This window comes from Procambarus clarkii, chromosome 35 (assembly GCF_040958095.1).
Source record: "Procambarus clarkii isolate CNS0578487 chromosome 35, FALCON_Pclarkii_2.0, whole genome shotgun sequence".
Classification (NCBI taxonomy): domain Eukaryota; kingdom Metazoa; phylum Arthropoda; class Malacostraca; order Decapoda; family Cambaridae; genus Procambarus; species Procambarus clarkii.
The window spans coordinates 9,758,193-9,822,563 of NC_091184.1; the positions used below are offsets into that span (position 1 = coordinate 9,758,193).

Here is a 64,371-nt window from a genome sequence, read left to right on the forward strand (position 1 = left end):
TCCACAAATGGTCAGAAGACTGACAAATGCTTTTTAATATATAAAAATGCAAGACTTTGCATGTGGGGCATAACAACCCACTTCACATCTACCAAATTAATAACATTACCCTGCAACAGATTGATGAAGAAAAGGACATTGGAGTCAAAATCCACCATTCACTGAAAGTTGTAAAACAGGTTGGAACATTAGAAAAAAAGGAATAATTAAGCATACTTTTAACTTTAAGGGAAAAAAAGGTAGTGATTCAAATATGTTTTCTGGTGTGCCCCTACTTTGATTATTGTATCCAAGCATGGAGACCTCATCTTCAGAAGGACATAGCTGCTGTAGAGGAACTACAACACCAGGTGACAAGGGTTAGAATACTGGGCAACAGCATCAACTACATGATTCACTGTCCACTGCAGGGTATCCAGTGATAACTGGAGACCTGTGATAGAATCCTGGGCAGAGTTGGTTGACTAGATATGATCTCTTCACTGTTCACTCCAGTGTGAATTGGCAGCTCATGTTCTGTAAAAACCTGTAGGGTTAGGTTTTAAAATGAGCTTAGTGAGCTTAATCTGAGCTTATTCTGCAGGGAATAGTCAGAGGACTTCTGTTCATGTACTCTCATGTTAAAAAACAAGTAGAGTATTTAGTGTAGTGTAAGCATTACTTCCTCTGCCAGTTTCTTGGATGTTCCCTTGAACTAAGAGACAGTACTGCTTGGCTTGGTTCTCAGAACCTTTAACTCAAGCCTGATATGAACTTAGGATATAGTCTTATCAGGACTATAAAGAAAAGGTTAAGGAATACTAGAAAGTCTTCCTCAAGTCATCATTCATATTTCCTTTCCTCAGGTGGATCGCTTCGAGAACTTGGTGAACCAGCTGGGACTCGCGGGTCAGGTGATCGACTACGTGAAGCTGGACGTGGAGCTGTCGGAGGTGGACTTCCTGCAGGATATGCTCCTTAACTCTCCACACGTCCTCAGGAACATCAAGCAGATCGCTATGGAAGTTCATGATGACTATTTCAAAGGTTACATTTCTTGATTTTACACAAGCATTCGAAGTATTCTAATTTATAATAATTCATATTTCATGATGGCTGATTTTGTTTAAATCTAACTTTAGGAAAGCTGTTTATTCTTCTTATTTATTGATTTACATGACGGCCACTAACTCTAGTGATCTTGACAAGAACAGGAAGCTTGCGGCTTGTCAAAGGAACCCCCCATTGGCCTCCCCCCCTATCCCCTCATTTGCTTGCCATGATCACTGACTGGGCATACAGGCATGAGCTCAAACTAGTGAAGACTGTCTTATAAATAGGCATTCACACTTGGACTCTTTCTATATTCACTAACTGCAAACAACTAATGGGAATCAAAGAGTTACTAAATATTCATGATATACTGTAGCATATGAATTTACCCGAGGGCTCGTGGCTTGTTAAAGGTCCCCGCCATTTGTCTTGATGATTTTATCCAGCTGGGTTTTGAAATGCAGCATAGTTCTAGCATTTGTGGCTTTGGCATGTAGGTGTTTCTGTGGGTTTATAACCCTATGGGTGAAAAAGCTTTTCCTGTTTTCTATCCTACATTGTGGCTTGTTGAGCTTTAAATTGTTGCTCCTTGTTTGTGTTACATCTGGCCTTTTTAAGTGGTCTGATCAATATCCTCCAAATTTTTCAATATTTTAAAAGTTTATGAGATCATTGCTGTCTTGTCTGATTTGCAGTGTTGTTAGCCCTGTGGCCCTCAACCATTCCTGGTATGAGTTGACTTATTTTGGGGTTGAACTTTTTGCCAAAGGTGATATGTGTCCCTGAAGATTAGGTCTCCATGCTTGGGCACAATAGTCCAAGTAGGGGTTCACCAGAGATTTGTTCAGTTGAATAATGAACTTCTTTTCCTTGAGGTCAAAGATTCACTTAACTATTTCTAGGATTTGGTTGGCATTTTTTTTAGCTGTAGCTCCCATTTGTTGTGCAACTTTCAGTGATTGGTGGATTCTGACTCCAGGGTTTTTATCATCAGTCTACTGGAAGGTGATTTTTGTGATTTGGTAGTTGTGATTTTCATCGTTAGCTTCACATACAAGGTCTTGTATTTTTTTATTCCTGTATTAAAAAACATTTGCAAGTCTTCTGGCTATTTGTGGAGTTCATGTAGATCTCCTTGTAAGGACATAATATCATTTTCATGACCTGCTATAACATAATCTTAGTGTCATCTACAAAATTGATGATGTTGTTTGTAATATTCTCATCAAATAGTAATTTATAATAGTTACAATTTATTTAAGCAAAAGTACATACATAGAATACATAAACAGTGGAGGATTCATTGGTAAGACGAGTACAATACCAAAAACCCCAAATATGAAAAATAAAGGGTTGGCCCCAAAAGGGAACCTTGCAGTACCCCACTACACATTTCTCGAGTCAGATTCATTTTCATTTGGGACAACTCTTTGCTTTCTTTGTTTTAACCATTGTTTAATCCATTCTAGTATTCTACTCTTTTTTTAATAGCATTTTTGCTTTCCTTAAGTTGCACTCTTGGGATATCAGAAAGATACTTGTTTCTTGTGTGATGCCAATGGGTTCTGCTACAGCCTTGAAGGAAGTGCTTAAGGTCAGGATTAGCATTGCAGTGCATAGTTTTGTACATGTAAAGCACACTTGCGAAGATGTGCATTGACTTGATACTTAACATATTTAAGGATTTCAGTAAGGGAGCTGAATGCTGTCAGGGCCTGGCTTTTATTGCTAATTTATGCTGAGTAATTAGTGGTTGAGGGTAATTTTGGGTTGTAGATCCCCAGGCACAGATACCATAAGTGAGATATGGATAGATGAGAGAATAGTGTTACCACGGCAGAATGTGGCATGTAGTATTTGGTCTTGGAGAGAATGTCTACAATTTGAGATAACGTATTTTACATTTTGTATATGGCAGTGGAAGTTCAGCTTAAGTAACGAGATTGATGGTAAAGTACGGTAGACTCTGAGAAAAACAAATGCTATAATTTTGTTTCTAGGGGACCTGAGTCAGACAAGCAGACAACAAGTATTCTGGCCTTACTTCATGCTGCTCAGGTGTCAGGACTTCCGACTGATCCAGTCCCGTAACGCAGGACGGTGGCGAGAGGTGGTTTGGGCCCGGGAGGTCAAGTGGTAGCCCCGTCATTCAGTGGGATGTGGTTTAGGCCTGGAAGGTCAACTCGTAACCCCTGCTCTTCTGCCCACATCGCCACTGTGCTATCACATTCACTTTTTAGTGTTTAAATTGCTATAGTGCCTTAGAGAGAAGTATCAATGACAAGATATTAATGCATCCCATTATATATTGACATGGAGTAATGAAATAGGATCATCTAGATTATATAAATAAATATTTGTTATATTAATTTTTTTATATGAGCACACTTTTGTCTGCGAGCTAATTGTATATGTTTTACAGTCTTCAAGTGTTCATTTTAAAGCATTCATGATTATGCATGACAATGTTCATGATTGTTTTAAAATTTTAATAACTGTTTATTAATCATATAAGTTAATCATAAAATCATAATTATTATGATTAATAAAATCATAAAAAAAGTTAGCAATGAAATTCCTTGCACTGGTATATATTATACTGAAAATTTGTTGTCCACAGTTGTGGGGCCGAGTACATGGGTAGTTTCTGATCTGAAACTTTTCCTTGATAGGTATAATAGAATCCATGAGCACCACACCAGAAATAAATATCTCTTTGATATCCCCAGAGTCAAACTAAATTGGTGCAAACACTCCATTCAAATAAAAGGACCTAGTCTTTGGAACTCACTCCCAAACGCATAAAAAATTGTCCAACCTATGCCCTATTCAAAAGTAAAACCAAAAAAGTACCTAATTTCATCCTCATAGTTTCCCACCTTGTGCTTTAAACTTGCACTATATCTTGTACTACCCACTTCCTCAATGTTAATACATAAGACATATATCTTACCAGTGTAATCACCTCTGTCAATTTATACTGTAGTTATATGTCGATATAAAACCTTGCTACAATGTACCTTTTCTTCTTACCTGATATGTTTTACCTGATTTACCTGTTAGATTAAGGATCTGCCCGAAATGCTGTGCGTGTTATTGGCTTTGCAAGAACGTACAAATACCAGTCTTATGTAATCTCACCAACCCATTGTACTGTAGCGTGAATGAATTATTATTATTATTATTATTATTATTGTTATTATTATTATTATTATTATTATTATTATTATTATTATTATTTATTATTATTATTATTATCTAACGTGAATGGTAAGAAACACCCATAATAAAAAATTATTGAAGAAGTCAGTTACAAAATATTTTCTTAATCGTATATTTCTTTTCAGTCCTTGCACATGCTCAATACATCTAGGCAATACATAACGCCTATTAATACATAATGCTAGTTTAGGATATAGTGTAAGTTTTAAAAGGCCATAATAACAATTGTGTAAACACCATTTAATATTCCATTTTCAAGCTGTACAATTTCTAAACAGCTTAGTAGTATTAGGCATCCTGCAGTCTCTGGAGACTATGTTGTTGCGTTCTGGTTGTCGAGGCTGGAGTGTCCTCTCCAGGGCGCAAAGCCTGGGTAGGTTGATATGAAGGAGAAGCTGTTACCCACACAGCAGGTTTCCCCCCTCTCCACATTGCTGAAATGTACTAATGGGAAGGCAAATGCTAATACGTTTGGTTCCAGCACCGTTACAGGAGCTGCCAGAATGAGGTTGAAGTCAACAACGAACTGCCTTAAGGGCTCCAGCTCCGGATTTTTCCTCGAGGTTGACTCCTGAAGCCCATCTCAAAAGTGGGTATGGCCGCGAGGCAGTGGAAGTTTGAACTCAGGGTTTTTCTTTCCCTAGATGAACTGCTTTCCTGGGCTGTCAAGTCCCATCTACCTGGAGCAGCTGGTTGTAAGGCGCCAGAGGTATGACCTCATGCACGAGGACGAGGACCTGAAGGGCCACTCCTGGTACTACTCCTAGAGCAGGCTGGTATCCTTGCTGAGGGCCCTGCAGAACCTCCTGTGGGAGGACTGGGAGTCCTCCAGGGACTACCACTCACAACAACACACAACTCAAATAATATAATAATATTATCATTATTATTATAATACCAATATTGCAATAATATATAATTATAATAATTGTATTATAATACAGTAATAATATTTTTTTTTTTTTAGATATATACAAGAGTTGTTACATTCTTGTACAGCCACTAGTATGCGTAGCGTTTCGGGCAGGTCCCTGGAATACAATCCCCGCCGTGAAGAATCGTTGTTACAACCAAGTACACATTTTACTGTTGCGTTAAACAGAGGCTACAGTTAAGGATTTGCGCCCAGTAAATCCTCCCCGGCCAGGATACGAACCCATGACAAAGCGCTCGCGGAACGCCAGGCGAGTGTCTTACCACTACACCACGGAGACTAAATATATATTATTATAATACATTATATATCATTGCAATATTGATATTTATAATAATGATAATATTAATATTTAACTCTCGGCTTAAGATGAGAATTAATAAACACAAACAAAATTTGTGTTGGTTGTATAAATTTAGAATTTGATTAATTATTTACAAATATGAGTTAAACTTACTATATTTTACATTTATTTATTTATTTTACTTTACTATATTTTTACATTTATTTATTTATACAAGAAGGTACATTGGGTTTATGAGAATACATAGCATTGATGTTTTTACATTCTTGTGAAGCTACTAGCACACATAGCATTTCGGGCAGGTCCTTAATCTAATAGATAATTTTAAGAAGGTAATTTCTAGTAAAATTGAAAAAAAAATTACAGGTACATTGTAAGAAAATTTGAAAAAGATTAGTAGGTACATTAAAAATAAAATTTGATGGTTATCAACAGGTGCATTGTAGCATAGGATTATATAAAGTTATAATGCAGTAAAATATGCGTTCAATATAACAACCATGATATATGGTGATAGCAATGATTATAATGGTAAAATTGTATGGCTTAGGTACATATATTGCAGGATTTTAAAACAAAAGGTAAAAAACTATGAAGATGAAATTAGGTACTTTTTAGTATTGTTTTTGAATGATGCAAAAGTTGGACAGCTTTTCAATTCAATAGGGAGTGAGTTCCATAGACTGGGTCCCTTTATTTGCATATAGGTTTTACACAGATTAAGTTTGGCTCTGGGGATATCAAAAAGATTTATTTCTGGTGTGGTGATTATGGGTTCTATTACATCTGTCCAGGAAGAGTTTCAGAACAGGGTTTACATTTAAGAACAGGATTTTGTAAATGTAATTGCCACAAGAGAATGTGTGGAGTGAGTTTATGTTTAGCATGTTTAGGGATTTAAACAGGGCGGGGCTGAATGTTGTCTGAAAGCAGAGTTTGTTATTGTTCTTACAGCAGATTTTTGCAGGGGTGATAATGGGCTTGAGATAGTTTGCAGTAGTTGAACCCCTTGCACAAATACCATATGTAAGATAGGGATAGATTAGTGCATAGTATAGTGAGAGGAAAGCAGAGTTTGAAACATGATATCTGATTTTAGAGAGTATACCAACCATTTTTGAGATTTTCTTGGTTATGTGTTGTATGTGGGGTCTCTTGTCTGAGTATAGGCCAAGGAACTTTCCATCTTTTTATTGGTGCTGTTAACATTGTCTATCTGAAACTGAATTGCACTTGTTGATTTGCTTCCAAATAAGATGTAGTAGGTCTTTTTTGTGTTTAGTGTGAGTTTGTTGGTTGACATCCATAGGTGTCGATCTTACATTGGTAGGATACTGTGCTTTAGTTGACATCCGAGAGTGAGATTGCCATTTGTGTGCAGAGATGGACATTTAAATATAGAAGATTCAAAATGGCTACTTCTGGAAGGTTAAGTGAAGTATGAGATGAAAGCACTTAAATTTTTTTTTATGTAAGTGATGAAGCTAGTAACCATCAACATATATATATACGAACTGTAATGTATATTAATAAAGAGTAAAGTACTCTTTAATCTAAAGCCATGTGATAATATTACATGGCTGGTGTGTGTATTTAGAATTTGTAATCTTTATAAAGCCTTTGATTATGCTCAGCAATTTTTATCAATCTTATATCTAAATGAAGAAGAGATAAGGCACAATATCAACAGTAATGTACTGTACTATGGTCTTAATGATGTTTTCAATTTTATATTATAATTTTACTAGTGTTTTGATAAGAGTTTGTAGAGTTTACCAAACCATTCTTAATTGTTTGTATAACTTAGCACTAGTGACTCCTCTGCCTCTCCTTCGACCCTTTGTCGTCTTGATGCTCTGCACTGCTGGGTTGTGTCTCGGGTCTGGTGTCTTTCATTCATCCCCTATCCAGAGCTTGTATGTTAAAATTGGCGTCTTGTTACAGGATCATAGAGATCGTTACTGCCTTCATTACCTCATAAGGTCTCTGCAACATCCTCATTTTCACTTTTAGCGGTCTTTGGCCGGTAGGTCTTCTTCCCTTTCACCACCTTCCGTTTTCTTTAAGGATGTCTCCCTTACAAGCCTCCCTTTTGGTTGGTGCTGGCAATGTGTCTCCTTGTGTTGTTCTATCCTTGCCCTCATGGAGGGTCTCACTTGCAAAGTTTTGTAAGACTTTGACCTACATTGTAAAGGCTTCTACCCCTCCAGTTGTTCTGAAATCTTTTACTTTAACATTTTTTTTCAAACTAATTCTGTTGCCCTCTTCACAGATGGGTCTAAGTATGCACCACTGTCGGCAGACTATGTTATGTACTCTTTTCACATCAAACCTGTATGTGCCGCCTACCTCTGGAGGCTAGCATCTTCACGGCTGAACTGTATCTGATTTTGTATGCTCTTCGTCATCTGATTTTCCATCGCAGTGCTCTCATGGTTCTCGAGTCGATTAATCCTATGCATCATGTGGTAGTGGAAATCCAATATTGGCTGTTTCTAATCTCTAGCAGATTTAAGTCAGTTGTTCTACTAGATTCCCAGTCATATTGGTATTCCCCTAAATGAGCATGCAGATACTGCCACTAAAGAGGCTATCTGCACTTACGATATTTCCCAAAAAAGTATTTCTTATTCTAATTTTTACCCTTTCATTTATTCATTCCTTAACCCATGCCAGTTGGCAGGGTTGTTGGCCTTATGTTACTGTTAACAAACTGCGTGCTCTTAAGGTTAGCCTGTCCTTTGCCTTCCTCCTACCACCGTAACCAGCAGTGGGAAATTACTTTGGTAAGGTTATGAATTGGCCAATCACTTTTAACTCGTGGATAATTAATGAAATCTGCCCTGCTCCTCATTGTCCAAACTGCGTTGTCCCTCTTTGTACATTCTTGTTGAATGTCCTGATTTTCCTGACGTTCGTCCATCTTGCTTCCCTACCGTCCCACTTGGCCATTTGTCCCTTGATAGAATCCTTGATAAATCTGATACCTTCGATATCACTCATTCGTGTGCTTTTGTTCTTGTATTGGCATCCTCAGAGATATTTAGTGCCTTTTGAATACCCAGTGACACTGATGGTGCTACATAGTCTCCCCGACTTGGTGCCTTCTTTTGATAATTACTTATCAGATTCGTCCTAATAACACAAATGATAAAATAGCCAAGTACAGTAATTTATACTGTAGTTTTGAATATAATTAGTTTTGAAATTTGCTCATTCATTTAGAAAATAATTAAAAATGTAAAAGGAATCATAAGATTAATAATAATAGAATACTAAGATTATATTTAGCAAGCATATTATTATCAGTAATAAAAAGTATTGTATTGAGAAGTATTGGCAGATTTTAGTGCAATTGTAACATGATTTAATGGAGTTACTATCAAGTACAGTATTACTGAGTAGTTATTTTCTGACTTTGAGAAGCAAGATGAGGATGAGAAGTTAAGGTGGCAATATTGGATATACAGTATTATAATTAATAATTTATAATTATAATTTATAATGTGAGAAAATCTGTAAGAGCAGTGATGAGAGTTCGAACCTATGCAGTGGGTGTTCCCAAGCACACACACTAGCAACTAGAGCATGGCATGGTCTATATGGAAACAGATTTTTTCATTGATGTAGTCACATTAGTTCAAATTCAATTCAAATTCAAATGTTTATTCGGGTAAAAGTTCATATATGGAAGAATTACAAACATAATGTTGGATTTATAGATAGAGCTAGTACATACAATACTTAAAGCCACTAATACGCACAGCGTTTCGGGCATGGTGTGATAAAAAAACACTTAGACTAAAACTTAATACTAATTGAGATTTTTGTGTTAAAAAAGGAGGGGGGAGGGGAATATGGCAGAAATCAGCAATTGTACAATTTGGTCCTCAACAAACGGTATTGTTTGAAAATAACAAACATGGGTTGACATTTTAGGGATAAGGTAGGTTACAGGGAGTTAATTAGGTAGTGCTTAGTTTTTATCTTAAACTGGTTGGGAGAGATACAGTCTTTAACATGATTGGGAAAGTCATTCCACATTCTGGGTCCCTTGACTTGTAGAGCATTTTTAGTTTGATTAAGTCGTACTCTTGGAATATCAAAAAGGTATTTGTTTCTAGTGTGGTGCTCCAGAACTCGAATTGAACTAGATTGTGTAAATCTTGTCCCTACAATTGTACATTACTCTTATGTTCTATGTAAACCACACATTCTTTGGAATCAACATTATATTGTATTATATATATACAATATATGGCCATATTAGGAGATATATACAATGTACTGCATGGTAATATCAGTACGATACTGTATATATAAAGTCAGATGTCAGGATCTACCATTCGCTGAAAATTGCACAACAGATATGAGCACCAGTAAAAAAGCTAACCAACCCCTAGGAATAATCAAGTGAACCTTTGACTTCAAAAAGAACAAGGTACACTAGTTATTAAACTAGTATAAATCTATAAACTGTATAAATCTCTGGTGTGCCACCACTTGGATTATTGTATCCAACCATGGAGACCTTATCTTCAGAAGAACATAGCTGCTTTTGAGAAATTGCAACACCAGGCAAGAAAAATCATTCCAAAACCAAGTTGATTCTCACACCAGGAGCGGTTGAGGCCCTCAGGGCTAACAATGTTGTAAACTAGGCATGACAGAGACTTCTCACTAAAGCTTGAAATTCTGAACAATTTGGAGGATAGGGATTCAGACAACTACTACAAAAGATCAGATGTAACACGAACAAGGAACAACAGTTTCAAGCTCAACAGGCCACAGTGTAGGACCAAAAATATATGTTTTTTTTACCATAGTTATAAAACCATGAAATTGCCTTCAGACCCAATGGCACGAGGTACTTGGAGCTTTGTAATTACTTTATTCACTTGTGTTCTTGAGGATATCCTCATATTGCACCCAAAATTTGCCAGTGCCGGCAAATTGCAGAACACATGGCCCTGTATGACTGACCATCCTGTGAGATAAACGATTCTTCGCGGCAGGGGATCGTATTCCAGGGACCTGCCCGAAACGCTACGCGTACTAGTGGCTGTACAAGAATGTAACAACTCTTGTATATATCTCAAAAAAAAAAAAAAAAAAAAAAAAAAAAAAAAAAGATGAGAACTTTTAAAAATAAAATAAATAAATAAATAAATGTTTATTTAGGTAAGGTACATACATACAAGAAATTTTTACAAAGATTGGTTGACTTAGCTAGTACATACAATGCCTAAAGCCACTATTACGCAAAGCGTTTCGGGCATGAAGTATCATTTCGGGCATTTTAGTATCACTGCTTCCTTATTCACTCTTGTGTTGATGATGATATCCTCATAATGCACCCAGAGTTTGCCAGTGCAGACTACTTATTACATGCCTCTGTATGATTAACCATCATGTGTGATGGAGATTTTTAGCATCATGTAGCTAGATTTTTGACACACTTTGTACTCCCCTTCATATAGTCTAGGATAGCTGCACAAATGCAGATGTACCTAAATGTGTTAATAAAAAAAAAAAAAGCCATCAATGCCAAAACACTGCTGAATTTCAAAATCCTGCTGAATAGATTTATCAGGACAAATGAGGGGACCTTTGACAAGCCACCTGCTTCCTGTCCTCGTCAAGGCCACTAAAGAGATAGTGGCCCTCGGGTAAATCATGTAAATCAGGAATTGATGAGGTGTCTGGTAGTGTGCAAGTCGAACCTAAAGGTTTTACCTGATTTACCTGAGGGCCATTAGCACTAGTGGCCTCGACGAGAACAGGAAGCCGACAGGTTGTTGAAGGTTTCGCCATTTGCCCAAATAGTTGTGCTATTTAAGTGTTGAAAACACCAAGAATGCAAATACTGTATGTCATTAGTACAGGTGTTTTGCTCATCAGTATCTGATTTTGTTTGTATTTTTTTATTAACACATTTGGGTACATATGCATTTGTGCAGCTACCCTGGTATATAAAGACTGATTTCTGTTACACAGTACTGTATTATGAATAAAGTAAGTAAATGATAAAATCCTATGGCTTCTGCAGTGAACATTTCATCTCCACTGACTTCAGTAGTGTGGCATGGCAGCCAAACCCTCGTAAAGTAGGGCAAAGGGGCTGCCCCTGACCCTCTCATTTCAGTCTTCTTCACTCCCACTAGTTAACCTGCAAAGTTTAATTAAGCTAGTCCCAGGCGTCTGTCCTCCAACCTTCGGCATACAAGCGAATATCTTATTTTGCAGCTATAACTGTGTATACATATGGTTGGAAACCTAACAGGGGAAAAAAACATGCTTGCATAATGTTCAATCAATGTATGAACAATGTTACGTCAATGTTACATCAACATCATTTGGCCAAATTTGTTCAGAGGAAAATTATCTATGTGGAAGCAAACATCATTTAGGACAATTTATTATTATTTATTATAACAAACCACATCATCAAATTTGCAGATGATACTAAATGTCAACCCATGTCTTACTATTTTTAAACAATGCTGTTTGTTGACCAACTTATATATTGGCTATTTTCTACCATGTTCCCCTCTTTTTTATCTTTTATTTTTTTCTTTCAATGCAATTTATACTTTAAGCTCAATTACTATTAAGTTTTAGTCTAAGTGTTTTTTTTCCCAACTTCACCTTGCCCGAAACGCTATGCATACTAGTGGCTTTAGGTATTGTATGTACTACCTCTATCTATAAATCCAACATTATGTTTGTAACTAATCTTCTATCTATGTACTTTTACCTGAATAAACATTTGATTTGATTTGATTTGAAGATTTATGGTAAAGTGGGAAGTGAAAATGATATTGAGGCCTTACAAAGACATCTCTATGAATTCCACAAATGGTCAGAAGACTGGCAAATGCTTTTTAATATCGATAAATGCAAGACTTTGCATGTGGGGCATAACAATCCACATTACAACTATCAAATTAGCAGCATTATCCTGCAGCAGAGTGATGAAGAAAAGGACCTTGAAGTCAATATCAATCATTCACTGAATATTGCACAAGTGGGAGTGGCATTAAAAAAAATCTAACCAATCCTTAGGAATAATTGATCATACCTTTGACTTTAAGGGAAAAGAAGGTAGTCATTCAATTGTATAAGTCTCTAGCGCACTCTCAACTGGATTATTGCACCCAGGCATGGAGACCACATTTTTTTTTTTTTTTTTTTTTTTTTTTTTTTTTTTTTTTTTTTTTTTTTTTTTTTTTTTTTTTTTTTTTTTTTTTTTTTTGAGATATATACAAGAGTTGTTACATTCTTGTACAGCCACTAGCACGCGTAGCGTTTCGGGCAAGTCCTTAATCCTATGGTCCCTGGAATACGATCCCCTGCCGCGAAGAATCGTTTTTTCATCCAAGTAAACATTTTACTGTTGCGTTAAACAGAGGCTACAGTTAAGGAATTGCGCCCAGTAAATCCTCCCCGGCCAGGATACGAACCCATGACATAGCGCTCGTGGAACGCCAGGCGAGTGTCTTACCACTACACCTTCGGAGACTGCTATGTCTTCAGAAAGACATAGCTTCATTGTAGAAAATTCCACACCGGGCAACAAAAATAATTCCAGAACTACTGATCTCATCGAATAGGGCTAACAACAGTGCAAATCAGACATGACATAACTGATCTCATTGAAACATTAAAAATGCTGAACAATTTGGAGGATGTTGATCTGAACTTCTTCAAAAGGTCAGATGTAACTTTTTTTTTATTAACAAGCTTGGGTATAGAAAACAATGTGCTGCTACCCTATTCTATATGAAAGATTACACAATGTCGATAAACAACTAGCTATAAGTTCAGCTAACATTCACATCTCACAGGATGGTTAGTCATGCATTAAATCAGGTGAGAAAACACCAGCCTCAATACAAAAGCAAATATTGAGGGTTTGAAACGATTTAGTTTGGTTTTGGGAATACAAAAGATATTTATTTCTGGTGTGGTGCTCATGGGTTCTATAATACCTATCAAGGAAAAGTTTCAGATCAAAAACTACCTATGTACTCAGCCCCACAACTGTGGACAAAAAGTTCTCAGTAGAACTGAGTGCAAGGAATTTAATTGTTAACTTTTTTATGATTTTAATAATCATAATTAGGATGATTAACTTATATGATTAATAACCTGCAACCAAATATTACAGTGAAAAAGTTACTGAAAATTTAAAACAATCATGAACATAGTTATGCATAATCATGAATGCTTTAAAATGAACACTTGAAGACTCTGTAAAACATATACAATTAGCTCGCAGACAAAAGTGTGTTCATATACAGGAATTTATATAATAAATATTTATTTATATAATCTAAATGATCCTATTTCATTACTCCATGTCCGTATGCAATGGGAAGCATTGATATCTAGTCATTGATATTTCTCTCTAAGGCACTATAGCAATTTAAACATTAAAAACTGAATGTGAGAGCACAGTGTTGGTGTGGGCAGAAGAGCAGGGGTTACGAGTTGACCTTCCAGGCCTAAACCATATCTCACTGAATGACGGGGCTACCACTTGACCTCCCGGGCCCAAACCACCTCTCGCCACCGTCCTGCATCACGGGACTGGATCAGTAGGAAGTCCTGACACCTCAGTTGCATGAAGTAAGGCCAGAACACCTGTTGTCTGCTTGTTTGACTCAGGTCACCTAGAAACAAAATTATAGCATTTATTTTTCTCACAGTCTTCTGTATTTTACCATCAATCTCGTTACTTAAGCTGAACTTCCATTGCCATATACAAAATGCAAAATATTACCATATACAAAATGTAAAATACGTTATCTTAAACTGTAGACATTCTCTCCAAGATCAAATACTACATGCCTCATTTTGCCGTGGTAACACTATTCTCTCATCTATCCATATCTCACTTATGGTATCTGTGCCTGGGGATCTACAATCCAAAATTACCCTCAACCACTAATTACTCAGCATAAATTGGCAATAACAGCTATTACAAACCCCAGGCCCTAACAGCATTCAGCTCCATTACTGAAATCCTTAAATATGTTAAGTACCAAGTCAATGCACATCTCCGCAAGTGTGCTTTACATGTGCAAAACTCTGCACTGCAATACTAATCCTGATCTTAAGCATTTTTTTCAAGGCTGTAGCAGAACCCATGGGCATCACACAAGAAACAAGTATCTTTCTGATATCCCAAGAGTGCAACTTAAGCATAGCAAAAATGCTATTAATAAGAGTAGAATACTAGAATGGATTAAACAATGATTAAAACAAAGAAAGCAAAGAGTTGTCCCAAATAAAAATGAATCTGACTCAAGAAATGTGTAGTGGGGCACTGCAAGGTTCCCTTTTGGGGCCAACCCTTTATTTTTCATATTTGGGGTTTTAGGTATTGTACTCGTCTTACCAATGAATCCTCCACTGTTTATGTACTCTATGTATGTACTTTTGCTTAAATAAATTGTAACTATTATAAATTATTATTAGATGAGAATATTACAAACCACATCATCAATTTTGCAGCTGACACAAAGATTATGTTATAGCAGGTCATGAAAATGAAATTAAGTCCTTACAAGGAGATCTACATGAACTCCACAAATAGCTAGAAGACTTGTAAATGCTTTTTAATATAAAAAATGCAAGACCTTGTATGTGGCGCTAACAATGAAAATCACAACTACCAAATCACAAAAATCACCTTCCTGTAGACTGATGATAAAAAGACCCTGGAGTCAGAATCCACCAATCACTGAAAGTTGCAAAACAAATGGGAGCTGCAGCTAAAAAAAATGCCAACCAAACCCTAAGAATAGTTAAATGAACCTTTGACCTCAAGGAAAAGAAGTTCATTATTCAACTGAACAAATCTCTGGTGAACCCCTACTTGGACTATTGTACCCAAGCATGGAGACCTAATCTTCAGAGACACATATCACCTTTGGCAAAAAGTTCAACCCCAAAATAAGTCAACTCTCATACCAGGAATAGTTGAGGGCCACAGGGCTAACAACACTGCAAACCAGACAAGACAGCAATGATCTCATAAATGTTTATAAATACTGAAAAATTTTGAGTATTTTGATCCAGACCATTTAAAAAGGCCAGATGTAACACAAACAAAGAGCAACAATTTAAAGCTCAACAAGCCACAATGTAGGACAGAAAACAGGAAATGCTTTTTCACCCATAGGGTTATAAACCCACAGAAACACCTACATGCCAAAGCCACAAATGCTAGAACTATGCTGCATTTCAAAACCCAGCTGGATAAAATCATCAAGACAAATGGCGGGGACCTTTAACAAGCCACGAGCCCTCGGGTAAATTCATATGCTACAGTATATCATGAATATTTAGTAACTCTTTGATTTCCATTAGTTGTTTGCAGTTAGTGAATATAGAAAGAGTCCAAGTGTGAATCCCCTCTTATAAGACAGTCTGCACTAGTTTGAGCTCACGCTATTGTGATTTCTGTGTGTAATGAGCTCATGCCTGTATACCCAGTCAGTCATCATTCAGGCAAGCAAATTTATTTATTTATTTATTTATATACAAAAAGGTACATTGGGTTTATGAGAATACATAGCATAGTATTTAGAATCTTGTAAAGCCACTAGTACGTGCAGTGTTTTGGGCAGGTCCCTAATCTAACAGATAATTTTAAGTAGTAAATTCTAGCAGAATTAATAAAATGATAACAGATATATTGCAAGAAAAAAAAAGGGAAATGAGGGAATGGGGGGGGGGACCTTCGACAAGCCGCAAGCCTCCTGTCCTCGTTGAGACAACTAGTGTTAATGGCCCTCATGTAAATCAAATAAATAATAAAAATAAACAGATTTGCTAAAGTTAGATTTAAACAAAATGGAACCATCATGAAATATGAATTATTATAAATTTGAATACCTCGAGTACTTGCGTAAAATTAAGAAATCTAACCTTTGAAAAAGTCATCATGAACTTCCATAGCGATCTGCTTGATGTTCCTGAGGACGTGTGGAGAGTTAAGGAGCATATCCTGCAGGAAGTCCACCTCCGACAGCTCCACGTCTAGCTTCACGTAGTCTATCACCTGACCCGCGAGTCCCAGCTGGTTCACCAAGTTCTCGAAGCGATCGACCTGAGGAAAGGAAATACGAATTTATTTATTTATTTATTTATTTATATACAAGAATATACATTGGGTTTGTGTGAATACATAGCATAGTATTTACAATCTTGTAAAGCCACTAGTACGCACAGCGTTTCGGGCAGAGACGGGCAAACGGGCAAACGAATGATGACTTGAGGTAGATTTTCTAGTATGTATTCCTTAACCTTTTCTTTATAGTCCTGATAAGACCATATCCTAAGTTCATATCAGGCTTGAGATAAAGGATCTGAGAACCAAACCAAGCATCATGCTGTCCCTTACTTCAGGGAAACATCCAAGAAACTAGCAGAGAAATAGCCACTGCTTTTCTCAAAAAGCGGTGGGTTTTCTGTGAGAAGAAAACGTAATTCTAAGAATTGTGTCTAACCGTCTAAGCTGCGTGCGCACCAAGCGGGAATACTAAATGAGCACCCGCGGACCTGGCGACCACAGATTCAGCACCGCTCCTGTGCCAGGTAAGTCCACTACGGGCTCACCATAGCCCATGCAACTTGCACAACTCCTGTGCCAGGTAAGTTACGGGCTCATCATAGCCCGTGCTACTTGGAACTTGTTCCAAGTATCTGAATCTATAACAACAACAACAACAACCCGGCGACCTCTGTTTCGCCACCCTCCGCAGCCGCTTCACATACAAAAACACCCACCCTCCTCCCGGGATCCTCTGCATCCCCTGTTTTCCTTTTCAAGGGATTCAAGCTATGACACTCAGGCAACACTTTTTTTCTATCATGCTACGCATTTGTATTATCTTTGGGGTGCCCCGCCAGAACCCCCAAAGTGATAAGCCAAGACATATTACCTAGAATTGTCATTAGTGTAAATGCAAATAATGCAACTTTCAGTTGCTGATTATAGATATAAATATTAATTGTAATTGAGTTATACACTATCATTATAACGGTTATTCTCTAATATTATGCTAATGCTAATCCCCACAATCACCAAACCTACCCGAGTCACTCAAACATCAGCCACTACCTTGGACCACATATGGACAAACATAACAGCTCCACTTGTATCTGGTATAATCTACGACAGAACAACTGACCACTATCCTACCTTTCTCATAGCGAACATGGACATAACACCACCAAAAAGCAAGAAACTTTAATTTAGGCTACACAGTGAATCAGCTTTAGACAATCTTACAGAGGCATTTCACAATATTAACTGGGATTCTGAATTCAATAATACCCATGATATAAATTCATTAGCTAACCTCTTCCTCTCCAAAACTCTAAGCCTCTACAACCTTCATTGTCCCCTTCTTACCAAGCAAGTAACTGACAAAAGATTGAACAATCCATGGCTCACAAGTGGCATTCTCAACTCAATCAACAAGAAACATGAATATGAAAAGAAAGTTAGGATTGGCCTAGTTTCAAAGGAAGTAGCTAAAAGGTACTCATCAATGCTTTCCAGTATCATAAGAAAGGCAAAACTTGCATATTATGTGAATAGATTCAATGAAGCAAAAGGCAACATGAAAAGCACTTGGAAAACTATCTCTAGTATCTTAGGAACTAAACAACACTCACATAACCAAATAAAACTCTACAAGGATGGGGATATACCGTCAACTGATTTAGAAATGGCAAATGAATTTAATAGTTTCTTTTCATCGGTTGGTGCTAATCTTGCCAGTAAAATCCCACAGACTCAGACACATATTAACACATATCTCTCAGGCAGCTATCCAAACTCTCTTCTCCTTTCACCAATCAGCCCGGCAGATGTTGTGTCCATCATACACTCTCTAAAAACCAAGGCAGGGAACACCAGTGAAATTCCGTCCATTGTGTACAAGAGAGCCTCCCATGCCCTTGCCCCACCCATAGCACTACTGTTGTACAACAATTTGTACTGACTTGTACTGATTTCTACAACAAATCTATAGAGTGTCACACCTTCCCTGATATCCTCAAAAAAGCAAGAGTAACGCCAGTCCATAAAGGAGGCAATCCGGCGGACATAAACAATTATAGACCAATATCAAATCTACCCATTCTATCAAAAATATTTGAAAAAATTATTTACAAGCAGCTCTATTCCTACCTCGTAAAATTCGACATACTCAGCCCCTGCCAGTTTGGCTTCCGGTCCCAAAAGAGCACCAACGATGCAATCATTAGTCTCCTGACGTTATCTACTCAGCCCTTGACAAAAATGAGTTTCCGACTGGACAATTATACACTGATGGTTCCCTACACCGCACCACGGGTGCAGCTGGAAGTGCAGTTGTCCTGACAATGGGCGATGGCCTATACTTTGAGTGGGGAGTCCGTATAAACAACTGGGCCTCTACCCTTCAGACTGAACTATTTGCCTTGATCCTTGCACTGAAATGTGTACAAGTCTCAAAACTTGATACATTAATTGTAAGTGACTCCTTATCATCCCTAAATGCTCTCAACTCTTTAAGACATAACTGTAACATGCTCGTGTCCGAAGCTAGACACAAATACAACAAAATTATTAAGGATGGTAACAGAGTCCATTTCATGTGGTCTCCATCTCATGTTGGCCTCCGAATGCATGATAGAGCTGATAAGTTAGCCAAAGAATCTGCCTTTAAAGGAGCCGTTGAGTGTAACCTTGGATTGTCAATGAGCAATCTGAGAGCAGCAGTACACCGAGAACTTCAACAAGATCTTGTAGATCTGAGGCAAAGTGAAATTGACACCAGTAATTCCATCTATCATCATACTATCATGCAAGAGGAGCCACATATCTATGGATCATCCAATAAAACCAGCAGACTTCTAGATGTTACTACTGCTCGGCTTAGACTCGGTTACAAGTATCTCTGGGAATTCTCATTATCTGCTGATGTAGACCTGATCAAATGTAAACTGTGTCAACAAAATTATTCGCACACCCTCCGTCACTATGTGATGGAGTGCGAAAAGATACGTGAATTTAGAGACAATTCTATAACCAATGTTCCAGCGATGTGTCAATATTTCATTCAAAATGATCTGCTACCAGAAATTTTAGACAAATATTCCCAGTTTGCTAACTGTAGGTAGTAACTAAGTGATTGTAACCTATCCACCGCTTCCCACTGGATGGGGGGCGGTGTGCAGGACAAACATATAACTTGTGACACTAGCTCTCCACATATGTCAGTTGCTTAATTTAGAACCTGTACTTGAGGTCAATCTCGAACCCATTGTTGATGTGATGACTTATATTGAATTTTGCAACTAGCTCATCAAGATTGTAACTAGCTTAGCTAAATGAATTGTGGGGTTCAGTCCCTGAGCCCATTATGTGCCTCTGTAACCCTTTCCACTACCGCCCACAAGATGGGTATGGGGTGCATAATAAATGAACTAAACTAACTCTTCATTGACCTAAGAAAAGCCTTTGATATTGTTAATCACAACTACCTCTTACTTAAACTCCAGCATTATGGAATCCGAGGCCTTGCCCTTGACTACATCCGATCCTATCTTAGTGACAGACACCAATATGTAACCATCAATGATACAACTTCTTCCACTCTACCAATTACCGTTGGAGTGCCACAGGGCAGCATCTTAGGACCTCTTCTATTTCTTATATATATAAACGATCTGCCTAATGTCTCTAATATTCTCAAACCTATATTGTTTGCTGACGATACTACCCTTATCTATTCAAACCTCAACCCACATACACTAAATAATGTTGTGAATAATGAATTAAAAAAAGTCCACTTATGGATGTCAACGAACAAACTAACATTAAACATCGAAAAGACTTACTACATCTTATTTGGAAGCAAATCATCAAATGCAATTCAGCTACAGATAGACAACATTACCATCAGTAATAAAAATGATGGCAAGTTTCTTGGCCTATTCCTAGACAAGAGACTCTACTTCAGCACCCACATTCAACACATAACTAAGAAAGTCTCTAAGACAGTTGGTATACTCTCCAAAATCAGATATTATGTTCCTAACTCTGCTCTCCTCTCACTATATTATGCACTAATCTACCCCTATCTTAATTATGATATCTGTGCATGGGGGTCTACCACTGCAAACCACCTTAAGCCCATCATCACACAGCAAAAATCTGCTATCAGAATAATAACTAACTCTGCTTTCAGACAACACTCAGCTCCCTTGTTTAAATCCCTAAACTTGCTAAATATTAACTCCCTCCACACATTTTCTTGTGTCAACTACATTTACAAAACCCTGTTCTTAAATGCAAACCATGCTCTGAAACTCTCCCTGGACAGATGTAATAGGACCCATTATCACCACACCAGAAATAAATATCTCTTTGATATCCCCAGGGTCAAACTTAATCTGTGTAAACACTCTATGCAAATTAAGGGACCTAGTCTATGGAACTCACTCCCTAGTGAATTGAAAAACTGTAAAACTTTTGCCTTATTTAAAAGCAAAACAAAAAAGTACCTAACTTCATCTTCTTAGTTTCCTACACTGAGCTTTAAATTTGCTCTGTACCTAGTGTTACCCAATCTCCTAATTTTTATGTAATATCAAACAACCTTATCATTGTGTTCATTGCTGTCTTCTTTTATGTGCTAGCCATATGCTCTATTGTGACTACCAATTTTTTTGTCAACTACCATTCAAGCTGTCATTGCAATCAATCTTATATTGTTTCTGCTGTATTGTGCCTACCAATTTTTGTCAACTACCATTCAAGCTGTCATTGCAATCAATCTTAGCTACCTATGTGCTTTAATATACTGTACCTACAATTTTATCTCATCTTCTTTTTTTCATTTCATGTAACTGTTATCATTTTTTTGTCTATAAATTTTGCAAGTATTTACCTCCTTAAAATTTTCTTAGATTAAGGACCTGCCCGAAACGCTGCGCGTGCTAGTGGCTTTACAAGACTGTAATTACCATATTTGTATCCTCACATTCCTTATGTACATTCTTGTATATGCATAAATAAATAAATAAATTATATCAGGATAATACTTCATTGTTATTCACTAATCTTTATTAGTCACATAATTAATTATTATCCACTTAGACTACTTATTTTAGTCGCCATAATTAGCTATTATGCTTCATCATAATTAATGATGATGATTATAATTAATTGTTTATTATTATTATTAAAATAAACAAGTCCCCCACACTGTGCGCGTTTTCTTCCAACTGCAGAAAATTAATGCTACACTTGTTATGGACCCGAGCCCTGCGTCCGAGCATGGAGCAGTGACGACCACGCCATCTGTGGGTCAGCTCCCGATACCCCCTCCAAATGGACGGCGCCATCAAGTGAGGACAGGAAATACCAGCCACCAGGGCTAGTTTCCCGTCCTGATCAGCTCATAACACAGCCGCTGCTGACCTCTGGTGAGGTGGAGCTTAGACAGCAATACCATCTATGGAGTAGATGGGTGGGCGTTTGTGTCTAAGCCTGTAAGTGAGGTGCCCTAGAGTGTCCCTCTTACTGATGACGTGTTTGATTACAGAGTCGACCTGGGACTGCTGTAATGGAAGTGGGATCAGTCTACCCAAGGCAGCCGTCTTGTCTCCAAGTATTTGCTGCAGAAGCTGTGAGTCACCCCCCGGATGAACACTGAGGTGTTAGCCTGCCTGTGACGTAGCAGCTGAGGGATTGTCGTACCCGGGACTGACTGGTGGAGACGCTTAACCACTGGGGTGTTGTGGTGAGGAGAGTGATCTGTGGGATCACACGAGGCTCCTGACTAGGGCTCGCTACCCTAGTATCGGTCGTGGAGTGGCCTAACCAGTGTTGCTGATTGGAACCTGCCAGCTACAGGCTGGATTTGTGGTTGACGGCCTCCACGACGGTGCCCCCAGTGGAACTGTGATTTGGCTGGCCTGTGGCCAGGGTAGACTCAAGAGAATCGAGGATTCGTCGTGAGGCCACAAGAGGACTAAGAGCTTAGCCTTGTTGAGCACCGTGAACGTCCAGAGTCTTCAGAGGAAGACTAGGATGTATATAATAGTGTTTAACCCCCCCCCCCCCTGTGTAACCTTTTATATATTATTTATGGTGACGGTAATAATTATATTATTAAGTTTTTGCCTTTATTTCCCTTCCCCTTTAATTTACTTGCGTTACGGATCACATCCCTTGAAAGCCACTACTAGCTTGGGGCCGGATACCCTACCTCTAACAACATCAGAGAAAGAACCCGATTGCGACCCGAGAGGGCCGTAACAACACTACACTAGATACGCTATTTTTTTTTTTTAACTTTAGAATACAGTACATGAACAGAAGTCCTCTGACTATTCCCTTCAGAGTAAGTTCATTTTAAAAGCCTAACCTTACAGGTTTTTACAGAACATGAGCTGCTAATTCACACTGGAGTGAACAGTGAAGAGATCATGTCCAGTCAACCCACTCTGCCCAGGATTCTATCACAGGTCTCCAGTTACCACTGGATACCCTGCGGTGAACAGTGAATCATGTAGTTGATGATGCTGCCCAGTATTTTAACCCTTGTCACCTGGTGTTGTACTTTCTCTACAGCAGCTATGTCCTTCTGAAGATAAGGTCTCCATGCTTGGATACAATAATCAAAGTCAAATCAAATCAAATCAAATGTTTATTTAGGTAAGGTACTGTTACGGACCCGAGTCCAGCGTCGTAGCACAGAGCAGTCACGACAACGCCATCTGTGAGTCTGATCCCGAAACCAACTCCAAATGGACAACGCCATCTAGCGAGGACGGGATATACCAGCCACAGGAGCTGGTTTCCCATCTTAATCAGCTCATAACGTAGCCGCTGCTGACCTCTGGTGAGGTGGCGCTTAGACAGCAACGCCATCTATGGAGTGGAGAGGTGGACATTTGTGTCTAAGCCTGTAAGTGAGGTTCCCTAGAGCGTGACAGTATTAATGACGTGTCTGATTGCAGAGTCGACCTGGGACTGCTGTATTGGACGATGGATCAGTCTACCCAAGGCAACCAAGGTCTCTTCACGAGTCTGCTGAAGAAGCTGTGAGTCACCCCCAGACGAACTCTGTATGAGAGTAATAGCCTGCCTGTGACGTGGCAGTATCAGGAATCGCCTTATCCGGGGCTGGCTGGTGGAAGAGACTAGCCACTGTGGTGCTTAGTGAGGAGAGTGATCAGCGGGATCACACGAGGCTCCTGCCTAGGGCTCGCAACCCTAGTATCGGTTGTGGAGTGGCCTACAAAGCGGAGCTGATCAGTACCTGCCAGCTACAGGCTGGATTGTGGTTGAAGGCCTCCACGACGGAGCACCCAGTGGGACTGTGATTTGGCTGGCCTGTGGCCAGGGTTGATTCACCAAGAGAATCATAGAGGATTCATCGGGGGCCACGGAAGAAAGAACCAGGGCTATCCAAAGTGCGCACCGTGGAGCATCCAGTGTCTTCGGAGGAAGACAACCTTGTACATAATCGTGTAGTAATAACCCCCGTGTGCAACTGTTATATATTTATTTATGGTGGTGGTGAATATATATATAAATCAGAACATTTGTATCCCTCCCCTTTTAATTTACCTTGCATTACGGAACACACCCCTTGAAAGCCTCTACTAACCTGGGATACCCAAACTCTAATACCATCAGAAAAGAACCCGGTTGCGTCCCAATAGGGCCGTAACAGGTACATACATACAAGAGATTTTACAAAGAGTGATGGATTTATAGATAGGGCTAATACATGCAATGCCTAAAGCCACTATTACGCAAAGCGTTTCGGGCATGAAAAACTTAAATGACTAAAGCTTAATACTATTTGTGCATAAAGAATAAAATGAGTTGAGAACAAATAAAAAAAAGAGATAAAAAGGGGGGGAACATGGCTGAAAAAGCAGCACAAATACAATTCTGTCGACAAACAGCGCCATTTAAAAAAAAACAGACATTGGTTGACAATAGAGGGGTAAGGTAGGTTACAGGGAATTTATTAGGTATTGCTTCGTTTTTATCTTAAACTGGTTGAGAGAGGTACAGTCTTTAATATGGTTGGGAAGGTCATTCCACATTCTGGGTCCCTTGATTTGTAGAGCATTTCTAGTTTGATTAAGTCGTACTCTAGGATTATCAAAACTATTTATTTCTGGTGTGGTGCTCATGGGTTCTGTTACAACCTTCTATGAAGCTTTTGAGGTCAGGATTGGCATTACAGTTCAGCGTTTATATATGTATAATACACACGAGAGAATGTGCAGTGACTTAATATCTAACATATTCAGAGATTTGAGTAGGGGTACCGAGTGATGTCTGGGGCCAGAGTTGGATATTGTCCTAATAGCAGCTTTGTGTTGAGTAATTAGAGGACGTAAATGATTTTGGGTAGTAGAACCCCAAGCACAAATACCATAGTTGAGATATGGATAGATGAGGGAGTAATAGAGAGTATTATAGGTTAGGTAATAATTGTAATTACGAAGCAATAAGATGCTTATCTTAAGATACTAACAAGGTTAGGTAAGGTCGGTGTTTTCTATGAATCTTTTTAAGGGTATCTATTATGTTAAGTATGTCACATATGCACATATTTAATAAGTCAATATTGACTTATTAAATTTGCGAGAACGGGTTGGGGGCAGTAGGTAGCACAACGTAAAGTAGGGGCACAACACATACAGTTGAATCACTACTTTTTTCCCCTTAAAGTTAAAAGTTCTGTATGCTTAATTATTCCTTGGGTTTGGTTATTTTTTTTTTTTATTAATGTTTCAGCCTGTTGTGTAACTTTTAGTGAATTGTGGATTTTGACTCCAATGCCCTTTTTTCATAAATCTGCTACAGGGTAATGTTATTAATTTGGTAGAAGCCATGGCGCCATGTCTCACCCTGCCACCCTAAGCTTGGTCGCTGTGGCGCCGTGTCTCATCCTACAACCCTAAGCTTGGTCGCTGTGGCGCCGTGTCTCATCCTACAACCCTAAGCTTGGTCGCTGTGGCGCCGTGTCTCATCCTACAACCCTAAGCTTGGTCGCTGTGGCGCCGTGTCTCATCCTACAACCCTAAACTTGGTCGCTGTGGCGCCGTGTCTCATCCTACAACCCTAAGCTTGGTCGCTGTGGCGCCGTGTCTCATCCTACAACCCTAAGCTTGGTCGCTGTGGCGCCGTGTCTCATCCTACTACCCTAAGCTTGGTCGCTGTGGCGGCATGTCTCACCCTGCCATCCTCCTCCCACCACCACTACATGCTAACATATTTGCTGCCACGAAATATTGTCGACTATTTCCACGAAATCATTCAGAAAAACTCCCGAATGATTCACCATCTCTTAATTCTAAAAGCAGCAGCCTCCCCCACAACAAATAGATTCGGAACTACAGCAAACTCGGGTACTTGAGTTAGAAGAGATTCGCCGACAGCATGAAGCGGATATGTTGACAGATAAAGAGCAGAAACTGAAGGAAGTACGACAGTGCTGTCGCTGTCATAGCGACGAACATGGTGAGTACAGTGACCTGGAGTACAGTATTTATCTCTCCACAAACTCCCCTCATACAACGGTGCTTCGTATCCTCAGTTGGAACATAGCATCACTCAGGAAAAGGCTTCCTGATCTCCACCACAAAGTGATGACTGCGAGCCCATTGATGTCGTCTGCCTTCAGGAGTGCAGAGTTCTCACCAGGTCCACACCTCCTAAATTACCCTCCTTTGTTGTCTATAACTTTAAATCCAATCACTCTAGTATTTTGTATGTTAAGAAGTCCCTTCCTCACCAGTCACTCCCAGCCAAGTCAACTGAAGGGCTTCAATATCATGGTGTGAAGATCTACGTGGGGAACTCTGCCCTCATTATCTTTAACCTGTAATCTCCAAGTGATAAGTTTAATTATACTGACCTTCCTATCTGTATACAGACTGAGCCTTCCATCATTATAGGTGATTATAATGCTAGGCATAGGAATATTGGTAATTCGCCGTTCAGTAATCGTAACGGCAACCAACTCTTGTCACTATTAAAAAGTCACGATGATGCACAGATTGTGGGTGACCTTGAACCGACGCATATCTACGGGGGTATTCTTGATCTATGTCCCGGTGTCAACGTCTCCCACACCGTGTGCGCCTCGTCAATAGTGCCAGATATGGCGTCTGATCATCTGCCCATATTAGCCACTGTAAGCATTAGAAGCTCTATCCTCCCCGGCGGAATGTTCAAGCGGAAGAGACTGGCTGTGCCCATCGATCAACGAGACAATTTTGTTGCTCATGTGGCAGAATGGTGCAGTTCCTTTGAGTCTTCATCAGTTGAAGATTTTAATAATGAACTCACAGGTACTATCGAACAGTCTATGGAATCACTTGATCCATCGTCTAGGCCACGTAACCCAAATTACATTGGTCATAATAATTATGCCTATTATAATGGTTCCAAATTACATTCATTAAAACCCACTGCCAGAAGAATTGGACTAGCTTATAGAAGTACCCGCACTGCTGAAATGCTTAGGCTCTTTCAAACGGCTCTGGCTGAGGCCAGGAAACGAATGGTAGAACTGAGGCAGACAGACTGGGAAACTTGTTAGTGGTCTCAATTCTCACACGCCACTAAGTCGGGCATGGAAGGATATCAACAAGATCATAGCGAATAATGCTGCAGAGATCTCACACCCTAATCCTCTGCACAGAGCAAATGAGCTTGTTGATGCTTGGGCCACAACTTCCAGCTTTGACAGTCTTCCTCTACTCACACAGAATGAATTAAATAATAGCTATGCTGATAGGGCAAGGCTCCTTGACTTCATGCTTCATCAAGAGGATGACTGTGACAGGCTTTTTACTGAATACGAACTAGACTCTGCTCTACATAAAGTCAAAGCTACATCACCCGGGGAGGATGGAGTTACTTACGGCCTGCTGCGTATGCTTCTGCTAGTTCCAGGGAATCCCTTGCTTGAATTGTATAATATAAGCTAAGTAACTGGGGAGCTTCCAAAGTCACGGACCAACAGCTTTATTATTCCCATTCCTAAACTTAATCAGCAGAGTGCTTTTCGCCCAATCTCCCTCACGAGTTGTCTCTTAAGTGTCTTGAGAGGATGGTTCTCAACCGTCTCCTTTACAGAATTAGTAACATGTTGTCTCCCCAGATATATGGCTTTACGCATGGAAAGAGTGTACATCACTGTATTACCACATTCCTCACCCTGCATACTGATAGGTCATATACCACTTTCCTAGATCTTAAGTCAGCCTTTGACATTGCTAACCAACACGTCATTCTGAGCGAACTTGCTAAAATGAATGTTGGAGGATGGCTTCTACGGTGAATAAGAGGCTATCTATCCAACAGGAAGTCATCTGTACTGTTCCAAGGGCATAGGAGTATAACAAGAAATTTTGAACTTGGCACTCCACAGGGAGGTGTCCTCAGTCCTATTCTGTTCAATGTGTTACTCAATGCACTTCTAAACTTAGAAACTAGAAGGCCCAGCGAACACATCATTAGCTGTGCGGATGATATACTAATCCACACCAATGGGTATACCAACACCCAAATTGTTCTGAACTCTGTGTTGCACACATGTCAGGAACTAGGCTTGGTCATCTCAGTAGAGAAAACAGAGATCCTGAGCCGACGCCCACCCAGACGACGTAGGGCCGTTCGCAAAATGCAGTTGCATGAAGGCTCTCTGCTCGACTATGTAACCAGATACAAATACCTTGGTCTTGAAGTTCCACTGTACCGCAATGTTGTAGCCAGACTGGGTCGCCAATGTAGAGAGAGGCTCCGTGCTCTTAAGGCTGTGGCAGGCTACCATCCAAGCTATGGTGCAGTTTAGTTAAGTTCATTTATTATGCACCCCACACCTATCTTGTGGGCGGTAGTGGAAAGGGTTACAGAGGCACATAATGGACTCAGGATTGAACCCCACAATTCGTTTAGCTAAGCAAGTTACAATCTTGATGAGCTAGGCGCAAACGTGAGAATTGGCAACATGATGATGTATCTCTCATATATTAGATCTCTGATCGATTATGCTGCACCCATGTTTGCTCTAGTGCCTGAGAGAATGATTTGGAGAGCTGGGAAAGATGCAAAACGAAGCCATGAGGATTATCCTCGGATGCCCCCCGTACAACTAAATTACTAAACAAAAGGAAGGAACTGAATATTTCATGTGTAAGTGATCGTATCACTGAAATTAATGTTTTAATTGGTTTCAAAATGCTTAGGTTAACCTATCTCAACCCCTGAAGTTAGTGTGGGTTAGTCCTCCAAGTTTTTTTTTTTTTGAAGGTCAGCATCTCTCCAAATGGAGGGATGCTGACAGTGCTCAGAATGGTACTGTGCTCTGAATGTATAATATTCATCACCTCTACCAAGAGAAACAACAACGACACTTTCCTGCCCCGTGGGAGATCACCTCTTTCCAAATCACTATCCCTACTTTCTCACCCAAGAAACTGATTAAAGAACAAGCCTTGCTTCAACAAGAAGCAAAGTACAATGCCTTAAGCCAAATTGATGCTTTAGTCAGAGAGCGCTCCCTTTCCAAGATTATTTACATTGATGGATCCTTGCAACAGTCGCATGATGCAGCTGGAAGTGCAGTTGTTGTGACAACGAGAGATGGTTCCATCTCCAATGAGTGTGGAGCGCGTATTGGCCTTCACTCTTCAAACAGAATTGGTTGTCATAATCCTTGTACTCGAGCGCGTATATGAATCCAAAGTTGACACGTTAATTGTAAGTGACTTCTTGTCATCCTTGACTCCCCTGAGTTCCCCAAGGCATATGACATGCTTATCTCTGAAGCTAGACACAGATATGGTGAAATAATCAATGATGGAGTCAGAGTTTGTCTCCTGTGGTTTCCTTCCCATATTGGTCTCCGAATGCACGATAAAACTGATGAGTTGGACAAGACTTTTGCTCGTAAAGAGGGAATTGATTACCAACTTGGGCTGCCTTTGAGCAGCCTGAGGGCAGTAATATTCTGGAACATCAACGAAATCTCGTAGACTTGAGGCAAAATAATTTTCACACCAGTTGCTCCATCCATCTATCGTTGTTCTATTATGCAGGAAGAAACGCACACCTATGGGTGTGGTTTCCATACTAACCAATTCCTCTACCTCTACTAACCAATAAGGTTAGTAGACTTCTAGATGTTTCCACTGCTAGGCTTAGTCTCGACTACAAGTACCTCTGGGAGTTTGTAACATATATAGATGTAGACTTGACTAAATGTAAACTCTGTCAGCAGAACTACTCGCATACTTTGCGTCATTATACAATGGAATGTGAAAAAATTGCAGAATTCAGAGATAACACCATCAATGGAGTCCAATAAATGTATAAGTGCTTCCTTCATAAGTATAAATAAATAATAAATAAATGTTTATTCAGGTAAAGTGCAGTAAAGTATGTACTGCCTACAATCTTAGTGAAGTATCCAAAATTTGCTTACCGTAGGTGATACATGCACATGACTGTAAAGCTGCCGCCCAGTTGGGTGGGTGTGAAGCAAGACTAGTAACTGTGTGACTCACCATATATGTAAAGTGCCTTGTATAGTGACTGTTGTGTGCCTTGTATAGTGACTTCACAAGATTGTCACTTGGTTAGCCTATCGAACGATGGGGTTCAGTTCCTGAACCCATTATGTGCCTCTGTAACCCTTTCCACCACCGTCCACGGGATGGGTATGGGGTGCATAATAATGAAAGCATCAATCAATCAATCTTAATTTTCCTCAGGTAGATCGCTTCGAGAACTTGGTGAACCAGCTGGGACTCGCGGGTCAGGTGATCGACTACGTGAAGCTGGACGTGGAGCTGTCGGAGGTGGACTTCCTGCAGGATATGCTCCTTAACTCTCCACATGTCCTCAGGAACATCAAGCAGATCGCTATGGAAGTTCATGATGACTTTTTCAAAGGTTAGATTTTTTTAGAAAAAATAATAATAATAATAGTTTGAAGTAAATTTCTATTGTGGATCCAGTATAATTATAGATTAAAGGAATGATATAAATTTCAAGTGTAAATATATTAATTCATTTACTTTGTCCACAAAAACGTTTTCATGCAATAATCTCAACATATTTTTGTATTTATTTATTTATATTTATTCACATACACACACAATATATATATATATATATATATATATATATATATATATATATATATATATATATATATATATATATATATATATATATATATATATATATGTATGTATATATATATGTATATATATATATGTATATATATATATGTCGTACCTAGTAGCCAGAACTCACTTCTCAGCCTACTATTCAAGGCCCGATTTGCCTAATAAGCCAAGTTTTCCTGAATTAATATATTTACTATAATTTTTTTCTTATGAAATGATAAAGCTACCCTTTTCTTTATGTATGAGGTCAATTTTTTTTATTGGAGTTAAAATTAACGTAGATATATGACCGAACCTAACCAACCCTACCTAACCTAACCTAACCTATATTTATAGGTAAGGTTAGGTTAGGTAGCCAAAAAAGCTAGGTTAGGTTAGGTTAGGTAGGTTAGGTAGACGAAAAAACATTAATTCATGAAAACTTGGCTTATTAGGCAAATCGGGCCTTGAATAGTAGGCTGAGAAGTGCGTTCTGGCTATTAGGTACGACATATATATGTATATATATATAATATATGTATATATATATATATATAATATATGTATATATATATATATATATATATATATATATATATATATATATATATATATATATATATATATATATATATATATATATATATGTCGTACCTAGTAGCCAGAACGCACTTCTCAGTCTACTATGCAAGGCCTGATTTGCCTAATAAGCCAAGTTTTCATGAACTTATTATTTTTCGACTACCTAACCTACCTAACCTAACCTAACCTATTTTTTTGGCTACCTAACCTAACCTAACATATAAAGATAGGTTAGGTTAAGTTAGGTAGGGTTGTTTAGGTTCGGTCATATATCTACGTTAATTTTAACTCTAATAAAAAAAATTGACCTCATACATAATGAAATGGGTAGCTTTATCATTTCATAAGAACAAAATTAGAGAAAATATATTAATTAAGGAAAACTTGGCTTATTAGGCAAATCGGGCCTTGCATAGCAGGCCGAGTACGACGTTCTGGCTACTAGGTACAACATATATATATATATATATATATATATATATATATATATATATATATATATATATATATATATATATATATATATATATATATATATATATATATATATATATATATATATATATATATATATATATCACACTATGACCCCCTCAGGATTTGAAGCCAGATCAGCGAGGGTCTCCCCCATGAACAGCACTGGTACTCTGACCACTGCATCAGCGGCCAGATATATTAAGATTTATATTTTTCATTTGGCTTTACAAGAATTGTTCCCCCAGAATGAACGTACATCAGTGACATAGTCTCTGTCTTTAACATATATTCTCATTGCCAGTGTTACTAGACCCGACTCTCATGTAATCCAACATTCACTACAACCTACCATGAACAGCCGTGGTAGCTGATGGGCGTTTGAGCGCACGATCAAGGTCACGACCTTGAGACCTCAGACAAACTGCAACTATAATAATCTTGTTTTCTCTCCTTTTAAAGGCTTTGACGTTTAGTTCCCTTTATCTGCTCCATTTGTTCTGGCACTAATCTTGTTGCAAACCTCTGTATTTTTTTAGTTTTGGCTTTGTGTTTCACAAGGCGAGGATCCCAGACCGGTGCTGCATACTGAAGTGATGATCTAACATAGGCTGCATAGATTATCTTGAAAGAGTCCTTATTTAGGTTTTAAATTATGTTCTAATGTTTCCAGTGTCTCATATGCTGCTGATGTTATCCTGTTTATTTGTGCCTCTAGTCTTAGTGATGAAGTTATATCCACTCCCAAATCATTTTGTCTCTTCATTTCATGAAGTTGTCTTCCCTTTATAGTTTAGTTTATCTTACACTTGTTGGGATTGAACTCTTGTCAGCCATTTGTCTGACCACTCCTGGAGTTTGTCAAGGTCTTCCTGTAAATTTTTATATTCTTCTCGTTTTTACATTCCTCATTATTGTGTTGTCTGCAAACATCGATATGTACGAGCTCACTCCCTCAGGTAAGTTATTCGCAAAAATTAAGAACAGCAGTCATTCTTAAACCGAACCATGGGGGACCCCACCTGTCACATTTCTGCACCACGACACCACCTGTCAGACCGTCTTGTCCTTCACTACTCGCTTACCCAGTCTTGCCAGCTTCTTTATCTTGTACACCAGCATTTTAAGAGGAACCCTTATCAGTTTTTTTAATCTAGGAAGATACAACCTATCCAACCTTCTTTTTCCTACTGTATTTTAGTAACCTTGTCATAGAACTCGTTCAAGTATATCAGGAATGACTCTTCCCTTTTAAATCCATACATCCCTCTCACTGGAACGTTCATCCCCGCTAAGTGCTCCATTATTCTCATCATAATTACATTCTCCATTATTATACACGAAATACTCGTCATTGAGACTGGTGAATAATTTAGTGTCTCCTGTCAGTCCTCTTTTTTGGAATATTAGGACTGTGCCTTTTCCAGAATTCTGAGAGATCTATCTGGAGTGTTTTATTACAAATTTTAGTTCTTGGATGACAGTACATGTGCAGCAATGGTAATATAAGTCTGGTTCTATTTACTTAGCCGAATTTTGTTCAACCAGACTGTTTTCACCTTATCTATAGTGCCGACCTTTCATCACCAACCTTGAAATCTCTTGAGTTTCTCACACGTCTTCTTATTATTTTATATGGCAATTCACATCCCCTCGACCTGATCACATTCTCTCTTACTGTTGTTTTATGCCCTTGTCTGCCTAATTTGTTATAAATATTTAGTTTTCTTAGTTATAATAAGATTTTTAGTAATACAAACACAATTGCTTTAATATTAAACAGGTGACCTGAGCCAGACTAGCAGACAACAGGTGTTCTGGCCCTACTTCATGCTGCTCAAGTGTCAAGACTTCCAACTGGTCCATTCCCGAAGTAATCATGGATGGTGGCAAGAGGTGGAGGAGGTTTATAAGATGGGCAGGGGAGGTCAACTGGTAGCCCCCGTCCTCCAGCGGGAGGTGGTGTGGGATCGGGAGGTCAACTGGTAGCCCCCGTCCTCCAGCGGGAGGTGGTGTGGGCCCGGGAGGTCAACTGGTAGCCCCTTCCTCCAGCGGGAGGTGGTGTGGGTCCGGGAGGTCTACTGGTAGCCCCTTCCTCCAGCGGGAGGTGGTGTGGGTCCGGGAGGTCTACTGGTAGCCCCTTCCTCCAGCGGGAGGTGGTGTGGGTCCGGGAGGTCTACTGGTAGCCCCTTCCTCCAGCGGGAGGTGGTGTGGGTCCGGTAGGTCTACTGGTAGCCTCCTACTGTCCTGCCCATATGACTACTGAACTATTACATCTAGTTTTGAGTGTTAAGATGTCAAAATGCCTTAGAAAGGAGCACCAGTGACAAGAGATAAAAGCTTAATTGTTGTTTGGGAGTGAATGCACATTTCTTTGCAGAGTTATTGAGGCTTTTTTTAGCATACTGTATATAGTCATATCATTGATTTTTAAGATGTTTGTCAATTGTTTACAATAATTTTGTATTCCACACTATTAATCATTAAGGTACGAATTCAGATTGAAGATATATTTACTTATTTATTTATAGACAAGAATATTCCCTTGGATTTTTGCGATTACATAACACTGGTGTTCTTACATTCTTGCAAACCCACTAACACGCATTGCGTTTCCCGCAGGTCTTTAATCTAACTAATAAGGCAAGAGTGTTAATAGGTACAATGAAGCAAAATTTGAGTTCAACATAATAACTACAATATCAATTAATGTAAATTATTACACTGGTGAAGTTGCATGTCTTAAGTACAAGTAATAATATTGGGGATTAGTGGGTAGCACAAGATAAGTGCGAGTTTGAAGTACAAGGTAAGAAACTATGATGATGCAATTACGTACTTTTTGGTTATACTTTTGAATAAGGCATAAGTTGGACAATTTTTTAATTCATTAGAGAGCGAGTTCCATAGAGTACCTTTATTTGCATCGAGTGTTTGCACAGATTTAGTCTGATGCTAGGAATATCAGAGATATTTATTTCTTGAGTTAATTTATTTCAAGAGCTTCGTCTTGAGGCAAAATTCAACGCTTAAGCCATATTGATACTTTGTCCACAGAGCATTCTCTCTCAAGTCATATACACTGATGGTTCCCTACACCGCCCCACAGTTGCAGCTGGAAGTGCAGTTGTCCTGACAATGGGCGATGGCTTATATTTTGAGTGTGGAGTCCGTATAAACAACTGGGCCTCTACCCTTCAGACCGAATTATTTGTCTCGCTTCTTGCACTGTAATGTGTACAAGTCTCCAAATTTGATACATTAATTGTAAGTGACTCTTTATCATCTTTAATTTCTCTCAACTCTTTAAGACGTAACTGTAACATGCTCGTGTCTGAAGCTAGACACAAATACTACAAAATTATTAATGATGGTAACAGAGTCCATTTCATGTGGTCTCCATCTCATGTTGGCCTCCGAATGCATGATAGAGCTGATGAGTTAGCCAAAGAATCTGCCTTGAAAGGAGAAATTAAGTATAACTTTGGATTGTCAATGAGCAATCTGAGAGCAGCAGTACACCGAGAACTTCAACAAAATCTTGTAGATCTGAGGCAAAGTGAAATTGACACCAGTAATTCCATCTATCATCATACTATCATGCAAGAGGAGCCACACATCTATGGATCATTAAATAAAATCAGCAGACTTCTAGATGTTACTACTTCTCGGCTTAGATTCGGTTACAAGTATCTCTGGGAATTTTCATTACCTGCTGATGTAGACCTGACCAAATGTAAACTGTGTCAACAAAAGTATTCGCACATTCGCAGCGGGGCGTCTAACAGCTGGATGGACAGCACTTCGGATTCATAGTCCTGAGGTTCCGGGTTCGACCCCCGGTGGAGGCAGAAACAAATGGGCAAAATGTTTCTTTCACCCGGCCCTGTTACCTAGTAGTAAATAGGTACCTGGGAGTTAGACAGCTGCTACGGGCTGCTTCCTGGGGGTGGAGGCCTGGTCGAGGACCGGGCCCTCTCAAGATAACCACCCTCCATCACTATGTGATGGAGTGCGTAAAGATACGTGAATTCAGAGATAATTCAATAACAGATGCTCCAGATGTGTGTAAATATTTCATTTATATGATCTACTACCAGAAATCTTAGCCTAAAATCCCCAGTTTGCTAACTGTAGGTAGTAACTAAGTGATTGTAACCTATCCACCGCTGCCCACTGGATGGGGGGCGGTGTGCAGGACAAACATCAATTGTGACACTAGCTCTCCACATGTCAGTTGCTTAATTTAGAAACTGTACTTGTGGTCGATCTCGAACCCATTGATGTTGTGACTATGTGCATTGAATTTTGTAACTAGCTCATTAAGATTGTAACTTGCTTAGCTAAATGAATTGTGGGGGTTCAGTCCCTGAGCCCATTATGTGCCTCTGTAACCCTTTCCACTACCGCCGGTCGGTCCAGGGAGCCGGTCGGCCGAGCGGACAGCACGCTGGATTTGTGATCCTGTGGTCCTGGGTTCAATCCCAGGCGCCGGCGAGAAACAATGGGCAGAGTTTCTTTCACCCTATGCCCCTGTTACCTAGCAGTAAAATAGGTACCTGGGTGTTAGTCAGCTGTCACGGGCTGCTTCCTGGGGGTGGAGGCCTGGTCGAGGACCGGGCCGCGGGGACACTAAAAAGCCCCGAAATCATCTCAAGATAACCTCAAGATAACCGCCCACAAGATGGGTATGGGGTGCATAATAAATGCACTAAACTATCTATACTGGTGTGGTGTTCATGGGTTCAGTTACATATATCAAGGAAGAGTTTCAGATCAGGATTAACACTAACATTTAACAAGGGTTTTGTACATGTAAATATGACAAGAGAATGTGTGAAGGGAGTGAATGTTTAGCGTGTGTTGGGATTTAAAGAGAGGAGGCAGTACTGTACAATATATACAGTGTACTGTATATTATATATTCTGTACAATACACACACACACACACACACACACACACACACACACACACACACACACACAACTAGGTGAGTGCAACTAGGTGAGTACACACACACACACACACACACACACACGTACACACTCTGTACTTGGACCTATCCTGTTTCTGATATACGTAAGTGATCTTCCAGAGGGTATAGACTCATTCCTCTCAATGTTTGCTGACGACGCCAAAATTATGAGAAGGATTAAGACAGAGGAGGACAGCTTGAGGCTTCAAGAAGACCTGGACAAGCTGCAGGAATGGTCGAACAAATGGCTGTTAGAGTTTAATCCAAGCAAATGTAATGTAATGAAGATAGGGGTAGGAAGCAGGAGACCAGATACAAGGTATCACTTGGGAGATGAAATACTTCAAGAGTCCGAGAGAGAGAAAGACCTGGGGGTTGATATCACGCCAGACCTGTCCCCTGATGCTCACATCAAGAGGATAACAGCAGCAGCATATGCCAGGTTGGCTAACATAAGAACGGCCTTTAGAAACTTGTGTAAGGAATCTTTCAGAACATTATATACCACATATGTCAGACCAATCCTGGAGTATGCGGCACCAGCATGGAGTCCATATCTAGTCAAGCATAAGACTAAAATGGAAAAGGTTCAAAGGTTTGCCACCAGACTAGTACCCGAGCTGAGAGGTATGAGCTACGAGGAGAGACTACGGGAATTAAACCTCACTTCGTTGGAAGACAGAAGAGTTAGGGGGGACATGATCACCACATTCAAGATCCTCAAGGGAATTGACAGGGTTGATAAAGACAGGCTGTTTAACACAAGGGGCACACGCACTAGGGGACACAGGTGGAAACTGAGTGCCCAAATGAGCCACAGAGATATTAGAAAGAACTTTTTTAGTGTCAGAGTGGTTGACAAATGGAATGCATTAGGAAGTGATGTGGTGGAGGCTGACTCCATACACAGTTTCAAGTGTAGATATGATAGAGCCCAATAGGCTCAGGAACCTGTACACCTGTTGATTGACAGTTGAGAGGCGGGACCAAAGAGCCAGAGCTCAACCCCCGCAAGCACAACTAGGTGAGTACAACTAGGTGAGTACACACACACACACACACACACACACACACACACACACACACACACACACACACACACACACACACACACACACACACACACACACACACACACACACACACACACACATATATATATATATATATATATATATATATAATATATATATATATATATATATATATATATATATATATATATATATATATATATATATATATATATATATATATATATATATATATATATTATACTGGTAGCAGGTTTTCATTTATATATGTTTCACTGAATATGACTGCATATTCTGTATTTATTATTTTCTTGTTTAGGGCTTCTATCTCTCTGACTAGTGCTCTAGTATGTTGGTTTAATTAGAAGAGGATTTCTCCAAGTCATCTTCGTTCGAGGTGAAGAAAAAGAAATAGATAAAAAGATAAAGATAAAGAAAAAAGATAACTGTAGAATGAATTACACTTATTATTAAAATTACATTACATTGTTGTTATACTCAATCTAAAAGTCTGCTGATTTTATTGGATGATCCATAGATGTGTGGCTCCTCTTGCATGATAGTATGATGATAGATGGAATTACTGGTGTCGATTTCACTTTGGCTCAGATCTACAAGATTTTATTGAACTTTTTGGTGTACTGCTGCTCTCAGACTGCTCATTGACAATCCAAAGTTATGCTTAATTTTTCCTTTCAAGGCAGATTCATTGGCTACGTCATCAGCTCTATCATGCATTCGGAGGCCAACATGAGATGGAGACCACATGAAATGAACTCTGTTACCATCATTAATAATTTTGTTGTATTTGTGTCTAGCTTCAGACACGAGCATGTTACAATTATGTCTTAAAGAGTTGAGAGCAATTGAGGATGATAAAGAGTCACTTACAATTAATGTATCAAATTTGGAGACTTGTACACATTTCAGTGCAAGGAGCAAAGCAAATAGTTTGGTCTGAAGGGTAGAGGCCCAGTTGTTTATACGAACTCCACACTCAAAATATAAGCCATCGCCCATTGTCAGGACAACTGCACTTCCAGCTGCACCCGTGGGGCGGTGTAGGGAACCATCAGTGTATATGACTTGAGAAAAAGAATGCTCTGTGGACAACGTATCATTATGGCTTAAGGCATTAAGCTCTGCCTCAAGACGAAGCTTGGGCTGATCTCTGGAAATAAATATCTCTGATATTCCTAGCATCAGACTCAATCTGTGCAAACACTCGATGCAAATAAAGGTACTCTATGGAACTCGCTCTCTAATGAATTAAAAAATTGTCCAACTTATGCCTTATTCAAAAGTATAACCAAAAAGTACGTAATTGCATCGTCATAGTTTCTTACCTTGTACTTCAAACTCGCACTTATCTTGTGCTACCCACTAATCCCCAATATTATTACTTGTACTTAAGACATGCAACTTCACCAGTGTAATAATTTACATTAATTGATATTGTAGTTATTATGTTGAACTCAAATTTAGCTTCATTGTACCTATTAATACTCTTGCCTTAATAGTTAGATTAAAGACCTGCGGGAAACGCAATGCGTGTTAGTGGGTTTGCAAGAATGTAAGAACACCAGTGTTATGTAATCGCAAAAATCCAAGGGAATATTCTTGTCTATAAATAAATAAGTAAATATATCTTCAATCTGAATTCGTACCTTAATGATTAATAGTGTGGAATACAAAATTATTGTAAACAATTGACAAACATCTTAAAAATCAATGATATGACTATATACAGTATGCTAAAAAAAGCCTCAATAACTCTGCAAAGAAATGTGCATTCACTCCCAAACAACAATTAAGCTTTTATCTCTTGTCACTGGTGCTCCTTTCTAAGGCATTTTGACATCTTAACACTCAAAACTAGATGTAATAGTTCAGTAGTCATATGGGCAGGACAGTAGGAGGCTACCAGTAGACCTCCCGGGCCCACACCACCTCCCATGGAGAGCTGGGGCTACCAGTCGACCTTCCGGGCCCACACCATCTCCCCATGGAGGAAGGCGGCTACCAGTAGACCTCTTGGGCCCACGAACGCTACGTCCCCATGGAGGACAGGGGCTACCAGTTGACCTCCCAGGCCCACGCCACTTCTCCATGGAGGACGGGCCGTGCTACCAGTCGACCTCCCGGGCCCCCAACCACCTCTCGCTGGAGGACAGGGGCTACCAGTCGACCTCCAGGCCCCACATCACCTCTTGCCACCGTCCATGATTACTTCGGGAATGGACCAGTCGGAAGTCTTGACACTTGAGCAGCATGAAGTAGGGCCAGAACACTTGTTGTCTGCTAGTCTGGCTCAGGTCACCTGTTTAATATTAAAGCAATTGTGTTTGTATTACTAAAAATCTTATTATAACTAAGAAAACTAAATATTTATAACAAATTAGGCAGACAAGGGCATAAAACAACAGTAAGAGAGAATGTGATCAGGTCGAGGGGATGTGAATTGCCATATAAAATAATAAGAAGACGTGTGAGAAACTCAAGAGATTTCAAGGTTGGTGATGAAAGGTCGGCACTATAGATAAGGTGAAAACAGTCTGGTTGAACAAAATTCGGCTAAGTAAATAGAACCAGACTTATATTACCATTGCTGCACATGTACTGTCATCCAAGAACTAAAATTTGTAATAAAACACTCCAGATAGATCTCTCAGAATTCTGGAAAAGGCACAGTCCTAATATTCCAAAAAAGAGGACTGACAGGAGACACTAAATTATCCACCAGTCTCAATGACGAGTATTTCGTGTATAATAATGGAGAATGTAATTATGATGAGAATAATGGAGCACTTAGCGGGGATGAACGTTCCAGTGAGAGGGATGTATGGATTTAAAAGGGAAGAGTCATTCCTGATATACTTGAACGAGTTCTATGACAAGGTTACTAAAATACAGTAGGAAATAGAAGGTTGGATAGGTTGTATCTTCCTAGATTAAAAAAACTGATAAGGGTTCCTCTTAAAATGCTGGTGTACAAGATAGATAAAGAAGCTGGCAAGACTGGGTAAGCGAGTAGTGAAGGACAAGACGGTCTGACAGGTGGTGTCGTGGTGCAGAAATGTGACAGGTGGGGTCCCCCATGGTTCGGTTTAAGAATGACTGCTGTTCTTAATTTTTGCGAATAACTTACCTGAGGGAGTGAGCTCGTACATATCGATGTTTGCAGACAACACAATAATGAGGAATGTAAAAACGAGAAGAATATAAAAATTTACAGGAAGACCTTGACAAACTCCAGGAGTGGTCAGACAAATGGCTGACAAGAGTTCAATCCCAACAAGTGTAAGATAAACTAAACTATAAAGGGAAGACAACTTCATGAAATGAAGAGACAAAATGATTTGGGAGTGGATATAACTTCATCACTAAGACTAGAGGCACAAATAAACAGGATAACATCAGCAGCATATGAGACACTGGAAACATTAGAACATAATTTAAAACCTAAATAAGGACTCTTTCAAGATAATCTATGCAGCCTATGTTAGATCATCACTTCAGTATGCAGCACCGGTCTGGGATCCTCGCCTTGTGAAACACAAAGCCAAAACTAAAAAAATACAGAGGTTTGCAACAAGATTAGTGCCAGAACAAATGGAGCAGATAAAGGGAACTAAACGTCAAAGCCTTTAAAAGGAGAGAAAACAAGATTATTATAGTTGCAGTTTGTCTGAGGTCTCAAGGTCGTGACCTTGATCGTGCGCTCAAACGCCCATCAGCTACCACGGCTGTTCATGGTAGGTTGTAGTGAATGTTGGATTACATGAGAGTCGGGTCTAGTAACACTGGCAATGAGAATATATGTTAAAGACGGAGACTATGTCACTGATGTACGTTCATTCTGGGGGAACAATTCTTGTAAAGCCAAATGAAAAATATAAATCTTAATATATCTGGCCGCTGATGCAGTGGTCAGAGTACCAGTGCTGTTCATGGGGGAGACCCTCGCTGATCTGGCTTCAAATCCTGAGGGGGTCATAGTGTGATATATATATATATATATATATATATATATATATATATATATATATATATATATATATATATATATATATATATATATATATATATACGTATATTATATATATATATACATATATATACATATATATATACATATATATATATACATATATATATATATATATATATATATATATATATATATATATATATATATATATATATATATATATATTGTGTGTGTATGTGAATAAATATAAATAAATAAATACAAAAATACATTGAGATTATTGCATGAAAACGTTTTTGTGGACAAAGTAAATGAATTAATATATTTACACTTGAAATTTATATCATTCCTTTAATCTATAATTATACTGGATCCACAATAGAAATTTACTTTAAACTATTATTATTATTATTTGTTCTCAAAAAATCTAACCTTTGAAAAAGTCATCATGAACTTCCATAGCGATCTGCTTGATGTTCCTGAGGACGTGTGGAGAGTTAAGGAGCATATCCTGCAGGAAGTCCACCTCCGACAGCTCCACGTCCAGCTTCACGTAGTCGATCACCTGACCCGCGAGTCCCAGCTGGTTCACCAAGTTCTCGAAGCGATCTACCTGAGGAAAGTTAAGAGATGGTGAATCATTCAGGAGTCTTTCTGAATGATTTCGTGGCAATAGTCGACGATATTTCGTGGTAGCAAATATGTTAGTATGTAGTGGTGGGAGGAGGATGGCAGGGTGAGGCATGCCGCCACAGCGACCAAGCTGAGGATGGCAGGGTGAGACACGGCGCCACAGCGACCAAGCTGAGGATAGCAGGGTGAGACACGGCGCCACAGCGACCAAGCTGAGGATGGCAGGGTGAGACACGGCGCTACAGCGACCAAGCTGAGGATGGCAGGGTGAGACACGGTGCCACAGCGACCAAGCCGAGGATGGCAGGGTGAGACATGCCGCCACAGCGACCAAGCTGAGGATAGCAGGGTGAGACACGGCGCCACAGCGACCAAACTGAGGGTGGCAGGGTGAGACACGGCGCCACAGCGACCAAGTCACGACTCAACAACCATCACAAACACAGACCAACTTCTATATCTTCCACAACATAATTTATTTGTGTTATTTTCCCATTAACAACATTTATCATATAATTTTATCACAGTAAAATCCTTTTTTTTTTGTTCAAAATGTTATATGTTTATTGTTTCTTTTGCCAAATGTCATAATTTTGTAAGAAAGTTTGCAAGAAAAATCGCTAAATACCTTTCAAAGCGGTAGTAACTTATTCTGAAATAGTTCTTTAACAAAAAAAATATTCTGATGTTTGTAACCTCAAAATTATAAAAAATTTTGTAATAAATTTTCCATTAGAGTAAGTTAATATATTTAAATTTATATTAAAAACGCATCCTGTTTAGATAGTACGTTTTGTAACTAAGTGGATCTTCGTACATATATTGACATTATAGACAATTACATAGTATAATTTAGTACTATTCACTTTTTTGAGTCCGAAAAAATGAAGTTAAAAAACAGTTAATTATTCCTAGGGCCTAGTATAGCACATATATGTACCAATATTAGGCCTCAGATAGCGTGTATCAGACCTAAGATGGTTAGGGGTTGGTTAGGATTGTTGTTGTTATAGATTCAGCTACTCGGAACAAGTTCCAAGTAGCACGGGCTATGGTGAGCCCGTAACTTACCTGGCACAGGAGCGGAGCAAGTAGCACGTGCTATGGTGAGCCCGTAGTGAACTTACCTAGCACAGGAGCGGTGGCCATTGATTAGGATTTATCAGCAACATAAATCTAAAACCTTCTCCGGTTTGTTCAAATCCAATAGTACCAAATTCTACTTTCTATTTGCTCATTACGTCACTATATATGTAACGATGGTCCCATCGTTACTGTAAGTACTACCTAAACACAAGGATGGGTTGTTTTAAAAAAAGTGAAAAATGCCTTATCTTCTTTATTGCACATTTTCGACTTCTTAATAAGGCAACTCACCCTTCTCATGGCCCAGCTGTTATCCATACCAATCTTCTTTGTACCCTTGTAGTTAGCGATGCCCACGGCCTGGAAGCGAACGTTGGCGGACCGTTGGTGATCCTCCTTACCCATGGTGGGGTCGAATGCGTACACCTGTCAACCCAAAGATGGTGTTTAAAACAGTTAGCCCAAAAATGGGAGGTTAACATGTTAACCTAAAAATGGAAGCTTAACCTATCGACCAAATAAATTTAAATTTATTTATATGCAACTATATTAACTCAAGAATTTAAACTAATATCCGAGGCATGTATGTTCACCTGCCCATCCAACGAGCTTAAATACAGATATTGCTCACCCCCATCATGGTATATTTAAAAACGGTGTAAGCATGTCATACTAATGGTTTAGTTAACAGTTTTTTACACTTGTCAGCCAAGTATGTCAGGGTTAACAAAGGACGAAGCCAATATATTGTAACACTGTAAAAGTGTTTGGTTTAGGTTAATACATACATAGAGTACATGAGTCACAGACAAGGATCGGAGAGGCGCCAGTTGTCTGCCTGAGATCTCACACCTCTAACCGTTAATGACCCCAAGTGACCTGAGGTCAGATCATGATAATTTCACCTTGCTTCCGCTAAGCGTATAATTGGAGCCGGGTAGCCTTCAAACATGCCGACGTTTAAGGAGTGGCTTGGTAGTGCCGGAGGCTATCTACTTGTGGGCGGAGTTAGCTACTAGGTTCCCCAATATAAACTCGGAGAGCTATCGAGCAGAGAGCAATAGGAGACCGGCCAGCGGAGCAGAGCAGAGGCCAGCCATCGAGATAGGCCGTCACCAGACGGGGGGTGACGCTGCCTGAAAATTGCAGACCCCCCCCCCTCTCTATTCAACTTAGACTCAGTCCTCGGTGAGTGAACATTTAGGTGACTTGGTCGTGTTTACATATGTTGTGTGATGATCAGGGGCAGTCAAGTTGTAGGGTTCTCGAATTCTTGGATGATGACTCACTTTGCATATTAAACTGGAACATTTTAATTGAATTGCTAAATTATGATACTTCATGTGAAATATAATTATGAATTTATTATTTAAATTGTGTTTAACTTTGTTCCCTAGAGATTTTGAGTTGAGATGAGAAAGCCTCTGTAGTTACTGGTTTCATGGTTTAGAATGAGTACATGATAAAGATGGGACCATACTAATAATGATCTCTTGATAACATCCTTTGAGAATTTTGTGATACAGGCAAGTTCCATTCCTTGTCTTGTATGTAATGATCATGAATGGATGGTGGCAGCATTTCGTCTTCTACTATCTACTCTTCTACTTCTACTATCTACTCTTCTCCTTCTACCTATCTACTCCTCTCCCTCCACCCCTCTCTGAACTTTCACTTTCAACTAATGACCCTTCTCGCTCCTCCCACCTCTCTGCCTCTCACCCCAAACCCTCACTAATTACTTCACTATTCTTTTCTTTCCTCTCGTTTTCTCTTATACGTTTGTGGCAATGATTCTGTATTCTAGAGTTCTCTCTAGAGTTTCGGGTAACTGATCAAGTGACGACGCCTTGTAGTCTTAGCACCTAGGTAGTCGAATACCTAGGTTACAAGGTGTTGAACGAGAGAGGCTGCCTTAGGATCTCTGGAGGTGCTCTAGAATAGTTAGCTGACTGGGGACGGGATAACGGACTAGAGAGAGCTGTTTCCCCCGGCCTCGTTAGTTAATTGGGGGGTGGAATAATGGACAAGATAGAGCTATTTCCCCCACCCCCCGTTACAATATCGTACTCCCTTATCCTATGGCGCGACACATTCTTGTATAATTTTGTCAAGGCTATACACCGAACGCTTATGTATTTTGGTATATAAAAATGTGTGTAAGAACCCCAACTCTCAGCGCTATGGGGGGCTGAAAGATGATATGGCATTTCATCTAGAAAATTCCAGCCCATCCTCCTATTTTGTATAGTAATTATTTGGTCAATCGTTCAAAAATAGAATGTTGAATCCCCAAAAGTTCACGTTTTATAGCATGAATTAGCTCAAATGCATACTAAAAAAGTGGAAAAGTAATTCAAGAGCCTAACCTGTCCAAGGCCTAATATACATTATCTTAGGCCCGATATAGTACATATATGTGATATTCTATACCTAGGCATGTTCAAGCATTTTTGTATTCCATATTCAAAATTTAGTAGTACAATTCGTGTACGTCTTAGCTTTAACAGTGTTCTCGTAGGAAAGTGATGACTCCATGATGTGAGGCGAGAATCTGATCGTTGGGGGGCGGTGGAGTTAGGGCGTCATGCTGCACCCAATCAGACACGAGATAACGTATGACGTAAATTTGGTAGCCAATAGCAAGGCGTCAAATTTTGAATGCTCTCCAGGAGGGAGGCAGAAGACGCCAGACGCGTCACTGACCTACAGGACGACAGCAGGCGAGGACAGGGAAGACGACCATCCTACAAGTGAGTTACCTGACGTAGGCAACAAAAAACTATAGGTAACAAAGCCTGGGAGTACTTCAGACGGACTGGAGGGGGTGTTCGTTCATTTAGGGCACCGGTTCCTATTGAGAGGAGCAAGTAGAGGTGAATGATACGATCAGGCCTACCCGCCAAAACTGCTAACTTTTAAGGTAGAGCTGGAAAAGATAAAGGCAAATGGGAGGGGGGGGGGGACCTTCGACAACCCGCCGGCTTCCTGTCCTCAACGAGGCCACTAGTGTTAGTGGCTCTCAGGTAAATAAACTCATGCCTGTTGCTTATAAATTTAACAAATTGACCACAGGATCTCAAAAATAATCGTACGCCTACACATATTTGGAATTAAATCACGCCTACACATATTTGGAATTAAATCACGCCTACACATATTTGATTAGTTAGTTATAAATCTCAAAACACTTGTTAATAATAAATCGGTCTAAAGTTAACTAGTGTATCATGCCGAAAGATCAGATAGTAAAGTGTAATGTCCCTACTTGCAAATAGTATATTAAATTTAAAGGTATATAAGTATTTAATATGGAAACGTCAAACTCTACACCTTAAAGAATGAAGGAAAACAAAAGTTATTCCTTTTTATCATTTTACTAAATTTATATAAAAATTACCTTTTTTAATAAATTATTTTATAAAAAAGGCTGGATTCCAGACGCTTGAGGCTAGCCTTATTGAACTTTGCAGGGTGACTGTTGTGTGTTAACAGACTGCCATATGTGGGTTGGAGTCTCTCCGTTGTGACCCCTTATTATGAGGTCTGGAGCTAAGGTACATAGAGTTTCATAATATAATATTCAGTATTCAGATATTGACATGCAAAATGCATGTTGTAATGGCAGATATGCATTTTGGGGGCTCCCAATGCCTAAATGACAAAACCTTTTGAGGTCGACCCAGGCACCACCGGGTACCCCATCCAGTGCTTCACAATATCCATTGTAACAATCGCTCACCTATACCTTACTGACCTCATGTCGGGAATCAGACACACAACATGTTAACATAGTAACCATCATAGATGTAGTTAATTTTCTATAGTTAGCCATTACCAAAACTTTAAAGAGAATGGGTTCATGATGTCGTCATAACAACAAACATATTTAGACATCACATATTCTTTAAACAGTCTAGTGTTTAAACTTAATAAAAAAGTGTTCACTAGGACTGGGTATAATCAGCAGATATACTATAAAACTGAAGCTTGCCTCCCTAAGACAATAGGAACCAAGAAATTTTGGAACGAAAGACGCCTGAGGGAGGGATGCGCCAGTCTTTGTGTACAAAAACAAGACTCAAGAATGCTTCTTGTAGAGAATCGCGACAAGCACACCTCGTCATAGACTCCAAATTATGAGTCAACCAACCGAGAATTGCCACAACAACCTTACATTAAAAACAGGAAGTGCTAATTATATCTGTACAGTATACAAGTGATATTAGAGCTCTTCTTCATTGTGTAGTATTTGCTGATATGGAAAGCTTTGAGTGGTTTTTAGTTAGTTTAATTAGCTTTGAGTGGCTTTGGGTAATTAGACGGACCCCCCCCCCTATGCTAGGGTAAGCCTGACCTTCTCTTTTCACAATCCCCATTTATTACATGTCACACCTGTATTATATATGTTAATGGAGCTATTGTTATAGCCCATTCTTTTACAGGTAAACTTGTGATCTGGAGATGTTAGTTGAGCTGACTACTTGCATGAACTGTGATGATTACATGCATGATCTGGCTGCCCCTACAGACGCCATTACATGGCCCAGCACTTAAGACCACATGTGGCCCATCTAACACAGACGTTGGAACAGCTCACACTGCCCAATCAGGCCACATCAACCTCCCAGATGAGAACCCATAACTTTTTACTAACCCCGTGGTTTACAATACAGTAGAATGTAGTATTAACCTTACACTGTAGTCTAATCCACCATATGTGGTATAATTTAATTGAAATTAATAGTAAATGTTTATGGCTTATTTATCTCCACCAATGTGGGATAAGCTGTGCACATTCACCACAAAACCCCAACAGTGTGTTAAAGTAAAACCTGGCAGGCTGAATTTACATACCGGCCACTATATGAAGTAACAAAAAAATATAAAATAAATAAAAAAATACAAAATAAATATTCACTAATTAAAAAGCACATACTGCCTGCTAGGATTACTCCACACCTCATCCCATCTTAACCACATTACTCTTAACACCTTCAAGCAGAACTGCAGAAACAGATATGACGAGAACCGCCACACAAGCCTTTGCTCAAGACGTCTCACTCGAGAAGAACTCCACCAGCAGTAGATGCTGGGCATAAACAATTTAAGGTGCATATATAGGGTAGCAGTACAGTGCTGTGTGTACCTAAGTTCGCTAATGTAAACTCAGGTACACACCTGTTGGGAAAAGTTACTCAACTTGGCAATAGCATGAACTAGCAACTTTGGTAAACCCTGTCTGGGTCAACCGTGCTCTTAGCAGTAGACGAAAGGTAATAAGTTTGTAGCACCAGTACGTAGATGCCTGGTATGTACTAGCGACTTAACGTATTCTGTTAGATACATTTGTACCTCCGCCTAGCGGTAGACACGGATCTGACTTGGAACCACTGGCTAAGCAAGCAAGCAAGCAAGTAAACAAAGAAAAGATTATTTCAGAGGGATGATGATGTGTTAAATGAAAGTAGGTTAAAGAACAGTTTGTGAAAAAAAAAAATTTTTTTTTTATTTGAAGGATCAAAGGCTTAACTTTGAGTGGTCTGTTTGGAAAAAAACGTGCTTTTTGGTACTGGGCATCACCTTCACCGTGCACACAGTGGTGCGTGATACACACATAACGGTACACTTGTCATTGTCATATCCATTCTCAATTATACAAAAAAAAAGTTGTTAGGTCCACATGTCCAGGTGGAGGCATTTTTTGTGTATTTGGATTGTGGAGATGGGTCGTGTATTGTGTTAAAAAGATTGTGTGTGTTTCAGAGTCTTTGAGTATATCATTGAGAAGTATTGTGGTGTTCATGGTGTATAGTTACTTTGTTTATTTGTTTTTCTGCTGCAGTTTTTCCAGTATGTATTAAGTGATTGTAAATTTTATTTGATAAAGGCTTTTACTGATAGAGAAGTCTTTTAAGTGTGTTGAAGATCTATGATGAGTGGGAGTATGAGAGGTTTGTGTAAGTGATTCTTCGTGCATGTTTATTGAGTATCTTAGTCTACATAGTTGATTTGTGTGCCATATGTTTTGGGGTAACTTGTGTTAGTTTTCTCAAGTTTTCGTCAAATTTTACTTATAGTAAACTGGATGCCGGTGAGACGCGTAAATCGATGTAGGAGATCGTGAATAGTTTTTGTGGAATATTCTCTGCGTATTAGTGGCTATAAGCATAGTTCTTGTCCATCGATGAATATTAAAATCTTCTTGTATGTATGTACTTTTGCTTAAACAAAAAATATTTTATTATTAGTTATACGAAGTTTGTCATTTTTTTACTTTGGATACACCAGTTTATTTCAATTTTGTGATTCTGTCGATTTCGTCTTGTGCTTTGTGACTAGTTATCTATTGCAAGCTGATGCAATAAACCCCATTTCCTAATGTGGGATGGGGTGGAAGTGTCGGGGCAGGAGTTCAGCTGGATGGTGAGGTCGGGTGAAGTTGCCTCATGCTGGTTTGTAACAAAGTACCGCCTCTAGTCCATCATGCCTAACCTTACAGCGAGGGGTAGAAATAGCCTAAGCTACTCTATCCCTTTGAGATGTATTTTTGTTCTTGTCTCAATAAACACACTTGAACCTTACAGATAACCTTGTGGGCTTGTGTATCAATAGTTGGATACATTACTCATCATCGTCTCTCACCTTGCAGCCATATTTGGCAAAATCATCCTCAAAGGACCATTCGTTGTTGACACCGAAGGAGAAGACGATACAGTTGCCGGGCTTAATGTTGAACCTCTTGTCCAGACACACAAACTTGGCTCCGTCACCGGGAGCGGGCGGCTTCCCTCCAAACTGTACCTGTGACGCAAATGACGCAAAAGTATAACAATTAAAGCTGGACAAGTCCCCAGAACTAGACGAAGTGTTTTCAGGGTCCTCAAAGAACGTAAATAGCTTAGGTGCCCATGTCTTGAATTCATTAATAAATCACAGGAGTCGAGTAAAGTGCCGGAGTTGTGGAGGGTTGCAAATGTTGTGCGGAATTTTAAGAAATGAGATAGATCACTTGCGTTGAACTACAAGCCAATTAGATTAACATAATTGTAGGAATATTACTACGCAAAAGCCATTTGTTTATATTTTGAAAAAGTTAGATTGATAAAGATTCGAGCGTGGTTTCACTTATATAGGGTTGCTCATGTTTAATAAATTTGCTCATTCTTTTCTGGTATATTTCAGCTGATGGTGGGAAGGCTTTCAGCATTTAATATCTTGATTTCATCAAAACCTTTGATAATGTCTCAAGGAAAAAATTCGTTAGAAAGTTAAAGCCACAAGGTATTAACTTTTGAAGGGGTGTTCTACAAGGGCATGATTTTCAAAATGACGTCAAATCTGATTTAATATTTATATGTAAATCCTGTAAATTTAGACAGGATTGACCAGAACCTTTTGAAATTTGCAGACAATGCAAAAAATAGGGAGGGAAATAAAATCAGAAGATTGAAAATCCCTACATGGCGATCTAAATAGGCTTATAAAATTTACGAAATATTATCAGATAATGTTTAGTGCTGAAAAATATAGGGCTTTGAGCCTAGGAAATAAGTTACTGGATATAAGTAGGACAATATCGAAATTGCTAAATCTGCATGCGAGAAAGATCTGAGAATCATGATTAGTAACGCTCATGAGGTAAAAAGTCAATGCATTCAATGTTGGGTTTGGAGGGTTGCTTGGCTTCGTACGTTTTAGCACTTTGTTTAGGTTTAACAAAGGTTTGGTGCTATAGGTTTAACACTTTGTATTTTGTACGTTGTGGCAAATCAAGACAACAGGCTGTACTAACAGTAACCGACATAGTCATGTAAACGCCTCAAAACGCAACAGATTATATGTGCTGCATATGTGTAGTAATATGCACATTACTACACTAAACCACTGAAATATTATAAATAATATTACCACTAAAATATGAAGTTACTGAACAGGTAAAAGAGTTTACTTGTTATGAGTGCGTTTTACACGGCTGTAAACTTTCCACAACTGCTACCACTCTTGCATGTAACTACATCACCACAGATGTAAATTGCTAATGTAGGACGTTTTTATAGCACAAGTGGTTTATTAGACTATTGATATGTACATAAAAACTTTTTTTGCACAGTTTAATGTACTCGGGCAGCTTCACAAAATAATTACTTGCTTAGATTACTGAAATTTGGGGTTTCGGTTCTGTGTCCATTATGTTTCTGTAACATTTTCCACTACCGTCGACGGGGTGTGTATAAGGTACACAATAAATTAAAATCAAATACAAGAGACTTACCATGTTAGTACAATTGCTCTCTGTGTGGTGGAGATAGGCTCTATACTGCTCGATGGTTTCCAACCCCACAACACGACACTGGTTGGCAGACTTCGTGACCGTTATCATTGACTCTGTTGATATCAATATCTTTACTGCATCATTCAAATAAACACACCATCAAAATTTTACTAGATTAATAAGCACTCGCAATATAAAAAGATGACATGGCCAGGTGAACACATTTGGTAAACAATATATTAGCTTATTTAACGCTTGAAACATCTCTTAATGAATTATCCCCCAACGTAAAAATGCTGAAGAAATCTTTGGATACTTTAGAAACATTGATCAAAAGATTTATCATGTTCATCCATGAACTTGGTTAACTGAAAATTTACAATTTCCCCTGCATGTGATGCTCAGAAGCCTACTCTAGCTAACTTTTCAAGTCTTCTGTAAATTATATTGAGACTGCTCTCATAGATTATATATACACTAGAAGGGGTGCCCAAATCGGTCTGTTTCTTACCCCCCTTACCTTCCCTTCCCCCTTCCTCTTCCATTTCCCGCCTCCATTCCCCTTCTCCCTCTGTCACTCGTCCCCTTCTCTTCCCTTTTCGTCTCCCTCCACCACAGACATAGACATATCAATATATAGATATAGAGGAGAAATACTATGGAGCTGAACGAAGATCGAACCAGTGTCCTGGGTAATCGCGACGTACGTCTTAACCCATGAAATGCGAAACTGGAGGCACCAAGTTTCGTACGGCCTCCAGGTTCTTAGCGGATCCGTGTGGATCCCAGGTTGTGTAACTGTTATTACTAGTGTGCTCTTGAATTGTGACGCTTGAGTTGTACAAAAGTAACGTGTGCCTAGGAGAAGAACCCTGGTAGCAGTCACGACCCACTTAGTTATGCTTGCGGGGTTTGAGCTATGGCTTTTGGGGCCCGCCTCTCAACTGTCAATCAACTGGTGTACAGATTCCTGAGCCTACTGGGATCTATCGTATCTACATTTGAAACTGTGTATGGAATCAGCCTCCACCACATCACTTCCTAATGCATTCCATCTGTTAACTACTCGACACTGAAAAAGTTCTTCCTAACGTCCCTGTGGCTCATTTGGGTATTAGGTTTCCACCTGTGTCCCCTTGTTCGCGTCCCACCCGTGTTAAACAGTTTATCTTAATCTACCCTGAAAATTTTATAGGTAGTGATCATGTCATCCCTAACTCTTCTGTCTTCCAGTGTCGTGAGGCTCAGTTCCAGCAATCTTTCCTCGTAGCTCATACCTCTCAGCACGGGGACTAGCCTGGTGGCATACCTCTGACCTTTTCTAACTTGTTTTGAGTTTGACTAGATGTGGAATCTAGGTTGGAGCCGCAAATTCCAGTATTGATCTGACATATGAGGTATACAAGGTTCTGAATGATTCCTTACACAAGTTTCCGAAGGCAGTTCTTATGTTTGCCAGCCTTGCATACGCCACTTTTGATGTGGGCTTCAGGGGACAGGCCTGGTGTGGTATCAACCCCCAGATCTTTCTCTCTTCCTGACACCTGAAGAATTTCCTCTCCCAGCTGGTACCTTGTTTGTCCTCCTGCTCCCTACGCCTATCTTCATCACTTTGCACTTGCTCGAGTTAAACTTTAGTAGCCATTTGTTGGACCATTCCTTCAGTCTCTCCAGGTCAGCCTGTAGCTTCTTGCATTCCTCCTGTCTTAATCCATAGCATATTTTTAGCATCATCAGCAAACATTGAGAGGAATGAGTCTATACCTTCTGGAAGATCATTCACGTATATCTGAAACACGATAGGGCCGAGTACAGAACCCTGTGTGACTTGCTGGTGACATCACGCCAGTCAGTGGCAGCATGACGACGCCAATAAAATTATCGCTGAACTGGGAAAGATGGTGGTTTGTTGTGTGTATTGCAGGGATTGTAATATGCAGATAAGTCCCGTCTTTCCATAATTACTGGTCACTACTCTTATTAATCTCTTGTTGATTTATAATTGCCACTGTAAGCATACGTCGCTGTGATTATGTATAGTGAGAGTAAGCTTGGAGAGGTTCTTCGATGTATTGTAGGTGTGAGGAACATGTTAAACTGTACTTCCATCAGAAGTTTTGGGCCTGCCTTAGCCTTTCGTCTGTATGCTGGTATTCCTGTCCCGGGAGGTACTGAGCATTAACTTAAATGTCAATAAGCAGTGCCAGGGAAAGTTTTGTCATGGGAACAATAATGTGAGAAATAAACAGTAAGTACATTTAGTGCCAAGTATGGCATGGGACCCTCATATCACTAGACATTAAATTCGGGGGCAAATACCCTGGAAGCTGGGCCGTGATTCACCTTACCAGGGGCCAGATTCACGAAAACACTTACGCAAGCACTTACGAACCTGTACATCTTTCCTCAATCTTTGGCGGCTTTGTTTTCAATTATTAAACAGTTAATGAGCTCCGAAGCACCAGGAGGCTGTTTATAACAACAACAGTTGATTGGCAAGTTTTCATGCTTGTAAACTGTTTAATAAATGTAACCAAAGCCGTCAAAGATTGGGGAAAGATGTACACGTTCGTAAGTGCTTGCGTAAGTGCTTTCGTGAATCTGGCCCCTGGAGGGCCTGCTGTATTATATGTTTTGCACAGAACAGTGGGACGTTTTACGGGCTCACCATAGCCCGTGCTACATGGACACTTCGTTCTGAGTAGCTAAATCTAAAACAACAACAACAGTGGGACGTTCACTACATTAAACTACCACCACATTATATGAATTAACCATTATATGAATTAACTGATACGATCCTCGACCAGCTCTATAGGATTCATCCTAGATATATCCTGGTATTGTGATCACAGTGTGTATTGATATTTCTCATAACGAATAATAGGAAAACTTACCGCTACTCGCAGACTTCGGGTTTGCAAAGGGGTGGAAGTTGCTGAAAGAAATGGCAAAATGTCAATGATTTACAATGATTGCTGTCATCCATCATTGTATTGTGCATAATGAGGATATAATACATATAATGAACGTTCATGGTCAATATAATCAGCTTCACGGCGGCGGTCGTGATCAACATGACCTACAAAGAACGTCGCTTTTCGCTCGTATGCGTTACATAAGGCCAAAAATTGTCGTACTGGAAAATGAAAGCGGCTCGCCAAAGTGACGTCCTGTCCCGTTTTCTGTTTTGGGTCCTCTGGTAGGTTAGGAGAGGACACTTTACATTGACCGTTCTCTTGGCGCTAGGAAACCTCAGGAGGACGGGCTGCACCCACAGCCGTGCGGTGGTACTTTATTACTATTATTGCTTATACAGAAGCAGGTATAATGGGTTGTAAAACTACATTTTTTCCCCCTCTCAAAAATTGGCTGAAGAGTGTGCACGTTTATATAATCATTATATAATATAGCCTCTCCAAAATCTGTATTCCATTGACTTCAGTGTAGGTATAAACTAACTCTCTTATATAATAACAAGTTACACAATACCACCTATTCAATTAAGAGCTCACGGGATAAGAGGAATTGTTTTATGCCTAAAATTCATAATCTTACGAATTATTGGTTTTATAATAGCTTAGAAATGTTTAGTAAAGAAAAATAAATATTGTCAATAAAAACTAGATTGGATAAGGTTACTATACAGGAGGGCTAGAAGGATGGTACTATCCAGGAGGGCTAGAAGGATGGTACTATCCAGGAGGGCCAGGAGGACGGTACTATCCAGGAGGGCCAGGAGGACGGTACTATACAGGAGGGCCAGGAGGACGGTGTTACGAACCTTACTAGGATTCTAACATTACTCCTGATGCTTATATTACTTTATTGTCTTGTTCTATAATTAGTATAGTATCCAGTTGGATGATATTAGATTATTGTATGTTATATATTGTAGCATGCTGTAGTGTGCCTGAGTTGCATTATATTGTATGAGGCTTTTGTGCAAGTATTTTCATGTTGGTTTCTCCGTGTGGGGGGTTGACCATATTTGGATGTGGCCAGTGTGGGAATTTGATGTCAAGCGAGTGTTTATAGTTCAACCTTGATTAATTCTTATTATTGTTTGCCAGTAAATTATATTGAGCAATGTAACAGTATTTAATACTCTTAAGATTAATAATGATTTGAATATTAGTACTACATTTTGTTAGTAGAATTTCCACAATAGTTTATGTGGATGTTTAGTTGATATTGTGGTAGGATGCCTGGCCTGGGAACCGACGCTTGGCCAGAGGCATGGTAGAGTTGATTGGGAGGAGTCATGTATTTTAAGTTAAGTCCGTGGTTATTGTTATTTTAGCTAATACTCTGTTAATTCTCTGGTTAGATGATTGCATTCCATAAGTAGTTCATGTGCTGGTGATATTGCTCATTGCTCAATAAGGAGTTTGTATTATATTATTGCATGCTAAAGAATATTTCTGGCTATTACCTGTACCATTTAATTGTTATGTTTGTCATCCTTAGCGTAGATATATTGTTTCCCCAAGTTATGCAGTGGTTTATTCCTTTACCCATAGACACCTGTTGGCAAGGCCGATTTAATATAATTAATCACTGCTGGGAAAGAACCGTACTAAGTCTCAAGGGTTGTAACAGACGGTACTATCCAGGAGATAGTATCGTCTTGTTTTTGTTTATGCCAGATAGTTTTTGATATCGGGATACGTCGCGCAGGGACTCGGTTCCTGGGCAGGTGGCCGGACGTGGGTCTTCCTTCTTAGGATGTCATCTTCTTCATCGTCTTGCTTCTTGTAGATATGGCGGTGCATTAGAAGGTGCAGGAGAGCCCTGGAGTAAGAAGTCCTCAGGGCTGTAGGTGTTGTCCCATTGGGGTGGAGATGGTGGTGCTCCCACTGTGATCTCTTGTTCCGATGAGTCTTCGGTATCCGGTGAGGTGGCTGTTGAAGGTTTAGGTGTATGTGGTACAGAGGGAGTGGGTCTCTGTGGCTGTGGAGCAGAGGTTGCACGGACGGTGGTAATACTTCCAGCGGGCGCACACATAAAGTGTTTACGTCCGCAATTTCATTGGGTTAAACGTTGATAGCAGGTATTGCAGAGGGAGAACCTGGCTGCTGGACTGGGGGTCACGTCCACATGTGCTACAGGGACGGTGAGTGGTGCGGGAATTCATGGACATCCAGTCAGAAGTGTTACTATCCATGTATATGTCCTAAACAGAAAGTGACTTATGGCCTAGACTGTACTTACCTAAACAAGCACATGCTTCTGTTCTCAGTCTACAGGGAAAAGTGCTTTCAAACCATTTTAAACGACCAAGGTTTCTAATCTGTCGTTGTCAACGAGAGCACAACAGACAACGTCCATTGAAGTGAGTTGTCTGGGAAGAGTAATAGCTATGCTGATAACTTTACTCGACCACTTACGACAATTCATCTTTGAAACTATGCGTGGAATGCGTTAGGGCACAACTAGTTTGTCCCCAGGAATTAAGATAATTAGAACTAACCAGAGGCTACTGCTACTGCCACACAACAGTTGACGAGGCCTGATTGGTTTTCCTTGTAAGGGCAATAAGGCGAGGATCCGTTTTTTTTTTTTTTATAACCTGAACTGAACATACGACGCCCGTATCAAGCCTTATTCCAGGTCAAGAATACTTCCTGTTATAGCGTATTTGGTTGATATTCTGGGACACAAATACACCTATAACTTAAATTGTTCAAGCCTAACCGAACATTTAACCTCCTACAGGTATTGTTTCTTGATACTTGTCGTGCACTTGTGTGTACTCACCTAGTTGTGCTTGCGGGGGATAAGCTTTGGCTCTTTGGTCCCGCCTCTCAACTGTCTATCAATTGGTGTACAGATTCTGGAGCCTATTGGGCTCTATCAAATCTACATGTGAAAGTGTGAATGGAATCTGCCTCCACCACATCACTGCTTAATGCATTCCACATGTGTCCACATTACTGCCAGCATGTGTGTCGCGCACCCGTGTGTGTGCGTGCGTCGCCCACCTGTGTGTGTGTGTGTGTGCGTGTGCTTCGCGCACCTGTGTGTGTGCGTGCGTCGCGCACCTGTATGTGTATACAGTGCAGTATATTATTGTATTACAGATTCAGTAGATTCACAAGATTACCAGCGTCAGAAGAGTTATTTTTACTTTCCTAAGCGGGTAGAAGGGTGGAGCCCTCATCCACTGAAGACCTCGGTCATGTTCAATTTAAGTTCAAGTACGTTTATTGAAACAATAAAATGCATCTCAAACAGATAGAGGGTATTTCTTAGGCTATTTCTACACCCCCCCCCCCACTCGGTCATGTCTCCTTGTTTTTGCGTCTTTAAGGAATGTAGGCTGGACACCAGGGGGGTCAGTCTGTGTAATTTCTCAGGGGGGGGGGGGAATAATTGTGTACTACGCAATACGATGACTAGAACTGGATGGACAAATCCACAAGGGCCGTGACGAGGATTCGAACCTGCGTCCGGGAGCATCCGGACGCATCATAGAACTGGATGGCATAGTCTAAGTGCACCTCATCAAGGCTACATATATTTGGAGGACGATGTTTTTGCATTTATGGCAGACTTATCTGGTCATAAATCCAAATATTGTGTTGGCTGTGTTACACTGCTGCCTAGGTCTGTCATTGTTAATCATGATCCGGTCTCCTTTCGTAATGCTATTTTCTAGTATATGTATCATTTATTTGGTAGACGATGCAACTGTCATTTGCTAAGTTTAGGACTATCAACATTGAACTTCATCTGCCACTTTCTGCTCAATTCCGCAATGTGATGAGGTCTTTCCGGAGCTCCACAGAGTTCGCATTCAAATATATTATTTGTCCTGCACAAGATGAGTGCACAAAATAAGAAAAAGGAAGTGTAACGCCCAGAGAAGTACACCCATGACTCGCCCTGGGAACCTCCTGGGAACCTCCTAGTAAGGTCAGCCTGTGACCTCAGATTCAGCTAGAGTTAATTGAAATATTTTCTGGCTCCTCCCTAGTCAGCTTGTTCCTGTTTATGAATAATCCTGATTGTCTTGGCAAACAACTTAATGGTACATCTTGAGTGGTTTTTTCACACACCATGGGAAGCTGATGCCTTGATGTGCTGTCAAACTATATAGGTGTGAAAAACACTTTCCTGTGTAGGCTGAACTAGCTGGGAACAGGACTTCACTAGACTTTCCCACAACAGTGCAAACGCCTTCCCCCTGATTCGGGGCATGACATAAGATTTTATATATATATACCCCTGTATGATAGGAGAGAGAGTGCTGGAGGACAAGAGGCAGTGTGGGCCACAAGTCATCAAGCGGGGCTCAGGAGATACTCTCCCAGGTTGTGGATCAGGACATAGAAGGTAATGTGTGTGATCTTTGATACTGTCCATGTAAGATTTCTAAATATTTGCCAGTAGGGACTTATAGTTGGTGAATAGCATATTTTGTTCTCAATAATCTCGTGTTAAACTCTCCATCTGTGTCCTTTGGAACATTTCAATGTCCCTCCAATGGAACCTTTCAAACTCCTCAATGTTTAGTTTTGTTAACAACCAGCCCGTAATTAATGACAGTTAAAAAAAAAGAGAACTGCAAGTCAAGCGATGTTTCTTGCCTCATTGCTTGATATAGCTAATGGAGAGGCAAGATGGTGGCAGCGTAATAAATTTGTTCCCTGTGTAGCTTTTCCTTAGAAGTGTACCATTGGTCCCCGGTGTAGCCATCAGTGGTGTACCATAAGTCAGTTCATATTACGTCAAATATAAATAACCAGTGTTCAAGAACTAATATCCTTAAGACTTTACCTTTATCAATTTTTACAAAGTGTTACCAAGTGCAACCAGTAGAAAGTGTTACTCAGTGTATATTAGCATTAATCAGTATCGTCTAGGATACAATCTAATCTAGTGTACGATAGTGTAGTGTTACAGATGGAAGGTGCTCCAATAGATAAAGGTGTCCCTAAAACAGAAAATAGAGGAAGTCCTCGGAGTAGCTGTATGTTATCAGTGTCGCCCAAAAGGGGGGGGGGCAGTATTAGAGCTAATCATATTCTTAATCTTTATGAATGATTTACACAAAGACAGTCCTTCCTCCCATTGTTGCTGATGACCCAATAATTGTGCTAAACCTGTCCTCTTAAAAAGAACGTCGCTTTTGACCGTTTGCACGTATGGCCGAATATGGACGTAATTTGAAAATTAAAATAAATTTGGGATTTTTTTTTTTCCAACAACAGTAAGTTAAGGGTCCTCTGATAGGTTAGGTGGACAGGAAATTCTCATAAAGTTTCAAAACGGTATGAAAAAAGTTAATGGAAAGTTTCCTCTTCTAAGCTTGCCGAGTAAGCCGAACGACTCAAACAGAAACCGGAACAGTACGTCACTTTTGTGAGTCGATTTCATTTCAAATTACGTCGAAATTTGGCCATAGCAGCGCATACGAGCGAAAAGTGACGTTATTTTTAAGAGTTCGGGTTGTGTGAAGAGGGTAAATCAAATGGAAGACTACAAGAAATTAAAGGATAACTTGGACAAAATGAAAGAATGAATTAACAAGTGGCTATCAGAGTTTAGCTCAAGCAAGTGCAAGGTAATGAAACACCGGACGCAAGACACCATACAACTCACCTCAGGAGCACCAGTGCCACGACACAGGTAGCAGCAACAAATACAAATCGATGCGAGTTTATTTTCTTCTGCAACATGTTTGATCTGAATAAAAGAAAATCGTAAAAAAAATACACAAGCTAGGAAAAGTTAGTAAGAATGTAAGATGTTATGAATCTACATTACTTTCCTAAACAATATTCTATCTAAATGATGGAACAAGTTTTAAAGTAACATTTCTCTACTGTGGCATGGTTAAGTGATGTGAAAACAATTAAAATGTGCAATAAACACGTGTGATCTTTGTGAACATGTGAACTTGGTGAACATTTAGCCCTGGGAGCAGAAATATTTAAATATAATAATTATAACTTTCAAATAAGTTCATGATGGGAGCCGATTGTTGAAGAGTGCAGGGGGGGGGGGGATCGTGTAGTTTGTTGCGTCCTCACACTAATACTAACAATACTAAGTGAGGATAGAAAACGGGATAGCACATAAGAAGGCTCACTCCCTATGCTCAGGTGGCTGGAAACACGCTCAGGAAGCAGCGTCGTGACATGGGAACAAATGAGAAATTTGACTGAAGATGTAATTTTTTTTTCTACCACAGACGTGGCCACACATTTACAATGCTAACCAGCATATATACATTTTCTTCTGTCCTCCATGGACAGGGTTAGAGAAGTGTTAAACATACAGTTCAAGGGTTTATTGAACACTCAACCACAGAAGGTGATTCGGTGCTTTTAAAATGCTAAGCTAACCTACATACGTAAATACATAGATACACAGATTTACGTATGCCCTACATAAAGTGTTAGATGTGTCTTTTACATAGTGTCATTAATGTACATTCACAAAGGTGAAATGTAATTCTGATCAGCTTCCATATATACTTTATACCCATACATATACATAGACACACACACATATACATACATATATACACACATATACATACATATATACACACACATGCATTCACATACATTTGTCTCATTTACTCTGACAGGGTGAGGTAGCTGATAAAGAAACTAGTGTGCAATTAAGCACTTAATCACTGAAGGTGATGAAGGTGCTTTTACAAGCTCAGGTTATATAGTTACATCATATATATACATTGTATGATTGATATATTACATGGTCAATCTTGGATACAAGTCCAATATATCATCAAGTGTTCCAGTACTCATATAGTAACTACAGAGTTCAGCATACCTTAGCCCAGGAAGGCGAAAGTCAGTCAGTATGAGACATTCTACAATATAATGTTCAAGAGAGTGCATGTTTTCTCTTTCACAAAGTTGACACATTGTGTACTCGACATTTGGGTTTTGAGAAAGCTGCCAGATACGTCTATATCCCAGGCGTATTCTGGCCACTATAACATCACATTGCCGGGTTCTTGTTCTATTAGTCCCATATGTGAATGTCTCCTCACGATATCTATCATAATATTTAATGCTACAACTTTCAGGTCTTTGAGAATTTGTTAGGTCGGTGAGATTTTCATTAGATATTTAAGTATTCTCTTTGTCACTGCTAATGAAACACCCATATCAATTTCTACCACTGGTTTTCTGTAGCTGACTTAGCAAGCATATCAACAGTGTCATGCCTTGAGATGCCAACATGTGATGGTATCCATAGGAATTTAATCTCAAATCTGTTTTCTTTGGCAGCTAAAACATTCATTCGAATATCACTGACTATTTTCTGGGTGTCACTACTATGTGCGTTCAATGTCAGGAGTGCACTCTGCGAGTCACAGTATATAAGTCCACTGCCTTTGTCTTTTAAAAATTCAGTGGCAAGGTATATGCCTGCAAGTTCGGTTTGAGTTGTACTTGCCCAGTCATTGACGCGCTTCATTGCTGTATGTACGAGAGAAGATTGTTCAAATATGTTACATGCACATCCGGTACATCGTCCACCTTCTTCTACAGAGCCGTCGGTATAGCACTGATAAACATCGTTACCCATACTCTGATTACTTTCAGTGATGCTTTTCAGTGTTAACTGTTTTAATAATGTAGTGTGCACACTATCTTTCTTGGGCGCATTTACAAAATCAACTGATAGATCCCAGTTATCCCATGGAGTAATTGGCTGATTAATCATTAGTCGAGTTGGGTACATATTTAATATTTTGATGGAGTTGGCTACCTTGTAGAACCAATATACATAATCAGATTTCGTTCTTCTTCTATAGACTTCAGGCGAGTGCAGCATATTAGAAAGTTTAGCTTGAAACTTCATGTGTTGTCTAGATCTACTCAATGCCTTCACGCCGAATAATAACTGTGGTAATAGACAAAATTCTCTCACTTATGGTAGGTAATTTTAACTCTGCTCTCATGTTAACTATTCTCGTGGACTTTGGAACCCCATGGATGAGACGCATAGCTTCATTTTGCAAGGTTTCAAGAGATTTTAGCTCTTTGTCAGTATACAGTGTGAGATGTAGAGCATTGTAGTTAATCACAGAGCGTATAAATGGTACATAAAACATTCTAGCAAGTTTCACGTTAAGTCCATGATAACGTGAAACTTGCTAGAATGTCCATGATTGACACCAACAAGGACCCGCAAGGGCTTTAATCTCTCCCAAAGTCTCCTCTTGAGAGAAGAAAGGTACCCAGGGTCGTTAATGGGGACACCAAGGTATCTGTAAGACTCGCAGTTCTCAAGTGCTCGCCCATCTATATGATAATTGGCTGGTGGAATACCACATGGAATGAGGGCACGAGTTTTCTGTACAGAGATAAAGAGGCAACATTCCTCAGCTCTAGTAGCAAAAGCGTCGAGCAGAACTTGCATTCTAGGCTCGGTGGCAGCCTGTAAACATATATCATCAGCATAACAAATGACAGTGTCTTCATTATTAGTTGGAAGATCTTTAATAAGTTTATGCATCAGAACGTTGAACAACAAGGGACTGAGGACCCCTCCTTGTGGAGTTCCCAGTTCAAAGTGTTTGCTCTCTGTGCTTTTAACACCATTAAACAAAACATATGCTGTTCGATTAGACAAATAGCCCTTTATCTATATCAGTAATTTTCCTTGTATTCCCAGCTCGGCAAGCTGTTCCAGTATGATTTCTCTGTTTGCTGTATCAAAAGTTGCTGCTAGGTCGATGAAGACTGTTTGAGGGGAAGCTTCAATATGTGCGAAGTACTCAGCAAAACAGTGTTGCGTACTGAGCCGAGGCATAAATCCAAACAGTTGGGGTGACAGGTGCCCCTGTATACGATACATGAGTCGGTTAAGAACAATACGTTCAAACACTTTACAAACACACGATGTTAGAGATATGGGTCTATAATTATCTGAGTGTGGTTTGGGGATGGGAACAATGACACTCTTTGTCCAAGCATCAGGTAATACTCCTTCACGTAAACTCATTCTGTACAACACGATGTAATGGCAGCTCACCTTACAGCTGCAATACTAATATCAGGGCTATGACTAGAGTCGCCACATCATATACAGCCACATTCAGCACCGCTCCTGTGCCAGGTAAGTCCACCACGGGCTCACCATAGCCCGTGCTACTGGCCCCGCTCCTGTGCCAGGTAAGTTACGGGCTCACCATAGCCCGTGCTACTTGGAACTTGTTCCGAGTAGCTGAATCTAAGACAACAACAGTCGCCACTGTTGTGAGCACTGCAACAGCTGCCCACACTACTGCTGTTGCTGCTACTGCTAGAACTGCGCACCACTTCATCACACAGAGCTATGCATGTGTCGTGAAGTTAAAATGTACGTTTAGTACACAGGAAATATTTTAAATTGCCTATATCCAGCTATATAGTAAAGGTCTTTATTTACTTGACATCTGTGACGTCGGCTAGCTGTATATTCTGATGTTTTACAACGCTGTAGTCAAAACCTTGTCATACGGCTGTTCTATACCTACTTTAAATTTCACACCGCACGCCATTATTTCTCTTAGTCGTACTGTCTCGATCTCATTAAGCTCTTCCCGAAATTTGTAAATAGTTTAGATGTTTTGATC

At 39.6% G+C, this 64,371-nt stretch overlaps 1 protein-coding gene across 1 annotated transcript; it reads right to left on the minus strand.

Moving 5' to 3' along the window:
* Nucleotides 1-13,211: 13,211 nt before the first annotated feature.
* On the minus strand, nt 13,212-60,451 carry LOC138371353 (uncharacterized). Its single transcript, XM_069336140.1, has 7 exons — nt 60,372-60,451; nt 54,662-54,702; nt 51,765-51,877; nt 50,135-50,293; nt 43,781-43,915; nt 16,431-16,611; nt 13,212-14,167 (listed from the first exon to the last, which is right to left on the minus strand). The coding sequence occupies exons 1-7, from the start codon at nt 60,446-60,448 to the stop codon at nt 14,028-14,030; spliced, it is 846 nt and encodes a 281-aa protein (XP_069192241.1). The 5' UTR covers nt 60,449-60,451; the 3' UTR covers nt 13,212-14,027.
* Nucleotides 60,452-64,371: the final 3,920 nt, after the last annotated feature.

Excerpts from the sequence above, each read along its gene's own strand:
- LOC138371353 (XM_069336140.1), bottom strand. The coding sequence starts at position 60,448 with ATGTTGCAGAAGAAAATAAACTCGCATCGATTTGTATTTGTTGCTGCT. Across the intron at positions 54,703-60,371 it reads GTGGCACTGGTGCTCCTGAG|CAACTTCCACCCCTTTGCAA; the intron begins GTGAGTTGTATG and ends CATTTCTTTCAG. Across the intron at positions 50,294-51,764 it reads AGAGCAATTGTACTAACATG|GTACAGTTTGGAGGGAAGCC; the intron begins GTAAGTCTCTTG and ends TTTGCGTCACAG.